General features: G+C 43.4%; 1 protein-coding gene across 1 annotated transcript; it reads left to right on the plus strand.

Moving 5' to 3' along the window:
• The first annotated feature begins 38,888 nt into the window (after positions 1–38,888).
• LMNTD1 (lamin tail domain containing 1) lies at positions 38,889–53,862 on the plus strand. Its single transcript, XM_014956995.1, has 4 exons — positions 38,889–38,935; positions 49,744–49,930; positions 52,370–52,489; positions 53,614–53,862. The coding sequence occupies exons 1-4, from the start codon at positions 38,889–38,891 to the stop codon at positions 53,860–53,862; spliced, it is 603 nt and encodes a 200-aa protein (XP_014812481.1).
• Positions 53,863–62,068: the final 8,206 nt, after the last annotated feature.

Genomic DNA, 62,068 nt, shown 5'->3' on the forward strand with positions numbered 1-62,068 from the left:
TTTCTGTTCTGGAGCAGGGAAAAAACATAGAATCATAGAATCATCTAGGTTGGAAGAGACCCTTGGGGTCATTGAGTCCAACCATCTCCCCTACTCTACAAAGTCCTCCCCTACACCATGTCCCTCAGCACTGCATCTAAACGTCCCTTAAACACATCCAGGGATGGTGACTCCACCCCCTCCCTGGGCAGCCTGTTCCAATGCCCGACCACTCTTTCGGTGAAAAATTCTTTCCTAATGTTCAGTCTAAACCTCCCCTGTTGGAGCTTGAAGCCGTTCCCTCTCGTTCTGTCACTAATTACCTGTGAGAAGAGACCAGCACCAACCTCTCTACTGTGTCCTTTCACGAAGTTGTAGAGAGTGATGAGGTCTCCCCTCAGCCTCCTCTTCCTCACACTAAACAGCCCCAACTCCTTCAGCCGCTCCTCATACGATTTGTTTTCCAGCCCCCTCACCAGTTTCGTTGCCCTCCTCTGCACTCGCTCCAGCACCTCGAGATCTCTCTTGGATTGAGGTGCCCAAAACTGGACACAATACTCGAGGTGTGGCCTCCCCAGTGCTGAGTACAGGGGCACAATCACCTCCCTACTTCTGCTGGTCACACTATTTTTGATACAAGCCAGAATACCATTGGCTTTCTTGGCCACAAGATGGATTTGATCTGACAGAGGTATCATCCAGCAAGGATCGTCCCTGCGCTCCTGGCCCAGGCCTGAAAGGGACACCAAGTAGCTCATCCTCCTCCATGTTGGGGAACGCAGAGGGGCTGTTGCAACCTGTTGGGTTTTAGCATCATGTTACAGGTGCCTTTTCCTATACACACCTCTAGATAGCAAATACTGCTGGCACACTGATAGTGGGTTTGCATGCATGGGAGCAGGCCGTTGCACACAAGCTGTGCCGGATCAAAGCCAACTGAAGGTCAGCTGGCTCTGCTCCACCGGAGATCAGCACAAATTGGTGCTGCTGGATGGGAGCTCTGGTTCCCAGAGACCAGCTCACAGCAGTGGAGCAGGCAGGCTGCTGGCTACCGCCATCCTTTGCCTGAAGCTCCAGTGGCCCCAACAGAGCCAGTAAGAAGAATTTGACTGTCTCCATGCTGGTAAAATAAATATTGCTATCTGGCTGTCGAAGCAGCTTCCCCAACCCACCAAACTGTGCACATGGGTGTGTCATGAAGGCTTACAAAATCAGATTACACAGGTGACTTTATTCTAACTAAAATTGTTTAGCAGAGAACCAACTAAAAATGAAGTTTATCAGAATTGTTCGACATTCTGACAGCATTAGTAAACCACAAGTTCAGGATGTATGAGGAATTAATACTGCACAGCTGATTTAAGAATTCTTATGCTTTAGAAATGAGGATCCAATACGTGCACAATCGCTCACCTATAAGATGGGTGCTCTCAGCCTTAAGGAGTTTCCTTAGGTGGTGTCACAGAATCACAGAATCACAGAATCTTCTAGGTTGGAAGGGACCTTAAAGATCATCTTGTCCAACCATCAACCTAACTGACAAAAATAGACACCTGCACAACAAACAAGGAGCATCATCACTAAACCATACCTCCCAGCACCACATCAACCCGTCTTTTGAACACCTCCAGGGATGGTGCCTCAACCACCTCCCTGGGCAGCCCATTCCAATGCCTGATAACCCTTTCAGTGAAAAAAATTTTCCTAATATCCAGCCTGAACCTCCCCTGACGCAACTTGAGGCCATTTCCTCTTGTCCTGTCGCCTGTGACTTGAGAAAAGAGACCCAAGGGAAGAGTCCCCAACTGCAGATCCACTGCTCCAAGGAGGACCGACTCAATTTTTTCCTCCGGCGTGGCTCCACTTATACCCCAGTTGAAGCTGATCTGTGGTCATATATGGTCATGTGAGCTCCCATTGCCTGAGGGCCATAACTTCCTTATGCCTTGACCAATGTTTCTATGTGGCCACAGTCACCAAACCAAGGTGTGTGTGTGATGGGTGGTACTCTCCCAAGGGATGTATGTCATACTATATGTATGCCATACTATAAAGGCATGAAAATCAAGGGCATGGAAAGTAAGGACACAGCAGTCCTAAAGCCCCATGTCTTTTATGAGGGTGGGTGTACCTGCACCTCCCACAGGGTTTCTCCAAGAGAACTGTGTTTACAGAATCACAGAATCACAGAATCTTAGTGGATGGAAGGGACCTCTGAGATCATCGAGTCCAACCACAAAAAAAAACAACAAAAAAACCCCCAAACAAATCCAAAACACACCACACCAAACGCCCACCAAAAACACCGCACCCACCAACTAAACCCCACACTCAACACCTCACCATAAACCAATAACCTTGGGCACTAGAGCATGCCCTGAAGAGCCATGTCTATACGTTTCTTAAATACCTCCAGGGATGGTGACTCCACCACCTCCCTGGGCAGGCTGTTCCAGTGCCTGACCACTCTCTCAGTAAAGTAATTCTTTCTAATATCTAATCTAAATCTCCCTTGCCGCAGCTTCAGACCATTTCCTCTGGTCTTGTCATTCGTCCTTTGGGAGAAGAGGCCAACACCTGCCTCTCTACAACCTCCTTTCAGGGAGTTGTAGAGGGCAATGAGGTCTCCCCTCAGCCTCCTCTTCTCCAAACTAAACATGCCCAGTTCCCTCAGCCTCTCCTCATAGGACTTGTTCTCCAGGCCCCTCACCAGCTTAGCCCGCTGCTGCCCTGGATGGACACCCAGTCTGTTCCCAGGACAGACAGGAGATGTTGCAGATGCAGAAACTGTGTTTGAGATTTGTCTTGCCTGGACCCTTAGGTAGAGAGGACACTCCAGCCCCTGCCAGCTTCAGCCTGGTTCAGCACACGAGGTGTTCAACACTGAGGTGTCTGAACACGGGCATTGCTCCTGGGCTTCTCTCTTGGTACTTTTTCACCCTTGAAGACCAAGTCCCCAACTGTGAGCCTTACAAGACCTTGGCTGTGGCACAGATTCTCAGTGTCTGCTGTGTCTCAGAAGGACCATGGAAATCCCAGCCTGAGGAGTGGATTTTTATTTGGAGAGAGCGCTTTCCTAGTAGGTGATCTCTGACAATGAAGTTGCTCCTGTGGCGTGTTAGCACTGTGGTCTCACTACCTTTGGATAAAAACCTGGGCCATTTCTCATATCTTCCTCCTCTCACATCCTCCTCTGGCTGACAACATGGGCTGTGTCCGTAGGCAAAGATGACGGGGTTACTTTTCGACTTTATTTACAGGCACAGTCAGACAAGTACTTGTAGTGCAATTCAGGCTATTTTAGAGGTTTCTACTCATCCAGTTAAGACAGAGTAACTGGCTCGTTGAGCAATTCTAGCCCAATTTAATGAGGGGGGGGGAAAAAAGAAAAAGGATTTCCCTTTAGCATTACCACCTTTGTAGACATTCATGAGGACTTTGCAAACCATTTGAGTGGGTGTACCTGTAGTGGTTTCTGTTGCAATGATCCTAGAGAAAGAAAAGGAGAATCCTGAGGGATGAAGGGAAAAGGTTAAACAGAATGGCTGCAGTTTTGCAAAGGGAGTTGCCTGGCTGGCCAAGTCCATTTCTTTTGTTTCTCTGGTTCTTTATCCCTGGCAAAGTGTCCCTGTAGAGAAGAATTAGGAAAAAAAATCCTAAACTTCCTGAGGAACTGTTGGTGAAATTCATTCCTTGTGTTAAACTGTATATATTCAGAGAGCAACAAAAAAGGCAAATTTGTATGTGTGGGTGTGTATACATCCATACACATGTGTGTGAATGTATATAATTTGTGTGTCAATGGCTATGGGAAACAGTTACGAGCATTTGATGCTTTTTGCTTTTGTTGCGTGGCTGGTAACTTAATAAAATATTATTTACTTCAGGTTTATTCTGATAAAGACTCCAAGTGAGCATCCAGCGAACGTGGGTGTGTTTGCGGTTTTGGATATGTAGCTTGAAATGTCTGAAAAGTTTCATTAGATGTACTTATTTTAAAAATGAGGGAAGAATTGCTTCCATTTAAATGTAGTGTCCCATAGTTTTTCAGGGTCTTCCACACCAATGTGGCTAAGCCACAAGCCTGCCCCAGGCCATAAAACCATTGAGCGTAATTAAATACTTATAGTGCTGGACTCCATTGCTCTCCTGAGAGCAGCAAGCCAATTTACAACCCACCCGTATTCCTGTGGAAAATAGCCTGTAGTTGTGGGGAATCTGCTGGCAATAGGCTCCCCCAAATGCAAATTAATGTTGCAAGTCAGCATTATGGCTGCTGAAACACCCAATTTTGAACCCCACCTTGGGGGGTGGCCTGAGCACAGCAGCTTCTAGAAAAGCATGATGTGTCACATGGCACTATTTTATTTTTTAACTCAATGCTACCTAGGAGCTAGTAGAAAATATACCACCTCCCATACCCGTGGACAACCACTGCTGAGTTCATAGAATCACAGAATCACATGGGGTTGGAAGGGACCTCTGGAGATCATCTCCTCCAACCCCCTGCCAGAGCAGGGCCACCCAGAGCAGGTCGCACAGGAATGTGTCCAGGTGGGGTTTGAATGTCTCCAGAGAAGGAGACTCCACCACCTCCCTGGGCAGCCTCTTCCAGGCCTCTGCCACCCGCAAAGGAAAGAAGTTCTTCCTCATGTTTCGGTGGAACTTCTTACATTCAAGTTTGTGCCCATTTCATAGAATCATTGAATCATAGAATGGTTTGGGTTGGAAGGGACCTTAAAGATCATCTAGTTCCAACCCCCCTGCCCTGGGCAGGGACACCTCCCACCAGACCAGGTTGCTCAAATAGCCATCCAGCCTGGTCTTGAACCCCTCCAGTGATGGGGCATCCACAACCTCCCTGGGCAACCTGTTCCAGTGCATCACCACCCTCACTGTAAAGAATTTCTTCCTAGTATCTAACCTAAATCTCCCCTCCACCAGCTTAAAACCATTGCCCCTTGTCCTGTCGCTACTCTTCTTTGTAAAGAGTCCCTCTCCGGCTCTTCTGTAGGCTCCTTTCAGGTATTGAAAGGCCGTTATGAGGTCTCCCCAGAGCCTTCTCTTCTCCAGGCTGAACAACCCCAGCTATCTCAGCCTGTCCTCACAGCAGAGGTGCTCCATCCCTCTGATCATCCTCGTGGCCCTCCACTGGACCCGTTCCAACAGATCCATGTCCTTCCTGTGTTGAAGACTCCAAAGCTGGACACAGTGCTCCAAGTGGGGTCTCACGAGTGCAGAGTAGAGAGGCAGAATCACCTCCCAGGACCTGCTGGCCACACTTCTCTTGATGCAGCCCAGACAAGATTTCCTCTTGTCCTATCCCTGGGCACCACTGAAAAAGGACCAGCCCCATTCTCTTGACACTCATCTGTGAAGTATTTCTAAGCATTGATCAGATCCCCCCTCAGCCTTCTCTTCTCCAGACTAAAAAGCCCCAAGTCCCCCAGCCTCTCCTCGTAAGGGAGATGCTCCAGGCCCCTCATCGTCTTTGTAGCCCTTTGCTGTCCCCTCTCCAGCAGAGACTTCCCCTCTCCCTGGCATCAAGACCTCATTACCAGCGGGCAGCACAGCCGTTAATCTTCACTTTGAAGGTGGCCAGGCAGGGTGTGCTCAGTGGGTAGGAAGCCTGGGCTCTAATCACACAGGGACCACCACCCAGCAGGCATTTGCACTCCGGTGGAGCCCCAGTGAGGCTGCTCAACCAGCTCTGTGCAGACAGGACCCAGGGGATCAGGTGCCTGAAGGAGTAGCAGAAGGGATGGACGCCTGTTCATTTCTACGGCGCGTGCACGGCGGTGGTTTCTCTGGTGCACTGCAGCAGTAGGACACTGGCAGTATCTGCTGCAGTTTGCTCAGGACTTGGTTTGCAGAGCCTGCAGTGAAACTGCTCTGCAGCCCCTGAGGAAGGCTGTTCCCAGAACTGCTTTTTATAAAGCAGATACAGTGAGGAAATATTAGAGAAAGATGTGTGTCCAGCACTTTTTAGAAACACTTTCAGTAATAATTTTCCCTCATCATCTGTTGGGTGTTTCCCAATGTCTAAGGGTGATCTCTGCTCCCAAATGTATGATTCCAGGAAATAAAAGTAGATGGAAGTTTGGGGGCTGCAATAGAGCTGTTACTGCTTCCAGCCATGCTGATTCAAGATCACATCATGCACAAGACATTAAGCATACAAACATCATCTTTGCAGTGTTTGTTGCTTGTAGGAAAAGGATAGGAAAGAAAGAATGCCCTAAATGAAGTACAGAAAGGAGAAAATAAAATCTACTTTCTCTTCCTGAAAATATTCCGGTTCATCTATTTGTTTTCACACCAGTCAGGTATTGCTGGTAAACTAATCTGTCTGCTCCACGGTGAATCTGTGCTACAGAAAATCCAGATCTGCAGAGAAAGAATAGCTGTCCCAAAACAGAGGCTTAAAGTAGGTTGAGTGAGTTTTATCTAACAAAATTTAGAAACCCTTTTTTGGAAAGGTTTAGGTAGTTTTCAGCTCAGATGGATACTGTCTAAGCACATCTTCTGCTTACTGAGAAATAAAATCTAAATAGAGAGACATAAAAAAAAGGTGCCTATATAGTTTGGAAAAAAAGAAGGAGACATTTTGGAGCATGCAGTGCCTTGCACATCATAAGCATATTTTTATATACCAGGTTGTGGAGATGAAGTGAAATACATCTGTATATAATAAGGATTTGGGTCTGGTTTTGATCTTTGGCAACTACAATTTGACTGTAGCTCCCTGGTATTCCACTCCTTTTCCAATAATATCTTCTTGAGATAAGTTTCCCACCGCCAGAATTTTATTTTATTAAGTTCTATGAAGGTGGAGGAATGGCTTTCAGAGAGCATTGATACAAAACCTTATTATAGAAGGCCATAGCCAGGAGTAACTCAACAGATGGTATTAGAGGACCAGTTTCAGTCTGCTTGTTCATCATGTGTTCCCAGTTAGGCGAGGGATAGCAGAACATTTCATTCTTCTGTGGAAAGAACATTTATGGAAAGATCTCTGAGTCTGATTGTGTTTGTCATAGGTTTGGTTCCGTTCTTGCTATACTTGACGTCAAGTACCTTATAGCTTCTTGCAGAAGCAGTCTCCAAGGCATCCATAGACCTGGCAGAGCCTGCATCCCACCCACCTTCTACCAGTGCCTCCCAGAGTACCTGTGCAGGCATGCCCAGTGGCATGCTTATCCCTCAGGCACCTTGCATGATGCTGACAGTGCATATGTTGCTGCATAGTCTGGAAGATGGGCAAGTCCTTAGGAGAACGGCTCTCATGTTGTCCTTCCTACGTTGCATAGGCATCACCACTGCTTTCAGCCTGCAAACTGTCCCCTCCACTAGGGTAAGCCCACTAGACTGCTCCTAGTGTCAAACAGGTGCTTAGGTCCTCTTCACGCCAGCTGGACTTTATGCTCCATGTGTAGGGGCAGGTTGTCCATCACCTACGTTGCATAGGCATCACCACTGCTTTCAGCCTGCAAACTGTCCCCTCCACTAGGGTAAGCCCACTAGACTGCTCCTAGTGTCAAACAGGTGCTTAGGTCCTCTTCACGCCAGCTGGACTTTATGCTCCATGTGTAGGGGCAGGTTCATCAACAGCTCAGCCAAGTAGGTGGCTTGAGATGTTCATCATGGTCTTGAACCAGATCCACAGAAGCAAAAACACGGCCTAAGGTCTGCTGTGATCCTGCTGTCAGTGAGGTGGCTGTAATTTTTTATATAGGATGTAACAGTGTAGAACCAAAGGTGTATTTTATGGAGAAGGAGCTAAAGGAGCTGTTATTGAAACAGAGCCGAGAAGCAGCAAGCATGCTTTGGATCATGGGGATATAGATATAGATATATAGATATAGATATCATGGGGCTATAGATATAGAGCAGGGGGCTAAAGCCAGCTGAGATTATCACAGTGCAACCTGCTGTTAGGGAAGAGAAGGGCCTGGGAACAGACCACCATCAAGTGCTGCCATCCTGGAAGGGATTGTTAGTGGACTGGGCATCAGCTAAAAAAGATTTGGTGAAACAAGGTCAGAATCTGTGTAATACCTGAAAAACGGGAGCCCTTCGCTGGTCATGCACACGAAAGCAGGCTAAGGAGTCTTGAGGTCATGAAAACTGGCAGTGTGTTTTTATCCGAGTTGTATGAGAGGTGAGTTGAATTGACAGGATTGCCGTGGGCCACATCAAGTGCTGCCATCCTGGAAGGGATTGTTAGTGGACTGGGCATCAGCTAAAAAAGATTTGGTGAAACAAGGTCAGAATCTGTGTAATACCTGAAAAACAGGAGCCCTTCACTGGTCATGCACACGAAAGCAGGCTAAGGAGTCTTGAGGTCATGAAAACTGGCAGTGTGTTTTTATCCGAGTTGTATGAGAGGTGAGTTGAATTGACAGGATTGCCGTGGGCCAAATTTGAAAGCTGGGGAGTAAAAGCAGCCCATTTGGGTAAACCATGGTGATTCAGATTGAAACAAATTTGAAAGTTGGGGAGTAAAAGCAGCCCATTTGGGTAAACCATGGTGATTCAGATTGAAAACGTATCTGTCGCTGATCCTTTTCCAGAAATGAAAACTGAATCTCAAGCTGTGAGATGTTTCTTGAGGACTGGTGTGTCTATATTTCCGTGTGTGTGTATTTTGCAGTTTTTAACAGAGTGAGCAGTAAAAACATATATTACTTTGTTATGTGGGTAGGTGGCATTCCTGTTTGCATTGCAAACTGTATTGTCAGAGCACATATACTCACCTATGGGTAGAATGCATTTGGTTTGAGTTGTGAGAAGGATGCTCTACAGGCTTGTTTTGTGTAATCAATTGAAATTATTAAATATGAGCCACACAGCTAAGCCTTTGTCCATTGTTTGGGGTTTTTGGTATGACTTACTTGAGGTGTGTACAAATTTCAGAGCTGCTGACTTACTGTGAGAAGGCCTCTTTTTGAAGTGGCTACAGGGATTTTAAGACCAGAAAAAGAGACTTGTTTATAAAACTGTGGTTTTGAGCCCTGTAACTTCCTCTAATCTGCCATTATCATAGGCTAAATTTGAATCTTTTCTCATTTTTCATGCTAGGCCCTGGTTCACATGTCAGTGTTCAGAACTTTGCTTAGAAGAGGGCAAAATTTTACCCTGATAACAAATGCAGGAGTATGCAAGTCTGTGTCAGGCTTGGAATTTCTAACTCTAAGATCATTACTTTAACCCCTCTGGAAAATCCATTTAACTTTAAAAACAATTACAATGATGTTACCTTAAATTACATATATTATCAAGCAAATGGCAGGAAGTGAAGACAAAGTTTATGATTTTGGCACTGCAGCGCTGAAGAAGTAGGCAATTCTATAGCAGAACAACACCCACAAAGGTCTGATTTGCTCTTTGTGCCTGGTAAAATCGCTGGGTATGCGGTTCTTTTATAAAACTTTAGGTTTCTGGAAAGCTTAAGGCAGCTGGTGAATGTCTTGTGGCTCAGCACTGAAATACATTTGCGGACTCCCAGATGTAGTCCTTAACTTGCCAATACAAATCTCCATGTGTGTCACCAGTACGTTATTCTTGAAAAATAATGCTTATGTTATAGTAGGATTGAGTCTTAAATGTAACTAGTCACTTAAATATAAGAGCTTCTGGAAAGTGTTCAAACTCCTTTTAAAATATCCTTAGAAATTAAATGAAGTATGAAGAGTAAATGTTTGTTAAAACCCTATGACATCAAGAATCATGGGAGCAAGCAAAAAGCCTCCTTTTATTGTTTTGCTTTGAGGCATATCTGTGTTTCTTATATATTACCATGCCTCAGGCGGGGCTAAACATTTCATGTAACATGATGACCCTGGAAAACATGCTACAATTTGGGGATAATTGGTGATGAGGGTTTATGAATCTGTAAGCGTCTTATACGAGTAAGCGAACCAGTTCCCTAAGCCACAAAATGCTGCACTGCTCTAGATTACTGCAAGGACTACTTAGTGCAAAGACTGTTTTGCTCCAGCATAATGAATAGGATCTCTGTTATTCAAAGGTAATAGGGAGGCTGAAGAAACCACAAGATGAGAGGAACAGACTTTCTTGTTTTGCTGGTTTTGCATGGTTTTTTTGCCAGTTTGAAAGTTGTGTGCTGCCATCCATTAACTTTATCTTACTGTCACTTGGAGTCCAGAGAAGGTCACTCCCTCCCCTTCCTTTCTGAACAAGAGGAGTATTATATAGTCCTCTGTAATAGTGCCCCAGTAGCTCAGGGCATCTTATTGCAGCAAAAAAAGATGTGTCTGGAGTTATTCTTTCATATAATGTAGTGCTTTTGAATGGGGAGGGAAGTTAGATGAATGCTTGTGTTCAAGTAGCTGCAATTCTGATGGGAATGAACAACTTGAAAACCAAAGGACAGAGAAAGAAGGGTTTCAGACCTCTGGGGAAAAGGCAAACACCCTGTCATTCTTGTTGTTTCTTAATTCCTATATGTTTCTATTGCATATCAGGGCTTCATTTAGCAAAAGTGTTTTTCAGGCACAATAAATATTGTCATTCAACTGTTTCCAGGTGCCTGGGGGTGAAATATCAGATCATTTCCTTAAGAGGTGACAAAGAAAACCTGGCTGGGGTCAAACACAAAAATGAGGTTCTTGGTGGGAAAACAGGAAATGCTAACAGGGAATGGAGATTGGCTGGAGAGCAGCCCTGAGGAGAAGGACTTGGGAGTGCTTATGGACGAGAAGCTCTACATGAGCCGGCAGTGCGCGCTGGCAGCCCAGAAACCCAACCACATCCTGGGCTGCATCAGGAGAAGTGTGGCCAGCAGGTCTCGGGACCTCTACTCTGCCCCTCTACTCTGCACTCGTGAGACCCCACCTGGAGCTCTGTGTCCAGCTCTGGAGTCCTCAACACAGGAAGGACATGGACCAGCTGGAACAGGTGCAGCGGAGGGCCACGAAGATGATCAGAGGGATGGAGCACCTCTGCTATGAAGACAGACTGAGGGAGCTGGGGTTGTTCAGCCTGGAGAAGAGAAGGCTCCGGGGAGACCTTAGAGCGGCCTTTCAATACCTGAAGGGTGCCCATAGAAGAGCTGGGGAGGGACTCTTTGCCAGGAGGTGTAATGATAGGACAAGGAGAAATGGTTTTAAATTGGAAGAAAAAAGATTCAGATTAGATCTCGGGAAGAAATTTTTTACTCTGAGGGTGGTGAGACACTGGGACAGGTTGTCCAGAGAAGCTGTGGCTGCCCCATCCCTGGAGGGGTTCAAGGCCAGGCTGGATGGGGCTTGGAGCAACCTGGTCTGGTGGGAGGTGTCCCTGCCCAGGGCAGGGGGGTTGGAACTCGATGATCTTTGAGGTCCCTTCCAACCCAAACCATTCTATGATTCTATGATTCTATGATTCTATAACCTGGCATGGAAATTGTGCATGAACCTTTTAAAGACTGACTTAGGCTGTCATTTTAGAGTGTGTTGGCATCATTTGGCAACTGCCTCATAGATGCGATGTCCTTTATGTCTTTCTGCACTGAATGTGTATTGCGCAGCTGCTGAGACTACAACAGTCATTTCAGTGATGTAGCTAGTCCCCTGCTAGCTTGTGTTTCTTGTTTTAAAGCAAAATGATCACTTTCTCATAGAGTCTAAATAGTTTTCTAAAGTGTTTTAATTCTAGTCAGTTCCCCTAACTAGCTTTTATTCTTATTCAGATTTTAGTATAATGTATTTTTTTGCAGCAAAAGCATCTTGCATGTATTTAATGCAAGCAGTCTGCATGATGCAGTGGTGCTGTGTTAGGTCCATTTTAGTATATGTATTTTTTCGCAGCAAAAGCATCCTGCATGTATTTAATGCAAGCAATCTGCATGATGCAGTGGTGCTGTGTTAGGTCGATTTTAGTATAATGTATTTTTTTGCAGCAAAAGCATCTTGCATGTATTTAATGCAAGCAGTCTGCATGATGCAGTGGTGCTGTGTTAGGTCAGAGCAATGTGATTGAAATATCACTATAGAGTTCTGCGAAATGTCAAAGGGTAATGTCTGATTTCCCCAGGCTCTGCTTATCTTAAGTCTTTCTTTTGTCTCATAAGAGAAATGCATTCTGATTGCAGAACATCAGTTATCCATACCTCCCTATTCCCCCTACTCCTTATGTGTAAGCCCACCTAGAAGCTTTCTATTAATTTATCCAATTGTCATTGGGTTCACTTTGTTACTTTGCAACTGTTATCCTGTCCATTTGCTTAATTGGTCCATTTCCCATTTGTTAGTTATTCAGTCTGTGAATCATCATTTGAATAATTTTTAGCTAACTATTAATTGAATACCATTTATAACATGATTACATTGTCTACATTCTCATTTTTGCATGATCAGTAAGAGAAAGGGGGTTTTATTATGAGTCATTATTTATCAGAGTCTCTGGTTAATTGGTGATTGGAAAATGGGAAGAAAGTGATTGTTCTGTCCAGTAATTAGAGAATTGAGGAGTCCAAGATTGTTTTAGCTGGCTGAACATGGGGAGTCAGTTCAGGTTTCTGCTTCTGTGTTTGGCTGAAGAAGGCCACAGGGACAAAGGGGTGGCTAAAGTGTGTGATCTTACCAAGCTTGTTGGGCCTCGATGGATCAGAAACTGTTTTAACCCTGCCACTGTGCCTGCTAGGACAGTAACAAGATTAAAGTTACTCATGCTGGACCTGGGCCCCACTGTTGTAATATCAATTATATATATTTTTTATCAATGAATTAGGAGCAAAATCCAGATTCGGTTGCCTGTTGAAGTTGGAAGTAAACTGGATCTCTGGATTCCATCTTTTGGATGATTCCTTCCTCAATTCCCAGACAGTTCCCACCCTACACACGTGGTGGAGGGCAAAGATTGGGGTAGAGGCTGATCACCCACCACGAGGTTCAGTTTTGTGTAGGAGGGCAGAACCCCACAGCTGACATCCCAGCCTCTGCTTCTCCTGGCTCATTTTGGACGTGGTGAGCTCAGCATCCAGGGCATGGAGAAGACACAGTTAAGGAGAACAACCTGTTCTTGCTGTTCATTCCTATCCAACATCCACCAGAGGTTAAAGTGGAGCCTGTATGAGAAGCTGGTCCATACGAGGTAGCTGAACCTCACTGACTCTTTTGTGCCAGTCCAACAGTTCAAGGTTTATACAGTAAACCTTGTAACTTTGTGACAGCATGTGATTTATAAGGAACTTGAGCAAATACAAGTGTACTGTTAGAAATGTTATCATGGAAGAGGGAAAGTACTTTGATGAACTTTGTGGGAGAAAATTAAAGCTACAGAGAGCTCAAGGGCTGCACAGTGAGACAGGTTTGCTCGTTAAGGTCTGAGATTAGGCTGAGCTCGCCTTTGCAAGGCTCACAGAGGATCGGTACGAATGTCACAGAATCACAGAATCTTCTAGGTTGGAAGGGACCTTAAAGATCATCTTGTCCAACCGTCAACCTAACTGACAAAAATGATGGAAGAGGGAAAGTAGGATGAACTTTGTGGGAGACAAAGGCTCACAGAGGATGGGTATGAATGTCGACCCAGACTTCAAGTCTTTGCTTTCTTCCTAGCTGTGCCTAGGACTGGGAAGATCTGGGCCATTGATTGAGATGGATTTTGGGGTTTGTGGTCACCAGAGCCAGATTTGGGGTGAGCCGACCTGGCCTGAAGTATGAACTTTGGCTACAGCAGAAAAAGACTCCTCTAAAACAAGAGAGAGGCATAAAGATGCCTCGGTGCTGATCTCGGGCAGGCTGGAAGTCTGTCCATCACCTGTGTGTTTTGGTGTGCCCAGCTTGGTTCCAATCACTGTAAACGTCCACAGAAAGACTCATCTGTGCCTGTGGTACTGGCAAAATAGGCAGCCTCTAGGCTTAGTTCTTGGCTAAATTACTTTAAATGAAAACTTGCAGGTTTAGCCAAACTCAGAACTATTATTTTGGCAAGCAATAAAACTACAGGGCTGCGAACCATCTAAGTAATCCCCCAGCCAGCCAAGGAAATATCATAACCACAAACAAAAGCAACAATCAGGTTAAAGTAACCTACAAACCTACAGCCATTCCAGAATAGTTGCTAATCACAGATGTGCGTTGGTCTTCTCTGAAAAATATATCAGGAAGCAACAGATTTAGAAGTTGCAGTAGTGTGTAGATGATTTTATTTACATTTTCTCTGTGTTGGGTGCTGAGTGACTCATTCTCCACTATTAAATTTAAACAGGATGATGTCACATCCCCAGCAAAAAGGTAAGGGAGCCGGTTAAACATTTCCTTCGAGGAGATGTGTGTCCCTGCTGAGCTGAACACCACCCAGCTTGAAGTTTGGGAGGTTCCTTAACCTTTGCTCTCCAGGTCATTGTGCTGCCAGTATTTAAAGGCTTTTACCTAAACAATGCTGGTAAGGTTGTGGAGCATACCATTACGCTTGGTTACATCCAACTCTGGGGGGGCCCCCTTGCTTCAAGTGCTTCCCCCCCTGCCGACATCTCCCATGAAACGGAGTGGGCCAGGTCAGTCCAGCAGGCAAACAAGGATGTTAGTATTGTAAAAGAAATGAAAAGCTCAGTGGGAATCCAGGAGACAGACCCCCAAATTAAGGGGGATCTTTTGGCTAAGTACAAGCATTAGGAGAAACTTATGAAGATCAAAATAGCGTTGCGTGCCAGCGTGGCATTTGATGTCAAAGATAAAAGGGGAATTTATTTCAGAAGTGAGATTGTTTTACCTAGAAGAAGAAATCTTCGTATTTGTGTTGGAATGCACGGAACCGTGTGTTTCCAACACTGTTTTCTCATCTGCTAAATGAACAGGACATCTGGTTATATTTTTAAAAATTAAATTAAGTGATACTAAATCAGTGCTTTACGAAGCAAAAGGTAGTAAACCAAGAACATATAATAAGGTAACAATGAAATATTTGGCAGGACTTCAGAGTATTAGAAACTTGCGCAACCAAAAGGAGCTGAAATATCTTGTTGTGATATATAGGAGGCCTTAACTTCTCATTTATCTGTGCTATTTCTCGCTACACTTCACAGTAATACGTTGTGCTCCCATTGGTATAGTTTTCTATATGTTAGAGCCAAAACTCCAGATGTTTTCTAGGTAAATCTCTGGAGACTATTTTATTGTGTTTCATTTCTCCTTATTTACAATTCACTCATCTTGAACTCCAGCCGCCGGTAATAAAAATCCATGAAGTCTGCAGCTGAGCCAAGTGGACACTATTGTCCTGTTTTTTCAAGTTGGGGATGGGTTGATTCAAACCTTGAACAGAATCCAAACCACTAGAGTTTCCAAAAGTTCATCTCTTTTCTTTTTATTTTTTTAACCCTTCATGCACTGGTGAATAAAGAGACAACTGCTTTGTCCTTTTTTCCCCACTGTTTCATAAAAGGTCCGACCACTCTTCACCACAGCAGCATTTCCACTACTGCTGTCTACAAGATTGTCCTATAAGCAAGCCCTTGTGCAAAGACTGGCTTCTCCCTGTCCCTTTCCACACTGTCCCCGTTCAGTCAGTTCAAAAATCACTTTGGAAGAGATTCACTCACTCACAAAAGAGCAACATTCGGGCGAGACCTCTTCTTTTTGCTCACTTCAGCACACCCACAGAGATCAGAGACTTGATGTGTCCGTAGCGTTAGTCAAAGAGAGATCTGCTCCAGCCCCAATGTGACCAGTGGCCATGGGGCTCTCTGTGTCCTGCTGAGAGGCAGCCTTCACCACTCCTCTGCTTCACCACTCAGCTTTCCTCTTTAGTAAAAGGAGAAGCAATGTGGAGGCACAGCCTTGCCTCATCCCGGAGCCGCTTTGCACTTCTTAACCTATTAAGAATGTTCTACCTTTGGGGTACTGCACAGGGTCCCAGCCAGACACCTATAAACTGAAGCTCCACTTCCCCTTCCAGAGAGTTGTTCAAGGTCTTTCTTGGCAAATTAAAATATAATGAAGCTTTATGTCTCCTCCCTTTCTTGGTTTGCTGTCTATTTGACTGTAAATACCTTCAGGTTCTCTGGCACCTCAGAGGGATTCTGGTGGCTGACTTGCACTGAAATCAGTCTGCGGGTACTGGGGAATTTGGGTATCTACATGCTGACAAAACCCCTGCTTAATGACATAGAAATAATTAGCCACCCACTTTGCCACAGTGGAACTTCAGTTAATTTTAAAGAGCTGAAAAGTTTCGTTTCAGAGTTGCTGCAATCAGTGGTACATTTTATGTTCCATGATGGGCATGTTTGACTAATGGACATCAAACAGATTTTTATATGAATACACCCACCCACCATATGTATATAAACATGAGTCCTTCCACAGCATAATCTGATCATGTTTTCTTAGTGGTTCTGGACTCGGCGGAGCCTTCAGGGGAAAGCAGTGCTGTATGGAGAAGGCCAAAGGGCAGGCAAGACCCACTGAGGTCCTCCCAAGTGCTGCTCTGTGAGCTTTTTTCTTCAGGTAGTAGGGTAAATGGAAGGGAGTTGCCGCAGCTCTGGAATGGTTATTTATTTCTCCCCGTGTGCCCAGGTGAAGTTCATTGGCTCTGTGTGTCCTGTGCTGACATTCAGGGACTGCTCAGTGCTCCAGACCTAGAGCTGCAATGCAGCTGACTGGTAACTCCAGCTCTCTGCAAAGCTTTAGGGAATTCTTTCTTGCTCTAGCAGCTAGAGTGCTCAGTGCCAGCCTACTAGATTTTTGAACAATGATTTTATTTTTCTTTGATTTCTTGTTACTTGGGCAGCCGAAGTGCGCACAAGCAAAGCAGATGACATAATTTTTGCTTTGTGTTATTGCCTGTGAATTATTTACTTATTTGTGAAGTAATACAAGTTACCTATATAATGTGAAGTTTATAGCTTTTGCTTCATGTGTCAGTAGATCTGACTGTGCTGGTTTGCGCCCTAGCTATCTGAGGAGCTGAATATTTATTGTGAGTAAATTTCAAAATGAAACAAGTTAAAATGGACCAAACGCAAAATGCCAGACAGGAGCACTCTCACAGTGGATCTAAAACCAACACTGAACAATTTCCAGGTTCCAAACTCAAGTTACACAAATTGCATTACAAAATGAAGGTACTGTTATCATTAGTTTTAATTTCAAACAGAGAAACAGAGGTACAGAAAGATAAAATTGTTTTCTTAAGGCACTGCAGTTCAATGGCAGCACTAGCAGCTGATCTTCAGTCCTATATCCTACCTTATGGTACTAAAACCCTGGATGCAGTGTCTCCTGAACTTCAGAGAAAACCACCTCCAAATGCCATGCCTCAAGCTCATCTCTAGAAATAGTTAATGAGCGAAAATTTAATTCAAGTTGCATTAAAATAATTAACAAAGAGAGCATCAAAGCAGAGTATCTTCCCAAGCTGGCATTATTATACATAATCTAAATCTCTAGCAAACCAGAGAAAGTACAGTATCTTCCCAAGCTGGCATTATTATTATACAAAATCTAAATCTCTAGCAAACCAGAGAAAGTATTGTGCTGATCAACAATTTTCAGTGGGGAGAAGTTAATACAAGGGAGGCATTTAAGAACCAGAAACGACGGCTGATATTTAGTTTTACTCTCATTTGGAAGCAAGTGCTGTGTCTGTAGCCTACAGCTTTATTTGCTAACAGTGAGGCTTCAGCCTGGACTGAAGCCACGTGGGTCACAGATTCCTCATCCGAAAACCTCTGGATCTTCTGTCTTGGTGTCCTTTGGGTGCATTACGTAAAGGTCACTGTCCTGGGTACTTTTCCTCTCTCTCTCTCCATTTTTCAACTCATTTGGGCTCTACTTGTTCACTACTAAGGACCAGCTAAAGAAAGAAAAACATTTTTAATTCTGTGGTGCCAAGCCGGGTACACATATAGCACTCAACATTTATATAGTATCTGTCCTTAAAATATCATTGTTGGCCAAGCAATTCTGTGTATTGGCATCTCAGATGACATAAATAGCACTCTGAAGTCAATTGAAAGACTTGAAGGCTTTCAGTGTTTTCAGCATATTTTTGATTGTGCCATTATTTTCCTGCGGGGAGAAAGGAGGGGGGGGGGAAATGTGGCATCTAAAATGCTGTGTGTATCTTTTTGCAAATGCAGTAATCTCACAGTAGCCTGTTTTTTTCCCATGAGATGCTGTCTCAGCCAATCCTTTGCATCAGGGAGGAAAATCTGTGATACTTTCCCAAATTCCAGTAGCCAATTACGTGCTCCCTCTGCCCTCCCTGCTGTCTGTCCCTGCAAAATGAAGAGTTTGAGAGGGTTTTTTTTTAAACATTCCTTAAAATGAAGAGAATGACTGTCAATGAGGGAACAGAAAAAAAAAACCAAACAAAAGACATTTCACTCATCATAATTCTCAGCAGTGCTTGAATTTTTAGTATGAAATACTTGTAATAAATTGTATAAGATCAATCTTGCGAAGTAATAACATTTCAAGAGAGGGAAAGATTTTAAGTAATTTCAACAACAGATTTGAAGATCCTTGCCTGGACACAAAAGAGGGTAACTCTTGAGAAGTCATTCCAGAAAAAGGCAAAAAGGCTAAATTCATTGAATAAGTTATTAGTGTTAAATTACTAATTCAGTTCTGAGCCAGCTTTGAACTACTTATTAGCAATTAATTGATATAGATATTTTATAAAATGTGCAAGTAATTTTAAGAAATACTTAGGATCACTTTTATACTGGATGCTAAATGATGAGCGTGTGGAAATGTATGTTCAGTCTTCATCTGCATCATTGTAATGTATGGCTTAGTCAGATTAACAGTGCTTTTCAGAGAAGGGAGAGAGGCACTGGCACACTGGGTAAGGAACAAAGCTTGGGAGGCACTTCTTATGTTGGTTCCTGGAGAGGACTAATCACAGCCTCTTTCAGAAGAAAAGAAATTGTGTTGTCTCGTGTGGTTTTGGTTATAAACATGTAGCAAAGAAACTCCCTGCCCAAGGGTTATTAAAGTGCCTGAGGTCCATCCTATGAATTGTGCAGAAAGAGATTGCTACAAATACTAAACAGAAAGAGATTGCTATAACAGGAGGAGTTATTTTCCCCATGCAGTATGTGGAGAAACAGGACCTGACAAAGCAGAGGACGACACTGGCTCTCTGTAGCATACCTGTGCTATCCTTTCTGGCTCCAAAAAGCAGGAAGGGCCCATGGAGCTGGTGCAAGGAGACGCTGGCATGAAGGGGAAGAGTTGAGGACCAGCAAGTTTTTGCAGCCTGATCTTCTAGGCTGGAAACCTTCTGCACTGACCTTCACCTCCTTCTCTGTGGCAGCTACTTCTCAGACAAGAGCCTGTTGTGGGATTTTCTGGTGTACTGTGTGGGACCCCATCTGGTCCCCATTACTCAGGTCAGTGGTCAGTGAAAGAGATGTTGGGCCACCCATGAAATCTTCTGGAAATCCCATTCTTTCTGTAATACACATATGAGCTTATTCACATTCCAGGAGAGCAGGAACTTCACTTATTACTTTTTGGAGGCTCTTTGAAGATAAAGAATGTACTTATTCCAATCTTTTCCACATGCTCTTTTTACTTTCATCACAAAATTTAAAGTCTGATTAATCTTCGAGGAAAAATATTTTCCTGTTCTGTCAACTTCTCTACCACACCTGTCTTTCCATTCAGCTGAGCAGTTACCACAGGGTTAATAATAATACTTACACATGCACCGAATGAAGAATACATGCTTAAGCCAAGGAAAAATGCCTTGTAAATGGCATTTTTTACTGTACAGTAAGAGGCCAGTTGAAATTATACGTTGCCACCCATAAAAACGCACCAAGATGGTTGCTGAAACACACATGCCCTTGTGCACTGCACAAGCACTCCCTAGAGACATAGAAACATCTGTTTGAAAACTGCCTCTGATTTTCTGTGTCAAGCTTGCATTTTTATAATAGTTTCATGTATTGTTAGGTGCTTTACAGGTAAGGATACATGCACACAGGGACATGAGAATTCCCCAGGAACCTGTATCCCATTGGGCTGCAGTAGAGTTTAGGTTCCTCTCAACCTAAATCACTCCTGAAATTGGATTCTTGCTTTGGTGAATATTACATTGTTAACATTACCAGAGTGGCTTTGTTCAAATCATCATCAAGTCTGTTGGTGGGCATGGGAACATTAAAATTTGCCTACCTTATTTTGGGTTATACTGCGAACTTGATTTGCACCTAGAAAAAGGGATGAACCAGGTAGCACTGAAACACACAGACTTGCAAATACCCACAATAGTGGTTTTCTCATGCAGATTTATTTCATGCACGCTATTTCTCTTCATCTCCCCTCCAGTGACTGAACTGAAGCCTCTTTGAAAATTTTTGCAACCTTTGATGACTAAATAGGCATGATATTCTAATGATACAGATCTGCGCCCTGTGTTATATTTGGTCTAAACTGAAAAGATTGATAAATGTTTTCTCAGTAAAAGTTATCAAAAGTCATTCAAGATATAGAGCAGAAGCAGAGATGATTCACAGTTTAGTGAATGAGGACTGTACACAAATCAGGACATGTTTTATTATTCCTATGGGTACCACCCTCTGGGAAGCTGCATTAGTTTCTGTGCCTAAGTTGCCTTTCAGCCTTTGTTTGATTCCTGTGTTAGGATGGGAAAAATGTCTGTCACTAGTCTCATATTGTGGATTTTGAAACTGCTTAGTACAATCTCAGCAGGGCTTCCAGGAATAAATGTAACACAAATAATAATAATAATAATAATAATGATTATCTTCAGAGCAATAATGCACTAAAAGTTTTTCATCTTTTAAGACATGCTTGCTGCACTGTAACCAAACACAGCCCAAAGACATTAACACCGTAATAGGTTTCTACAACAATATAATGTGAATTTTTATTCCATCAGAGAAGTAACTAATAAAATATAAGCAGCAACATCAGATAGAAGAATACATTTTAGGAGAGGGCAGTCCATTTAAATGATTACACATCCAAGGAAACGGTTGTGGGAACTGGGCAGGGAAGTGACTTAGAGATGTACTTTGATAATGTCAGGTATCTCATTCTATGCTGAAAAGTGTGAGTTCTTGTCACATGTTTATATCTACAGAAGACCAGAGTAGCTCCCACTGATGTTGGGGGAAAGTTGTCTTTGTGAATGTTTGTGAATGCTGGTTTGGGATTTCCAGTTGATAGTTTTGGTCAGGGTAATATTTTTTTTCATTTAGTGGTTTTTCAAAGAAGGAATAACAATAACATTTTTTTTCTCAGCACTTTAGTAATTTCTTGACTGGCTTGACTAAGTAACAGGAACACAGACTCATGGCACAATTTATAGCTTTCCCATTTATTCATTTGTGTGTATATATATGACAATGACTGTTTTACATAATGGTATTACTGGCATATCACCTTTTAATAATATTTTTTAAATTTGTTTTTCTCCTCTGAAAAGTAACTTTTCTGTCTTTCCTGAGATGTGTGCTTAACCATAAAGCAATTTGTGCTGAAGTTGCAACAGGAAACTCAGACAGTATGAGCTGTCATGTTTTCAGTCCCAGCTCTTAGTCAGTCTGCAGGCCACGGGTCCTGAGGTCATTCTTGCCTCTCCATGGCCATAGTGCACTCAAAACTATGGAGCAACATAAATTTCTGTTCCTGTGACAAAATGGTATGTAAAAGATCGTTTGGATCATGAAGCAAGCATCACTTGAGATGCCCAGACAATTTTTGCTTGTGAGAATTAGTGCTGGAGTGAGTGAGTCTTCTTGGGGGAGGCAGAGATGGTCCACAGAAGAGGTTTTAAAGTTAGGACTTAAATAGTACATTTTGCTGTTGTGATGAAAAGCCCCTTTTCTCACTCTGAGTTTGTGTGCTCTGGAGCACTTAGAAAACTAAAACATCTTAGAGTTTCAATCTTGCTGCTAGTTGGATACATGCATGTGACCATATTTATTCTTGACAACCTGAGTATTGAAAATAGCATTTTCACATCCTGAAAATAGTGTTTTCAGTCTGACTTCAAGCTTTATAGGTTTCAGACCAAAAACTATTGCTTTACTTTCTGAATGCCTGTGCACAGCTGAAAACAAAACAGGTCAGGCAGTGCATGGTAAGCCAACTTTAAACCACAGAAGTTAAAAAATGAGTGTGAGTAATAGAAAATGCACATGCAATCAGGTGTGCACCTAAGCAGCGCTGTTAATGATCGTCCTGGTACATTATTATTGCCTCTCCAGCACAGCATGCTGCTTTCAACTTGGAGCTGGCTCTTTGTACTGCCTGAAATTGAACTGGAAGAATAGTGAACCCAATCTTGCAGCTTTTTTTTTCTCCCAAGAGGTGCTTAGAGGACTGCAAGTCCCAAATCATAATCTTCCCAAATAGTGTTTGCAGTCGCCCTTCGATCATGATTCAGAAGGGGTCTGCCTTGCGTTAATGGTGTTGTCTGTGGCTCACACAGACGTCTCACGGGCTGTGTTTGGCGTACGGCGTGCTCAGGTAGTGCTATGGGAGTAGCCATGGCAACCCAGCACTCAACAGGACTTGCACATCCACCCAGAGAGCTGGATAAATATGGAGGCTGCATGATAAATGCACTCTCAGAGCTGCTACTACTTCCACTGGGGATCCTGAAGATACTTTTCCTCACGCAAGCCTGGCTGGTTCCTTTCCTTTGTGCTTAAATCCTCAGGTTAGCAGAGCACCTGTGTCTAAAGCATTTCCCAGGTCTAAATGAAGGCAGGCTGAAAATGGGACGAGGCCCACCTGAAACATTAGGATGCTACAGCCTCTGTGTGAGGCTGACAGAGTCGGGGTTGTTCAGCCTGGAGAAGAGAAGGCTACAGCGTGGCGAGTAGGGCCCGAGAGGTGATTGTCCCCCTGTACTGGGCACTGGTGAGGCCTCACCTCGAGTGCTGTGTCCAGTTTTGGGCCCCCTACCATAAAAAAGACATCGAGGTGCTGGAGCGGGTCCAGAGAAGGGCAACAAAGATGGTGAGGGGTCTGGAGAATAAGTCTTATGAGGAGAGGCTGAGGGAGCTGGGGTTATTCAGCCTGGAGAAGAGGAGACTGAGGGGAGACCTTATTGCTCTCTCCAACTCCCTGAAAGGAGGGTGCAGAGAGGTGGGGGTCGGTCTCTTTTCTCAAGTCACAGGCGACAGGACAAGAGGAAATGGCCTCAAGTTGTGTCAGGGGAGGTTCAGGCTGGATATTTGGAAAAATTTTGTCACTGAAAGGGTTCTCAGCCATTGGAATGGGCTGCCCAGGGAGGTGGTTGAGGCACCATCCCTGGAGGTGTTCAAAAGACGGGTTGATGTAGTGCTGGGAGGTATGGTTTAGTGATGATGCTCCTTGTTTGTTGTGTGGGTGTCTATTTTTGTCAGTTAGGTTGACGGTTGGACAAGATGATCTTTAAGGTCCCTATCCATTCTGTGATACTGTAATAGTGGTCTTTCAGTACTTAAAGGGGGCCTACACTGTAATAGTGGTCTTCCAATACTTAAAGAGGGCCTACAGAAAAGGTGGGGAGGGACTGTTTATCAGACAGTGTAGAGGTTGGACAAGGAATAATGGTTTTAAACTGAAAGAGGGTGGATTCTGGACGAGGGATAATGGTTTTAAACTGAAAGAGGGTGGATTTAACTTAGATATTAGGAAGAAATTCTTTACTGTGAGGATGATGAGGCACTGGAACAAGCTGCCCAGAGAAGCTGTTGATGCTCCATCCCCACAACAAAGTGTTCAAGGCCAGGCTGTATGGGGCTTTGGGCAACCTGGTCTAGTGGGAGGTGTCCCTGCCCAGGGCAGGGGGGTTGAAACTTGACCATCTTTGATGTCCCTTTCAACTCTAACCACTCTATGATTCTGTACATGCAACAAGGACAAGTTTTAAACATGTGTTTCCTGACCTGAATTCTGCTCCTAAAGCTTCATCAGCCATCAACAGGGCTGATCACCAGTGGCTGTTGGGGCTCTCATCCAAATTCTGCTCCAGAAGCCTAAAGCTTCATCAGCCATCAACAGGGTGATCACCAGTGGCTGTTGGGGCTCTCATCCATCTCATTCAGCTGGGTAACCTGTGTCTTGGGGCATAGTTCCTGCCTGAGCACAGGACCTTGTGTTAGGTGGGACAATGTGTCACTGAGGAATGCTAGCTGGGTTTAAATTTTTTCATAATAATGAGGCTTCAAATTAATATATTGCTTTTGATCTCGTGTTCACATATGGTTTTATAAAGCTAGTTTGTCTGTTCAGTTTCTGATAGTACCAGCTCCACCATTGTTGCCAAGTTTTTATTAAACAGACACGAATAGCTCTTTCCTCCCAATGCTTAATACCACAGAAGATGTCAAAGTTTATACTTCTGAAAACTTGCTCTATCAAATAGGTGTTTCTTGGTAGTAAGACCACATATGCCCTCTGCTGTCCCTTCAAACTCTGTGAAGACATAGTTTTAGTATATCATTATTATTATTACTGATATTAATTTAATGACTCTATGACAAATAAGAAAATAATAAATATTCTGAATCAAAATAGCATTCTTTGTTAGAAATCAGCCTGAACCAAATCTTACTTTTGTATCCAAACACTGATTGCTGGATATTAGCAGATATCACTGAAAGCTCTTTGCTGTAAAGCTTAATAGCTGAATCAGAATGAAGGTATCAGATACTGCTTTTCCTTGCAAATGTTTATCAAAGGGGAACGCACTGGTACAGTATTGCTGTCACATCTCCCTTCAGACTGCTAGCCCCACCAAGCTCTGCCTCTGCCCTAATATAAAAATAAACAAAACCATCATTTCAACCCTCTGCAGAATTACCCTTGCATTTCACGAAAGAGCTACAGAAACAAAGGATCCTGCTGAGGATTTGAAGCCCCGTTTGTCAAGGAGTACAGAGCCCTGTTTATAGCAGATGAAGGGACCCCCACAGAGAAGTCAAAGTTTATATCAATCTTATCTACCAAATCCAAGGGCCCAAATCTTTGTGTTTGCAGAAGCATGCCCAGCACAGATCCTTTTGAGCCCCCTTTTGTGTGTCCCTGAATTTGCAGAGAGGCCTTGGCTCTTCTTGGCAAGACTGGCCGCTTGGTTGGTTGCCCCAGGCAAGGCATTGCATTGCAGGGATGGGTTTATGGGTGCAGGTGGAGTCTCTGGGCTTACACTAGGTGTAGAATAGTACAAGGCAGTCTCCTGGGAAAGCTCTGCAGAAATATCATTTCTCAGATTTTGAGGTTTTGTGGTTCCTAAGCTCATCGTTTGATGTGCTTCACAGTTCTGGAGAGTCATCTGGCATAAGATCATGCTTGCAAAACTGTACGCCTTTAAAAATAGATCTATAACAAAACCTAGGTAAATCTCTAAATATAGAGGACATCATATTTTTTCAGTAAGCAAACTTCTTCCTGTTTTTACATGCTGAATTTCCTTGATTTTTTCAGAGATGGCTAGTCTTAAGAAACAAATTTATTGTTAGCAAGCAAGCCTTTAACAATCTTGGGTAAACTTTATATGGTGCTTAATTTACTCTAGCAGCAAATCTTAGAAACAAAGTGTTGACTAGAATGAATGCACTTCTCAAAATTAATTCCTGTCTTCTGAGAACACATACTTTTCTTGACAAAGATAAGTTTCCAAGCACTATTCAAATTGCTCCCTGCTGGTTGTGTAAATTATACACACAGTATTATTTTAATATTTAATGGCAGCAGAGTGACTACTTGACATACTACTTTTAAATTATAGCCTAATCCAGATCTCACTGGCTCCTCATAACTCCCATTTTGGATGTCACTTCTGAAGAGCATGTGTCCCTGTGTAAATGTCACGCAGCAGTGGTCAGCCGAGGTGCTGGAGTTAACTTCTCTCAACCAGCCATGGGGAACGTGGTGGATTCTTCTAACAGAACCTAATTTGGGGATCTGGGAGAGATGACTCAAGAAGTCAACAATTTTCTGTGGATGGGTACACGTCTGGCAGCAGACAGCACAGGACCAGGTTGTTAACGTGCAGTTTGAGCCACTGTGATTATTTATATGGACCAAATTGCAACCCGTGCCCAAACTCTTGGATAGACCCATAAATTAACTGCTTTGCCTGTCTAGCTATCTAGTGTGTGATCATGTGACCACATACGGTGCCTTCGTGCAGATTATTTCCACTAATACTCTAATTAAAATGCCTCCTGAGACACTGTTCTCAGTGCCCATGCTGGAAATATGCATTGAAGGCTCAGCTGAAATTATCTGTTAGGGTGCAATTAGCATCTGTGAGCAGAGCGCTGAAACCTGGAATATTTTTGATCAAGAGGTCAATTAATGTGATTGGGAGGCAAAGGAAGCAGCCAGCCATAGGATGGTCAGAGGGAGCAATCAAGTAAATTGAGCAGTCAGCTGATTAGGAAACAACTAGTGAGAGCAAGATGAATTTTCACCCTGCAAGTGATGAATGTAGACCTGTCTCAAGTGTTCAGCCAAACCGAACACTCAATCAGCATTTGATTAACTTAAGCTGCCCCCTAGGTGAAGACATACACATAGTATTTAAATATATATACGATAGTTTCATCATGTACGGTGCTTTCAAGAGCTGTCTTATATGTAATAAAGTATTAGCAAAATTAGTAAATAATAATAATAACTCAAAAGTACTAAATAAAAGTGTATTCAAAAAAACCCTGTGTTTTCAAGGAAAATATTTTTGTATCAAACAGATGATTCCTTTACCTTGCAACTCATCTGTCCTTAGATTACATTTGTATTTCAGATCTAAATATCAGAAAATTTTCTATTGTCTAGTAATAAGCCTTAAAGTAAAATAAGACTAGACATGAGGTTAATTAAAGTTCACTAGAAATGAGCTTTTTAATATCAAACATATGCCTTTGTAATTAACATTTAGGAGGCAGGGTTAATTATTATTCTCTGCGGTGTAGAATGAAGAAATCAAAACCATTTTGATTTTGAGGGTGATTTCGAAGATGCCTTTTATTAATGGGGAAATTATGCTCACCCACGAATATTGCTGTGGAGTCCCCAGTCCAGGTCTGGAGAAGGAAGGGAAAGATAGGTGGGCTTAAGGATTTCTTCACTCCCCAGCTCTGTCATCAGCAGCACATCAGCCCCATAGCTTGGGGACAGTGCTTTCAGAGTGGTGGCACTGGTGTGATGCAGCAGCTAAAGGTGGCTTTGCCCTCTGTAGGAGCAATTGGCTTGGTGTCTTCACCAGCTTTCTGGTGCTGTGAGTGAGTGGTCTTGGTAGGGGAGCCTGTGGCTATGCTCACCCTTTGGCTAGGCAGTGGTGTAGGTGTGGGCTGAACTGGGAGTCACTGGGCAGCACCAGTCTGGCATCATCTATCTCTCTGTTCCAGCATTCAGCTGCGGCCAGGTGGCAGGAACCGCAGTTTCCCCAAAACTGGAAGTTTTCTCTGACCACCCAAAGCTTGGTTTCAGGAGCTGGTGGGGCACCCACGTTTCCAGCTCTGCTACTGCTCCTAAAAATGGCTTCAAGCTCCAACAGGGTAGGTTTAGATTGAACATTAGGAAGGAATTTTTCACCAAAAGAGTGGTCGGGCATTGGAACAGGCTGCCCAGGGAGGTGGTGGAGTCACCATCCCTGGCTGTGTTTAAGGGCCGTTTAGATGCAGTGCTGAGGGACATGGTGTAGGGGAGGACTTTGTAGAGTAGGGGAGATGGTTGGACTCGATGATCCCAAGGGTCTCTTCCAACCTCAATGATTCTATGATTCTATGAAAAAACGTGCAGTGGCCACACAGATAGAGTAGGGCACACTCTTCAAACGTGCAGCGGCCACACAGATAGAGTAGGGCACACTCTTCTAAACAAATTCCTTCACTTCCACCGTAAAGCACTTTTAATGGAAATGCGTCTCACTGGTCAAGCCAATGAGTAAGCACGTGCAAGAAGTCTGGCAGGCGGTGGAGGAGGCCAGCTGGAAACTCCTCCAGGTTCCTGCAGCAGAGCCAGCCATCGGCAGGGCTCGCTTGTCTGAACACGAGCAGTGAGCCAGCTCTGGCCCCAAACAGGGAGAGGAGGTTTGGCCCGGCAGCAGCAGCGTTCTGGCCGGGCTGTTGCAGACATGCTGTCATTATTTTGCAGAAGGAGCATCAGGAAAATCTCTGGGGAAGGAAAAGCCAGAGACGTGCTCAGGTTTGGCTCTTCTAAAGGCTACCCCGGTTAACTTTGTTTGGTTTGTCTCCGTGACTCAGAAACACATGAACCATTGTCTAGTATGGGGGATTTTTTTTTATTAAATGAGGTCATAAATGGCATCATGCCAATCAGAGCAAAGGCAATGCTTGCTTTACATTAGCTAGCTAGATCATCTTTCCTTGAAGTGGAAATCGTGACTCCCTACATTTATTTCTTGTCCCTGTTTATACGTGAAAAAGCATTTGTTTAGCATTTGGGATATGTCTTTTAACCCAAACTAGTTCTGTTTATAAGTCTATTGTGGCACTATTGGATTTTATCTTGCAAAATTCCCTTTATTAGTTCCTCAACCCTGAGCAAAGTTAAATTAATTTAGCCCTGAGATGGTTGTTCTTTTTAAAAAATATTTATATTGCAAAGCTTGTGCTCCCAGATTTAGTGTAGTGTAGCAGTCACAAGTTCACTTCTTACATGTACTGATTTGGCAGTGATCAGACCAAACAGATGTCAGTAGACCTACACATTTATTCTGGAGAAGGACAAGATCTCCAGGGGCTGTTTCAACTGCCATGTACTGTGTGTACGTAATTAATATGAAGTCTCTTAATCTTTGAAACCACAATTTATGTTACTGATTGGCCAAATCGTCTGGGATGCCACTGTGATAAAATTCTGGAAGTTTTTCTCATGGCAAAAGAAAAATGAAGACTGGAAGTGTGATGCTCGGCAACAGAGAACTGACCTGTCCTCCTTGAGCTAAGAAGTAGCTCAATTTGCTTGCAGATCATCAGAATATTTCCTTCTGTGCAGAGTCTAAAGAAGGTCAAAACACTCGGTGAGCAACTTGTTCCTGCATGTCAAATGATACTCCAGGGTAATAGTTGTGACTTCCAGACTCCTGTCCGTGGCAAAACTCCACAGTGTATTTTTGGACTGAAACCCATTGAACCACTGTCCCAGTTGACCCTGAGATTTATTGGCCCTACCTAAGGAGAGGTAGATGGCTTCCCGACCTGCAGTGTGTCAGGTTTGTGTGCTTATGGTTGGACTTGATGATCTTAAGGGTCTCCCTGCTCAAGTAATGCAGAGCATTAATTTCCTGAGATGCCGAGGAACGTCTATGTCCCTGCTCAGTAATGCAGAGCGTTAATTTCCTGAGATGCCGAGGAACGTCTATTTTCCAATGCAATTGCATGTGCCTGGGTTTACTTTGCTAACCACCAGGAGCGGTGGTATTAACCTTCTTCAGAAGTGCTCAGTGCACAGCTTGTTGAGAGATGTCTGTGTGTTTCTGTAGCACGTTTTGTCCCGTTGTTCAGCACAACACACCGTGCGTGTTTGGGTGTGCGTTTGAGATGGCTGTGCCTGGCTCACACTTCTGGCAGAGCTACATAATGGTTGTACGTGCAGAGATGTCAGTTCTTCCAGCTTTTTCCTGTCTGAGACTTGAGAAGTTGGGTTTTGTTGGTGGGATTTGGGGCTGCTGTTTTTTTCTGTTTTGTCTTTAAAGTGCACACCACTTATGGTTATTTTAGGAACTTTTCCGTGTGTGTGTATGGACGAGAGAACTTCCAACCTGGTACAATCAAGTTAGATCCAAAACACTGTCTCTATTTATCTTCCTTGCACTGTGTTTAACTACACTGATTATTGATTATAAATTATCTTGCCATTAGTTAAATGACAGACACACACTTACCTGCGAAACTAATGGAAAATGGCTGAATTTTAAGATTTAGTGTTTGCAGGACCACTTTTGAAAGACTGCAGTTCACTGGGACACCATGCTGTTTGGCGTATAAAATCAATATTATAAAATAATATTAATATATTAATATATAAAAATAATATTAATATATTAATATATATAAATAAAATCAATATTATAGGTAGCCAAACTTATAAAACATTGGAAGTTCTTTTGGCACAATGATCAAAATATGAATGAAGTTTTTGGTTTTCAGATCTGAAGTCCATGTTAGGCTAGCTGGTATGACGATCACGAGCTTCACAACCATTCACAAGCTTCAAAACCATTTTCCCCTCTGATTTCATGCAATTGTTTTCTTAGGAGGCACCAGATCTTCTTGCCAGGAAGAAAGCACTGCAGGAAGTTCAGGAGAATTACGTCTTCCTGGAAAGTGAAATCAAGTCCCCCAGAGATGTGCCCGGAGGAGGAAACAGGTGGGAGAGTTAACTGAAAAAGTCAATCACTGTTTACCTTATTTCCTGTTTCACTGTACATCTTGTAAAACTGTATTTGAAAAGTCACATTCCAGATTTTTTGAGTTTTAGAGTAGACACAGAGAGATGTGCTACCATCCCTCACAACTGATCAGTCCTTTACCTCAGGAACAAGAATATCAGGTTTTAAGGGCATTACAGAGAAAATATGACAGGGCATTTCTTTGTTGTCGTATTCAAAAAAGCTACTGAAAACCCACAAGTGATAAAATCCATATTATAGGTAGCCAAACTTATAAAACATTGGAAGTTCTTTTGGCACAATGATCAAAATATGAATGAAGTTTTTGGTTTTCAGATCTGAAGTCCATGTTAGGCTAGCTGGTATGACGATCACGAGCTTCACAACCATTCACAAGCTTCAAAACCATTTTCCCCTCTGATTTCATGCAATTGTTTTCTTAGGAGGCACCAGATCTTCTTGCCAGGAAGAAAGCACTGCAGGAAGTTCAGGAGAATTACGTCTTCCTGGAAAGTGAAATCAAGTCCCCCAGAGATGTGCCCGGAGGAGGAAACAGGTGGGAGAGTTAACTGAAAAAGTCAATCACTGTTTACCTTATTTCCTGTTTCACTGTACATCTTGTAAAACTGTATTTGAAAAGTCACATTCCAGATTTTTTGAGTTTTAGAGTAGACACAGAGAGATGGGACACCATGCTGTTTGGCGTATAAAATCAATATTATAAAATAATATTAATATATTAATATATAAAAATAATATTAATATATTAATATATATAAATAAAATCAATATTATAGGTAGCCAAACTTATAAAACATTGGAAGTTCTTTTGGCACAATGATCAAAATATGAATGAAGTTTTTGGTTTTCAGATCTGAAGTCCATGTTAGGCTAGCTGGTATGACGATCACGAGCTTCACAACCATTCACAAGCTTCAAAACCATTTTCCCCTCTGATTTCATGCAATTGTTTTCTTAGGAGGCACCAGATCTTCTTGCCAGGAAGAAAGCACTGCAGGAAGTTCAGGAGAATTACGTCTTCCTGGAAAGTGAAATCAAGTCCCCCAGAGATGTGCCCGGAGGAGGAAACAGGTGGGAGAGTTAACTGAAAAAGTCAATCACTGTTTACCTTATTTCCTGTTTCACTGTACATCTTGTAAAACTGTATTTGAAAAGTCACATTCCAGATTTTTTGAGTTTTAGAGTAGACACAGAGAGATGTGCTACCATCCCTCACAACTGATCAGTCCTTTACCTCAGGAACAAGAATATCAGGTTTTAAGGGCATTACAGAGAAAATATGACAGGGCATTTCTTTGTTGTCGTATTCAAAAAAGCTACTGAAAACCCACAAGTGCTAGACACAGCTTTGCCTCCCAAGTTTCTACCAGTTCTTCCTTTCTGGAGAGCCCCATTACTACCCTGTCCAACCTCCCAGAGCATGGTGTTCACATGTTGTTGGCTTTTTTGTCTGTGTTTATTTCAGAATTCTCCATGAGCCTATGTTGTAGACCTTGCATCAGACCCCAGTATTCTCAGGCTTCCAACTTGCCTGAGCCTGGCAATTTTAATTCCAGTACTATGTGTGCTCACAGTCTTACTCTTTGCTTCCCTTCCCCACTCAGTTGAACAGACTCCACTTTGTGGGACCTTTGTTAATATGCATTCCCGTTGAGGGAAGTAGTTTTGTAAAGCCCAGGAATGTCCCAGCCAGCCCTCTTAGTCCTCCATGTATTCTTCCAAGCCAACTTCCAGTCCCCTGCATGCTAAATTACCAGAAATCCTTTGTTTGGAAGGCACAGAGATTCACCCAAGGCAAAGCAGCCTATGTAGACTTGCCAACACAGCCTCATCCCATCTGTCTCTGAGCTACTCCTGACTGAATTCAAGGGGCCTTTTACCTCTCCAAGTAGATTTCCACTATTGTGGGAACCATCACCTGGTATTGCTGGAGCTCATACCCAGCCTCCTCACCCAGGTCCATATCACATTATTTTGTTCCCTGCACGTATACCTTTAAAAACAATTGCTTCCTTCTCTTAGCACAAAGCAAGACAGCCCCAAGCACCCGTCAGGAGGACTGTGCCTGGAAAAGGCAGAGGAAGAACAGTTGTGAGAGAAAGTGCTGAAATGACCATGCCAATTTTCATTCTGCTTTCTCTGTGCCCTTAATCAGAACTGTTTGCTCAGGTCCCACCCAGCAGTCGGTTGCAGGTTCCTGGAGTAGGCTTGAGTTTCACTGCTGCAGCTCTCCTCTTACTGCTCCCTGCAGTTGAAAACTGCATGTGCTTGGGTTCTGCCCACTAGAGTGGTGGGAAGGGGGTTCACTAACCAGCTGTGGTGCCAAATCCCACAAAATTAAAGCTCCTGTTGAAGGAATGGATAACTCGAAGGAAAGTATAAGGGCTGTGTATACATCAGTAAGCATAGGCCCATCTGATCTCTTTTGATTAGAAAATCTAGAGGAGCAAGGAGAAAATTCTCCAATATAAACCTGCTTCAGTGATCTAATCTCCCTGTCACAAATGGTGTGTTTTACATTGACATAACTTGTTGATTTCATGCAGCAGTGCATGCCCTGCTGAATCTTGATGACCATTCATTTGTTCACATACATGTATCTATCTACGCATCTGTATGCGTACACACATAAAATAAAATAGATTGTATAGCATATCACATGGCATATGGATATGCATATCATATGGAGGCATAACATAGTGTAGCATAACACAATATAATTGACACAGCATATTATACATATAATTTATGTATTATATAAAGCAACCATATGCTTATGCTTTTCTGTTTGCTGGAGCCATTTGCCAGTCGATACACTAAAGAGCTCCCCGGTCTTTTTAATCAACAAAGGCTCATCTTTTGCCTTTCTGACTGGAAACTGCAAAGATTTATTTGGGAAACAAATTCGAGTGGGTTTGGTTGTGATGTGTCATGCCCAGTACTACTGCTGTCCTTAGCAGCCTCCTCTAATGGAGGGAGACTTGGCTCCCGATATCTATCTACGTATCTGTGTGCGTACACACATAAAATAAAATAGATTTTATAGCATATCACATGGCATATGGATATGCATATCATATGGAGGCATAACATAGTGTAGCATAACACAATATAATTAACACAGCATATTATACATATAATTTATGTATTATATAAAGCAACCATATGCTTATGCTTTTCTGTTTGCTGGAGCCATTTGCCAGTCGATACACTAAAGAGCTCCCCGGTCTTTTTAATCAACAAAGGCTCATCTTTTGCCTTTCTGACTGGAAACTGCAAAGATTTATTTGGGAAACAAATTCGAGTGGGTTTGGTTGTGATGTGTCATGCCCAGTACTACTGCTGTCCTTAGCAGCCTCCTCTAATGGAGGGAGACTTGGCTCCCGTGCTCCATTTAATCACAACACATAGTTGTGTTTGAGTCAAAAGCATTGAGCTTTGTACTCTAGGAAATGTCAGGGGGAGTGGAAGTGCTCCATTTAATCACAACACATAGTGCAGGCATTGAGCTTTGTACTCTAGGAAATGTCAGGGGGAGTGGACATTTTAACTTGTTCTATCCAGTATGAAGACTGCAACAAATTTATCCATATTTTAGAATTTGTAATATAGCTTAATGCACAATGCTTGTGAATGGCATCCGCTGCACAAGGAGGAGTTTTGTTGGGTATTAGGATCAGGTTGCCTGTCTCTTTGGATGTTTTATATGAGCTGGTGCTTAGGAGAGCCTTGCCCTGGGCTCAGCTGTGTTCTCACTGGCACCTGTATAAACCCACAAGTAATTTCACTGAAGTTACTTTCTTCTCAGGAAGAAATTTTCTCTCAGGAAGAAATTTTTTACTCTCAGGAAGAAATTCTTTGCTGGGAGGGTGGTGAGGCACTGGAACAGGTTGCCCAGAGAAGCTGTGGCTGCCCCATCCCTGGAGGGGTTCAAGGCCAGGCTGGATGTGGCCTTGAGCAACCTGGTCTGGTGGGAGGTGTCCCTGCCCAGGGCAGGGGGGTTGGAACTAGATGATCTTTGAGGTCCCTTCCAACCCAAACCATTCTATGATTCTACTGAAATGGCTCTGGACTTGTATCACCGTAGCTGGAAGCAATTACGTTCATTTTGAAATTCCTCAACGTTCAGCAAACACTGAGGCCTACCCGCCCACACAGACGCAGAGGCACAGATACACACATGCAGGCATCAAATAAACGGCCTGACCAAGTGTATCCGCCCAGATGAAATCCAGCTGCTTGGGAAGGAAACTCTTTTCCTGCCAAGGTGGCCTAAAAGCCACCAGCCTGAGGTCAGCCTCAGCTGTGTTGCCATGACCAAAAATAGTGTTCTTGGGAATATTTACGAGGATGAATACATGCATACTTTTTCTTCCTTTAAGGAGTTCAACAGATGCTGCTAAGCTTTGAGTTTTCTAATTACAAAAAGTCCTATACGTGTCAGTATCACATGACCTGTGGCACATGTTCTGCTATCCTGTTTCCTAGTGCAGATCCAGGGAATTCCCAAGTGCCGCTTGCAAGGGGTGCCTCTGTGTTTGCAGGGACATTGTCTTTAATCACATACTTAAAAAAGTGTGTAAGTTAACTTACTTGTCTCTGATGGTTAAATGCCTTCATGTTTTCGATGACCACATAGGGCTTATGGAGTTGCAACGGCATAGCCCATCAGAGAGGTGACACAAAGGACTGATGCCTTGAGTGGAACAGAGAAATGATGCTTCAGAGAACAGTGCTCTTGCTTGGGCAGTGTTCTGTCCTCACAAGACATGCAGCTTACACTCTTTTTAAGCTGTTGGAAGAGCCCCCACATCCTGTCCCATGAGACAAGGCTGGGTGAGGGACAACACCATGCTTCATCTACTCCCTTCCCTGAACTTCTCTTGCTGTCCTGCAGCAGTAACTCTCAGTGCCACAGTAAGGAATTCTACAACGTTCCCTGAATGACATAAAATGAACCACGTAATTATTTAATTTCAAGAGAATGACAAAGACTTTCTTCTGAAGGACTTAATATGGGGAACTCAGGAATTCTTGCAAGATCATGGTGGAAGATGTTTGCAAACCCCATGGCCCTGCGGGCTAGCTGCACTGGCAAATTATCAGGAGCCTTTCAAACCACTGTCTGGTCATCCTTCTAAGGAAGGAGCAGCTGGCACCTACAAGCATGTCTAGATTAAAAAATAGTGCAGACAAATCCCTCTGTGCTTCCAGCAGGATGGATATAAGCCAACTCTAGTCTAAGACCTGGATAGCTGTGTTGTGCTAAGTGAGTACATTAGTTAGGATGTGGTGCTGTACTGACTTGGCAAGGTGGCCTCCAGATGGGAATGAGCTTAGGTTCATGTGGCCCAGGGAGCAGGCACTACATGTTCGACTCTTGTCCCCATGGTGGCATGCAGAAGAGAGAGTTACAGATTTCAGCCAAAAGCCACCACAGCCTGGCAGCTTAGGTAGCCTACAAGAACCCAAAGGTCTCGTCACATATATGGACCTGCTCAGATGGCAGGATGTGAGAGTCAGTCAACCCAGCATGCAGACACATTAGATGGTACAAGCACGTTGCTCAGAGCTAAAGATAGGCTTGTTGGCCGTATCACCATGCAGCATTGCTCAGCTAGTTCTGTGTCCACTTTTAAATGAGGAAGAAGTTGGGATATCATTCTCCAAGTTAAAACTGAGATGACTTGTCCCCAAATAAGGTCCTGTTCTTACTTATTTATTTAGTAGACACACCTTTGGTCTGGTTTTAAAGATAGTTTTCTTGAAAAATTATTAAAGGGTTATTTTTTTCATACAGCACAGAGACAACATCCTCCCAGTTGTTTTCTGAGCTATTGGTCACAGGCTCCATCACTTCAAGCTCCACAGCAGATGGATCAACATATTCCTCAGATGTGTCCTTTGAGGATTTATCTTATCCTGCCTCTGTCACACGAATCACAGAGATGCCCCGTCTGGCACGATCTTCTGGCCTAACTCAGGCTTCGCAAAGGAAAGCCATAGGTAAGCCTCTGGAGATGATTTCAATTCTTGCAGAAGCAAGACAGGGAGCCAGCAGAACTGCCACCTTGGACTTCCGAAAGCTAGGCTTTGGCCTGCTTAGGAGCATGGTTGAGATTGTCCCCTGGAGAGGAGACAGTTCTGAAGGGCAAAGTTGCCCAGGAAGGCTGGTCATACTTCAAGGAGGAACTCACAAAAGCACAGGAGAAGGCCATCCCCAGGTCCCATGAAACGAGCAGATGGGGAAGAAGACCAGTCTGGCTAAATAGAGAGCTTTGGCTGGACCTCAGGGAGAATATGGAAGTCTATGATCTCTGAAAAAAGAGGTTTGTTACTTCTGAGCAATATCAAGGTGTAGTGAAGATATGCAGGGGAAAAATTAGAAGGGCGAAAGCCCAAGCAGAACTTAACTTGGCTACCACAGTTAAAGATAACAAGAAGAGTTTTTTTCAGTATATCAGTAAAAAAAGAGGCAGGCTAGGGAAAATGTAGGCCCACTGATGAATGAGGTGGGTGCCTTGGTGGTGGAAAACACAGAGAAGGTGGAGCTGCTGAATGCCTTCTTTCCTTCGGTCTTCACTGCCAAAGCTGTCCCTCATGAATCCCAGACCCTGGAGACAAGGGGGAAGGTCCGGAGGGAGGAAGACTTTCCCTCTGTTGGGGAGGATTGGGTCAGAGACCACTTGGCCAAACTAGACATCCATAAGTCTATGGGCCCTGATGGGATGCACCCACGAATGCTGAGAGAGCTGGCAGATTTTATCGCCAATCCACTCTCCACCATTTATGAGAGGTCTTGGAGAACAGGAGAAGTGTCTGAGAACTGGAGGAAGGCAAATATCACACCAGTCTACAAAAAGGACAAGAAGGAGGACCCAGGGAACTACAGGCCAATTGGTCTCACCTCTGTCCCTGGGAAAATAATGGAAAGACTTGTTCTGGATGTCATCTCCAAACACATTGAAGATAAAGAAGTTATTGGAAGTGGTCAACACAGATTTACCAAGGGTAAATCATGCTTGACCAATCTGATAGCCTTCTATGATGTTATAACTGGATGGCTGGATGAGGGGAGAGCAGCAGATGTCATCTGCCTTGACTTCAGCAAGGCTTTTGACACTGTCTCCCATAACATCCTCATTAGAAAATTAAGGAAGTGTGGGCTAGACGAGGGGGCAGTGAGGTGGATTGAGTCCTGGCTGTGTGACAGAACTCAGAGGGCTGTCATTAATGGAGCAGGGTCAAGTTGGAGGCCTGTGACCAGCGGCGTCCTCCAGGGGTCAATACTCAGCCCAGTCCTGTTCAACTTATTCATCAGTGACCTGGACAAGGGGACAGAGTGTATCCTCAGTAAGTTCACTGATGATGCCAAAGTGGGAGGGCTGGCTGACACTCCGGAGGGCTGTGCCACCATCCAGCAGGACTTGAACAGGCTGGAGAGCTGGGCAGAGAAGAACCTAATGAGGTTCAACAAGAGCAAAGGTCCTGCACCTGGGGAGGAAGAACCCCAGGCACCAATACAGGTTAGGGGTGGATCTTCTGGGAAGTACTACTGAGGAAAAGGATCTGGGAGTCCTGGTGGATGGCAGGCCAGTGTGGCCAGCAGGTCGAGGGAGGTCATTCTCCCCCTCTGCTCTGCACTGGTGAGGCCACAACTGGAATAGTGCATCCTGTTCTGGGGTCCCCAGTTCAAGAGGGACAGGGAACTACTGGAGAGAGTCCAACGTAGGGCAACAAAGATGATTAAGGGATTAGAGCACCTCCCTCTAAGGCTCAAAGAGCTGGGGCTCTTTAGCCTGGAGAAGAGAAGACTGAGGGGAGACCTCATCTATGTTTACAAGTTCCTAAAGGGTGGGTTTAAGGATGATGGAGCCAGACTCTTTTCACTGGTTTCCAGTGACAGGATAAGGGGCAACGGGCACAAGTTGGAACATGGGAAGTTCCACTCAAATATGAGGAAGAACTTCTTTACAGTGAGGGTGGCAGAGCCCTGGAACAGGCTGCCGAGAGAGGTCGTGGAGTTCCCTTCTCTGGAGATGTTCAAGACCCACCTTGATGCAGTCCTGAGTGATGTGCTCTGGGCAATTCTGCTTAGGGGAGTTGGACTAGATGATCTCTAGAGGTCCCTTCCAACTCTGTCAAATCTGTGAATCAGTGAATCCATGAATCCATGAGACGCGACTGCTTTGTATTTAGGAAAGAAAAACACTGCCCTTAATCTGCAGATGTGGACAGTATGAAAATATAACCCTACAGCTTGAGAGAAGGCTTTGGTTATATTGCAACTAATGGCATGGAGCAGCCCACATGCAATTTCACATCCCACTTTCTGTCTGGGACTGATCATGTCTCCAAACTTGACAGTAGAAGGTGAGGCCTCAGGTGGTAAAGAATATGCTTGTGTTCCCTGGATTAAGTGGTGTTATTTCCTTGTGTTTCATAACGGGCACAGCCACAATAAGAACTCCATATGTAAAAAGAACCTCTTATTTTCGTGCCTTATGTTATAGTAGGCTTAGCTTTCCCATGTAGAAAAATCTGCAACCATGTTCCAAGCAGTGTGTCGATGCCTGGACGAGGTTTGTCTAAAGAGGTATGTACATGTTCTGGGGTCCATGACTGGCCCAGAATAAGCTGCTGAACAGTAAGCACTCAGCTCTTCCCTGTCGCAGGGGTTGTGATGGTTTCCAAATCACAGCCAGGGCTGAGAGCAGCCTCGATGGGGTCATGAGGGTCATGAGGGTCATGAGAGAAGGAGGACAGTGAGGCAGAGCGTATTTGGCCCCAAAGATTTAAAAATGCTCTTTAGTTACTTCAACACACAAGAGCAAATCAACAGTGCTTCATCAACAGTGCAGATCAACATATTAGGGGGCTTGCTCAACATCCTGTGAAAAGGGGATGCATCACAGCTCGTGAAACACGGCCATGACTAGAGTTTCTAGTCAGTGGGCAATTCTGATATTTTGGCATTTGCTTTAGACCTGCACAAAGATAAAAATGGAAACACTGATATCTGGGGGGAAACAAAAAAAAAATGGATAAAAATGGAAACACTGATATTTGGGGGGAAACAAAAAAAAAAAATGGATTTTTTTATTCTTGTGGTACCTAGCTACTGGTCTGTGTGCATATGCACCCATCTTTCTAACCTTGTTAACTTTGGAATACATGGAGAAGTTTCTCACTCCCAGGCTGGTACGGGGATTGTGTCCTCAGGGATGAGGTCCTACATGTTTTCTGAAAATTGACGGTCATCCATGAGACACTGTTAGTGCTCCTATTAAAGAAAAGGTTGGTATGTCCTTCCCTCCTTCCCGTTTATTAGCCATCAGAGAACCCACATGATGCCAGGGCAGGGGGATGGGGAAGCAGAGTGAAGGGAAAAAGTCATTAGAAACCAGGCTTCATTAATTCAGCTGCTCGGGGAACAGCGTGTTTGGAAAGGTCGAGATGTTTCATTTGACCTAAACAAAATGCTTGGACATTCTTCAGTTGAAATGTTTCATTCCTGCCTATTGAACCAAATCAAAACACCCAGCTTTGGTGAAACACTGTAATGAGGAGCCTGGGAGGGAGCAGCTGTAACTTACTCCAGCAGCACTTGTCTGCCCCAGGGTTGGGAGAGAGTGATGTTCCTTTTCCAAAGGTGCAATGTTGGTCATCTCCAACATACTGATGAATTAATATGGATTTCACCCCAGGAATTAGAAGACAATTAAATATCCCAATCTGTCTGCTCCTTCTGCCCTGTAAACGGCTGTTCGAAGGGAAAAAGAAGGTGTGATAATGTTTTAATGGCCTGGTCTTCTAGAAAAAAAGGGGCCAATGTGACCTTCCTCTGTGTGTGGCCTCACCTTGAGTACTGTGTCCAGTTTTGGAACCCCTACCATAAAAAAGACATGGAGGTGCTGGAGCGGGTCCAGAGAAGAGCAACAAAGATGGTGAGGGGTCTGGAGAATAAGTCTTATGAGGAGAGGCTGAGGGAGCGGGGGGTGTTCAGCCTGGAGAAGAGGAGGCTGAGGGGAGACCTTATTGCTCTCTCCAACTCCCTGAAAGGAGGGTGTAGAGAGGTGGGGGTCGGTCTCTTTTCTCAAGTCACAGGCGACAGGACGAGAGGAAATGGCCTCAAGTTGCGCCAGGGGAGGGTCAGGCTGGATATTAGGAAAAATTTTTTCACTGAAAGGGTTCTCAGGCATTGGAATGGGCTGCCCAGGGAGGGGGTTGAGGCACCATCCCTGGAGGTGTTCAAAGGACAGGTTGATGTGGTGCTGGGAGGTATGGTTTAGTGATGGTGATGCTTCTTGTTTGTTGTGTGGGTGTCTATTTTTGTCAGTTAGGTTGACGGTTGGACAAGATGATCTTTAAGGTCCCTTCCAACCTAGAAGATTCTGTGATTCATTGTGCACATGCTCACATTTGTCTGTCTCTCCTCCCAGTTGTGTCTTTAGTTAATGATTCAGTTCAAACAAATTCTGGCATGTTTATACATATGATATGGGGAAGATATGTCAAAAGCAGTGGGCGTTGTGTGTTCTACCCTTTGGAGCATGAGCTAGCCACTAGCCTCAAGTCCTTCCCTCCTGCTCTCAGATGTGTGTCAGTGAACAATGAAGCGTGGTAGACAGCATCATTTGTTGACAGACCCCTTCTTCCCTCTACACCATTGCCTGGAAGTTAATCCAGCCTCCTAAGTGGAAAACTGTGATTATAATCATTGCCCTGATTTGGATATGGTGAGTTTGAACTTGGAGCCTCCTCTCTATTAGGAGCTCTTTCTAAGCACTCCGCTATGAATTTTGGGGTGCAGCTGTCCCTTGGTGTGGCATGATACAGCAAAATGGCACAAAAAAATTAGGAAGAGGGAGCCTACAGGGCAGAGCTGGTGCCCCAGGGTGAGCTACTGAAGGCAGCTTCATGACTGATAGAGATGGGGTTTCCTGGAGTTCAGGGTGCCACAGGAGAGGTAACGTTCTCTGCCCAAGACGTGCTCTCCTGAAGGCTTCCTCTACAGCATTTTTCCCTGCTGACTGTTTGTGGACAATAGTTTTCAAAGTCATTTGATCCCACTGAACGTCAACAGGGTCAGGGCCACTCCTGGAGGCTTCCAAAAGCCCCTTTTAAGGACGCCAGATCCTAGGAACAGCAAAAGCAGCCATTGGTCTGATCTCAGGAACAGCCTGGCGTGTTGACACATCAGTGAAAGGCAGCTTTAACACACAGTCTGTTCACCCTGCGGCTGCCAGTTCGGCTGCCACTCCGAGTGTTTGATCTAGCAAAAGCTCCAGCTCAGAAAAACAAAGCCCAGCGTTTCTAGTTCCTGGCTTAGGGAGCTCGTCGCCCCTTGTGCTGTTTCTCTGCTATCACAAGGCTATTTTTTAATGTTTCCTAGTTCAGTTCATCCTCAACCGAAGCCACACTCCGTTAAGCTGTGCGCCAGCTGCAGATCTCTCTTTAGACCGCTTGCACTGTAGGGTTTCACCTCCTTATCACCCCAGTGCTTTAAGCTTGCCTGCCATTAATTGCTAATTTAACACAGGCAGGTGAATGAGCACCACTGTCCCAGGGCTGGAGTGATGTTTCCTCGGGTATCCCAAGGGATGGGATTACAAATGATGCTGGAACTGTGTCTGATGTTGTGCCGTCACCATGCCACGATGAAATGCAGGGGGAGAAAGGACTACAGAATTTCTAACACCCTGTTTTTTGTAATTTTAAAAAAAAGTCATATGGAAAAAAGTGACACTGTAGGCAACACTCCCAGGGAGCTGGTGAAGCTAATCTGCATTGCAGTGGTGCTGTCTGACCCAGACACTCACCCAAGCAAAGCTGATTTGTGCTCCAGTCATTTCAGCTCTAAGATGAGCTGAGGGATGCATCTTCCCCCCAAAATTTAGGCTTCCCCACCAGATCTGGTTAGAGGTAGATTGCCTGATGGAGCGTGTCTCATACAATACTCAAAATATTGAAGCGCATTCAAATGTGTAGTCTGAGAAATAGGCACTGAAAAGGATTTAGTTTGTTGAGGAGACACCGATGTGAGAGATGAGAGAAGTTTTCTCAGTGAAAGATGGGTTTGCTGTGCATGTTGCCTCTCTTTGGTTCTCCCCACCTTTGCCAGGATGGGGAGGTCCACATAGTCCCCTCTTGACCACTGATATTTGAAAAGGGGAAGAAAAAGGGGATTAGGAGATGTTATCACTTTCATTTTGTAATTGGAAGGGAGCCTTGATATATTCATTATCTGCTCACAGCTGATGCTGTGCTGTCTAACAGCAACGAATTTGCAGGATGACAATTATACCACTGATGGCATAATTTATTGGTTTTTTGTTACCCGAGGTAATTCCAATGAGGTAATAAATCTACATGTCAGTAAGAAAATACTCAGTTTACCAGCTGTGCTCTATTTTATAGCCATGGGTTTAAAACTTTGAGAGAAGTATTTCCTAAGAATTGCTTTGCAATTAAAGGCAAAGAGGAAATTAAATGTTCCAATTTTGTTACCAAAAAAAAAAAGAAAAGATTTGTTCCTCATAATTTGTCTTTCTGTTAATATTGCATAACACAGTGTCTTTGTCTTTTATTTGCTTATCAGCTCAGCCCAAAGATAGTATTGAAATATCAAACTGGAACTCTGCTTCATCAGGAAACATTAGCCTTTCAGTGATGCTGTCAGGAAGGCACCAGAACCATTTCAGCCCTTTGTTGGCTAACTCAAGGAAGATTGCCCAGAGCCTTGGATGCATGGAGAATCATGGAAGGACACAGTCTGCTTATGAGGACTACCAAAAGTCTGCATCCAGGTACAGACACGGTTGAGGCTTTCCTTTAGGTTATTTTTGTAGGGAAGATTTGGTGTTTGCTGCCATGGAACACAAGCAAACAAACCCTTGATGAGAGACTGGGTCATTATCCAGGTGGATATTGGAGAACATCAGAGGCTTTGAATTGTATAGATTGCACTTATTGCTTTTGGGACAGCTGCCCCCAAATTGGACTTCGCCTTCAGAAAGGATAAATCACCATGTCCTTCATTCACCATGTCCTTTTCAATATGTGTTAACACAAATAAAAAAGGATACCTCCCTCGTGAAGGTAGTCCATAAAAGGAGCAGAAACAAGCAGATACCTCAATTCCTGGTTGATTGTCAATATTTTTCTGGCAATGTGATGTCCTAAAATGAACCCAGTACATTTTTTTTCAGAGCTCATGCCAACCTAAATCCAGAGTTTCTAGCAGAGTAGTGCTTAAATAAAACAAAGCATCATGGATGAGGTTGCATGTTTGGTGCCTCAGCCCAAGATGCGAGGAGTGGATGAAGTCTATGTTGCCCATATTAGAAGTGGGGAGATCTCTTTTTACCTGCATTTGCTCCTAGGGTGAATTTTTTTATATTCAGTGAAGTTTGGTCACACCAGGCACTGGTGCATGTGAACATCAGGATCAGTATCTCCAGCTTTTCCTCTCCGCAGCTGCACAAAAGGAATCTTCCATTCTGTGCTCCACAAGGACAGTTCCATAAAATTATAACAGCCTTTTTTGTTCTGTCAAATTGCAAATGCATCATTGGCTTCCTCCTAGACTCCTTTCAATGTTATTGCTCTCCAATACTTTTCCCTCCAGTGGATACTATTTCACCCCTGATAAATGAGCGTGCCATTTTCCAAGAGCTGCATCTCACTTATTTCCTATCCATATTTCTAAGCTCTCTAGGGCTCTTTGTAATATTTCTCTTGCTCTCATTTGTGTTCCCCTACACTCTCGGCTCAACTTAATGTTATTTACATATTTTATTAACCAGCTGTTTTATTCCCCCTTGCACATCGCAAGGGGAGATGCTCCATGAAATGAGAGCTACCTGCTGTCCCTATAGGGAACGTATGAGAGGCAACCCCCTTGCTATTATTATTCCTTGTTTGCAGTCCTTCAGACAGTTCCTGTGACAGTATTTATGTCTAAGCCAATGGGAGATAATATTGTGAGAGGCACTTTATCAAACGCTTTCTCGACTCCCGGGTCTTTGATGCCTGCTGCTCTCCCTGCTCTCATTCATTTTGCAATTCTTTCAATTTTAGATGCATTTTTCTTAGGGACGTAGTCTTTGTAAACCCGTGGTGCTCCTTGCATACGTTTCTGTAAAGAGATCTGTATAATTCTGGGGACATTCTAGGGAGAGCCATGAAAAGATGCCTTTGAAAGCCAGCATGAAAGCTCCAGTTGCTTTCGGGCCTCTAAAGCTGTTTCCAAATAATGAGCTAGGCCCTACTGTTTCACTGGGCTTGAGAAGAATAGCTCTAGATAAACATTAGGAGATAAAAGAGATCACCTTCCCCTTTATGCATTTCCTTGTATTGTGTGAACTGTTTCCCAGTGGGGATTGAATCAGGTCTTGTCTCATACAGAAAGCAAAAGAAGTCATTAGCTGTGCTAATTGTTGAAGATAAAGAGTAAAAGGCAGTGACAGTTTGCTTTGTGTGTGGTTAAACTTGTTAAATGCGTAAATTAAGCAATTCATTCAATAAATTTCGTTCTCATTTGATTCATTACTACCATGGTATTCCACCATGCCAGCACACTAGCAGTTTGGGATTTTTTACTCCACTCAATTTGATTCAAACTATACCTTTTTCCATTGTGATACACAATACCCAGTGTTTTAATTTGGTATTGCATTATACAACTTTCTTTGAGCGTACATATCGTGAACAAATAACTTAGTAAGACTTCTATAGAGAATTGATGAGTAGCATGGCTGGATCTGGTTTCTTGTGAAGCCACAACACAAGTATACACAAACTTAGTAGAAATAATGTGGTTTTGGCCAACTAGGATATTTTGGTTTTACTGTTTATAATTGAGTTTAATTTACATCCATTTGCTTTTGAGAATATGTGAACGTGCTTAAAGCACCTTGAAGGCTATGCATTTAATTACATTGTTAACTAATGTCATCCTGAGAAATGGATGGAAGTTGAGCCATCAGGATTTTCAGTGACATCAGCGTTTTCAGCAGCATCAGGATTCACTGCATTAGGATTCTCAGCTTTCAGCTGTGTGCAAGGAGGGTGGTAGTATTGTCATAGGTGTCCTGTGCTGATGCTTAGAGACAATCATAGTGTCTGTTCAATGTGAATGTTGCCCAAAATCTTTCCCTGATTTTTTTGGCACCTGAGCAGTGTTAAATCTGCTGTATTTTTGGGGTGTCTCTTTTGCAGAAAACAAGAAAAATAGAAACTGGTACTTGAATTTTTGTGCATGGCTATTGAAAAATCATCAATATCTGTTTTGTACTCTGTGTGTACTACATACTAAGGTTAAGTTAAAGCTCTGATCTGTGAAACGCTGGGGATCTCAGCTGAACCTTGGCATTTCAAGCCTACAGTTGTGTGCAGCTACTAGGTATGTAACATTTCAGAGCCTTTCACAAAGAGTAAGCTGAGCCTTCTCCCAGGACTTTTCCTGCCCTGCCCCTCTAGTATGGTTAAGTCTGTTTGTATACAAATAAATAGATTTGTACTTCAGGAGATAAGTCTTTCCCAATGTAATAATAGTATCAATCTGTGACTTTCTTAAAGATTTAGGAGCTTAGAAAGACTTAAATTCTTGGCATGTTTTATAGTTAAAATGCCTTGTTGCTACTTGTACCAGCACATAGAGGAGCAATTAAATGGCACCCTCATGGCAGGGATTGTGTGTGAGGCAGCTTCACTTTCCCTTGTAAGTAAAGTGAGGAGAATTATATCTGCTCTGAAGTTTTGTGGTGAGTGGAGTCAGGGTCCCTGGTGTTGGGCATGGACCTGCCTGCTCTCCTTCCTTGGGCCTAGAAGACAAATCATATGAAGAGCGGCTGAAGGAGCTGGGGCTGTTTAGTGTGAGGAAGAGGAGGCTGAGGGGAGACCTCATCACTCTCTACAACTACTTGAAAGGACACTGTAGAGAGGTTGGTGCTGGTCTCTTCTCACAGGTAATTAGTGACAGAACGAGAGGGAACGGCTTCAAGCTCCAACAGGGGAGGTTTAGACTGAACATTAGGAAGGAATTTTTCACAGAGAGAGTGGTCGGGCATTGGAACAGGCTGCCCAGGGAGGGGGTGGAGTCACCATCCCTGGCTGTGTTTAAGGGCCGTTTAGATGCAGTGCTAAGGGACATGGTGTAGGGGAGGACTTTGTAGAGTAGGGGAGATGGTTGGACTCGATGATCCCAAGGGTCTCTTTCAACCTCAATGATTCTATGATTCTATGATTCTATGATTCCTTTCATCCTTTCTTCCACTTCTCTCTCTTTTACTATGCGCAGACCCCATGCCTATACGAAAACCTGACATTGATTCTTAAGGATTATTGGTTTTTTTTTTTTCATATTTACGTGTGTTAACAAAAAAAGAGGTTCTTGTTTGGGATGTACAGGCAGAGAATTGCTGTTAGCCCCAGTCTGAGTCAGGGGACCAGTGGATGACTTCTCCCAGGAACAAAACGGAGATGCCAGGGAGCCATTAGCTTGGAAATCTCACCCAGAAGAGGATCATGGAAAGCTAACAGCTCCACCTGGGATCTTGTAGATACTGGGAGTTGTCCACAGAAGGGGCCTGTATTTTCATGCCTGGAAGGAGAGTTGCATGGTGACATATTCCCATCCCATGCCCATCCAAAGCAGTATTGTGGTCTTTGAGCTGGCTCAGGAGAGTGACAGTTCATTGAGAAGCATTTGAGACTGAAGGATGATCAAGGCTTGCTATTTAACCCTTGAAGCTTGGAATTTGACCTTTTCCTTCAGCCAGGATGCCAGGGAGCCATTAGCTTGGAAATCTCACCCAGAAGAGGATCATGGAAAGCTAACAGCTCCACCTGGGATCTTGTAGATACTGGGAGTTGTCCACAGAAAGGGCCTGTATTTTCATGCCTGGAAGGAGAGTTGCATGGTGACATATTCCCATCCCATGCCCATCAAAAGCAGTATTGTGGTCTTTGAGCTGGCACAGGAGAGTGATTGTGAAGCATTTGAGCATTTGAGACTGAAGGATGATGAAGGCTTGCTATTTAACCCTTGCAGCTTGGAATTTGACCTTTTCCTTCAGCCAGAATGGCTGGGAGGCAGTGCCTTGCCTGGAAGCAAGCTGGCAGCTCTGTGTTACACGCTTCAACAGCTTCCAACACCAAATTCCCATGTCCTGTCATTTGCTCCTTTACCAGTTCTGTGTGTTGGATCAAAAACTCCTGTAAGCCCCATTTTATGTTCCCAAGTCTCCCCAGCTTCACTAAATTAAACCCAAGGTCTTGTCTAGGGAAAGTCACACTACCCTAGACCTTCATTATTCACTCCATTATCAACCAGGATTCTGCCGTTTATAATGTTAACATCATAAAAATGACCTTTTAAGAAGACCATTTTAGGAAGTCTCTTTCCCCATCTGCTTTTTCCTGTTGTCCTACTAGATATATTTTGGCACCCAAAACTTTTCCTTGATTTTCCTTGCACAGATAGAGAAATGGGAGATCAGGAAGATCTTCTGTAGGGTTTAAAAGTCTTCTCCCATTGACTTAACTGGCTCTATACCCTTCCAGAGGGTAAAAATATGAGGGATTTCTCTTTGTTGCTAATGTTATTCTGGTTTTAGAGCCACTGCTGGAGCTTCTGGACTGTAGCAATGTATGTAGAAAGCAACTGTGTGGATTTGAGTTGCAGCATTTACATCTGCATGTGTACTGCACGTGTACATGATGACTTAGAAACTGAGGGATCCTGAGGGATCATTCTCCGAATGAGCAGTTTGCAGAGTTTTGAAGCACAGCACACTGCTACAGCAGCTTGCAGAGACTGACAAAAAAAAGCTCAGGTTTAAATGAAGTCTCCCCAGAACCTTTTACGCTGGGTTATTTCAGCAATCCAGTTTAGAGTGTGGCCCTATCACAGAATCACAGAATCTTAGTGGTTGGAAGGGACCTCCAAGATCATCGAGTCCAACCACATTAAAAAAAAAAAAAAACAACAAACCCCAAAACACCCCCCTCCAACTAAACCCCACACCCACAACCCCACACACAACCCCCCACCACAAACCAATAATCTTGGGCACTAGAGCATGCCCTGAAGAGCCATGTCTACACGTTTCTTAAATAGCTCCAGGGATGGTGACTCCACCACCTCCCTGGGAGGAGGGAGGAAGGAGAAACGTGCCAAGCAAGCCAAAAGAGGTGGGGGGAGCCTGAAGGTGAGGAGCCCCAAGCGTTAGGTTCACTATGAGTGTCTTTGGCCAGGGAGGGGGCAGTTCCCCGCCGCTCTGCTTCCAAATCTATCGATGCCAGTGGCAGCCTGGAGGCAGCCTGGCTGTCTTGAGCAACTGTGACTCACTGCTACACTGCACAGCTGAATTATTTGGGGTGGGTGGGCTGTATTTGTCACACTGTCACTGAAGATTTGGCTAAGACAAGGAAGCACATAGGCTGTCTGGGCTGTTGGGTCGACTTTGGCTATACACACAGAGGTCTATGACTTGAACTTACTAGAACAAGACAAATGTGGCAAGGGCAAAAGCATTACATTCACAGAAGACAAAGATGACACCGCGCCGGTGCTAAATAATGAAATTTATTGCACTAGATGCCACATCAAAAGCTGAATGATTCTTAAACTTCATTCACAACCTGCCTAATAAGACCTATGATGAGTATTATAGTCTGGGACTGAGTGTTTGAAAGTGCTCCCTTGACATGTGCGCTACTTAAAGGAACACTCAAGTGATAAATTTGTTTTCCAGTGCTTAAGGGAGATTGAGTGTTCCCCAGCTCGAGCAAGAAGTCCCTGATCTTACTGCAGATGCAAAACAGCCCCCGCTTTGCTGTGATTCTGAGACAAGGGGGGGATGAAATCTCAGTCTTGTAGCATGGAGTCTCTCTGAATTAACAATAAAGTGTTAGTAATGAAGATTTGTCTTCATCCAGGATGGAAAAAACAATGAGTGGCAGGGAGAGAAAGGTATACTGATGGATAGGAGAACTTTTCTAAATTTACAAAGGCACAATTCCCACTAATCATACTATCCTAAATACCCAAGACAGCCTTAGAGGTTGTAGCCTATATAGATTTAGACAAAAACAAATTCAAATGGTGTACTGATGACTTTTTTCCCCCACAAAAATCTTACAATTTCTGTAATGGATGCTACCTAAATGTGGAAGAGAAATAGAATATACATATATATATATTTTAGTGTAAAAGGATGTATTCAAATGAAAGGCACTGCATAAAAAGTGGAATAGCAGTGCTGTAAATATTCTGCCTATGGTACATTTATTTCCCATTAATTACTGACATCTAGGCTAGTTGTTATAAGGAAATACATATATTTTTTTCAATTAAGCAATGCTTTTACACTTTCAAATCAACATCTGTTCTTTCAGTGCTATTGGAAATTTGAAAATTGCTGAAGTGGATCCAGGTGGTTATTTTGTAAAGATCCTGAACTGTGCCCCTGAAAAAGAGGAAAGCATTGGGGATTATCTCTTGAAACAGGACGTCCAAAGTCGACCAGTGGTTGTGTTTCGTTTTCCCCCTGAGACCAGGATGGGGCCCAACTCCACCGTGACAGTGAGTGTGGGGCTTTTGAGTGCTTTTTCTCAGCTAGCAGACTAGGATACACGCTTAGCCTGGTGGTATAGAGTCAAACTTAAGTCTCTATTTTCAGAAAGACTGACTCTCACAAATAATGATGAATTAGAAGAAGCTGCTAATGTCCATCATCAGTACAAGCCCGGTATTTGCATGACATGTCCAGCATTTGATGTCACCTAGCAATGGGAAGCTATCCTGGAAAGTGTCCTTGTTGGATACATTCCTTTTTCCAGGCATTGCTCCCACAGAAAAGCTCCCCATACTGTTAGAATATTGGGTTGTGCCAGTGTTTGCCAACAGAGGGTGTGAATCTTGGATCGGAAACCCACAAATAATAGAACTGGAAAGGAAATCCGTTTTCTGTGTTGATACGGAAGCAATTTATATGTTTTTGTGTATAATCTGAATTATACACAAAAGTTGAGGTAGGGCCTCAACTGAAAATAAAAAGAAAAATCGTGTTGCTTTCCAGATGGTGCCCACTGTTTGAGGACAGCTGTTATCCAGCAGAGAAATCCATAAACCATTGTTCTGGCAATGGGACTCTGTTCCTGCCTTTGCCTTGGATGACTTTAGGCAAAATGATGACACTCTGTGCCTTAGTTTTGAATTCTGTAAAAGGAAGATGTGCTCTCATTTGATGTTGTGCCAGAACTATGTTAAAAATTCAGTGCATGGGCTGCTGCTCTTCAAAAATTACTTCCCCTCCAGCTAGTTTAGATGTATCTTTTTGCCAGTTTGAATAAGAGTTAGAGAGGTAAGTAGGATCTAAGATGGAGAGTCAGATGACTTCATCATACCCCAGAAAAGCTTTAAATAGAAAACAACAAATATATGCATCTGATATCTATGGTAAGGAAAAAGAATTGAACGTGTAAACTAAATGTGACCAAGGCTCAGTTGTAGGTATAGCTGAGGAACATCTGCTGGTGTCTGCACGTGGCCTCCAGCAACCTCCAGGATGTACCCACGCTCACAGCAGGCATGGCTTTTGCTGTACTGACTAAAGATGCTGGCTGCTTGGCTGGCTGCAAGACACCTTGCAGATCTCTCCAGAAATTGTTTCCTCTTAGTTGGCTTTGACGTGCCAACCATTCCCACCCACTCCCTAAAGTAGCCCTTTCTGAAGTGCTTTGATCAGTCATTGCCAAGGTTGCTGTTTCCGTTATTAAAGGGCTGTTGGGTGAACAACTGACTGAAGTAGAAGTTCCACCACAGCTTCTGTTTCAGCATACACAAGAAGAAAATTTCTGCTGGTTTATTAATTTCAAAGGGTTGTATTCAGGCTGCCAACTCTTGTACCTAAAATTCATGGGCAATAGGGTCTGTGTCAGCCAGCTAGGCAGGACTTCCAGGCCCCAGCCAGCCCCCTGTGAGAGCAACAGATGAACGAAGGCCAAATGCTCAAGTTAGATGCCAGTGTGGATGGCTGGAATATGGCCTGAGGCCTCTTTTACCACTGGTGCTTCTTTCTTTTCTTGAGATGAAAATTGAATAAAAAGAGGCGAAGTCCATTTCATCACCAAGCTCAGTGCAGGTCAGTGAAGCTCTGTGTGAGCCCTCCTACAAGCAGGCTGGAAATGCAAGGTGGTGGGGACCCAGAAGAGCCACAGCCACTGCTGTCTAATGGTGTACGTGTGAGAAGGCCACAAATACACCTTGGCAGAGTGCCTCATGGTGAGTGCTTTTGGAAGAGAGCATTTCACTTTTTTTTCAAGATACTTCTCCTTTAAAATGGAAGGAGAATTGTTTTGACTCCCAGGAAACGGTTGAAGCCATTCTCTTGCAGATGGCAAATGCCAGATCCTGTACGAACACTGTCTGCAGAAACGTGCTGTGGTGCTTGTCTTATGTATGAAAAATGTTTCCATAACGGGTCCTTTTGCTACTGCATTAGTGATAAAGGTCGCAGATAATTGTGTTCACTTTATAAAGCACAACATTGTTAAATCTTTTGTATAAGAAGAAAAGTACAAAAAAATTCTAATCCCCAGCGGAGGCAGCTTCTCCCTGAACAGAGGGAATCCAGAATCAAGCAGAGACTGGAATTTTAAAGCTGATATCACATATCTCTTCCAATGCTCCTAGTAATTCAGAAAATAAAAGAAACTGCCTATTTTTAATCTTTCTCTCAGCAAGCCAGACCAAAAACCCCAGGGTTTACTATCACACCTTGAAAAATGAGCCTTTGCTAATCTCTGTTAATCCACAGGAGACGTACTTGAAAATAATCACTATAACTAAGCTGCAAGTCTTGAAAATACAGTTCTTTCAGCTTTGATTTCACAGATCAAATGGTGAACAGTGTTACAAAAATGAAAAAGGAAATGGAAAACCTGATGTTCTTACCGAGTCCTTATATTGTATAAATATCCAGGAGCCATTTGGTCTTTAATGACTGCTCGATCTTTGCAGGTTTGGGCAGCAGATGCTAAAGCGCTTCACAGACCTCCATCGGATTTTCTTTGGAAGGACCTGGAGAGATTTAGGACAAGCCTTGACTGTGCTACCATTCTCTGTGAACCTGGTGGTCAAGTGAGTGCCATGAGCAAAATCATCATGTTTCTTTACCCAGACAGCTCTGTCACTGGACATCCTTCAAAGTTTTAGGATCATATTGTTAAACTCCTTGTAGAAACAAGCACAAGCTGTGAGGTGTCTCTGTTAACCTTGCTTCAGTGTGGATATTAATGATTAGTGTCTGAAGGACTGAAGAAAAACAATAGATTGATGACACCAGTTGTTGAATGAAAGGTTAATATCCTCACAGTGACTGAAGCAGGGCCTCCACAAGTGTTAATTGCAGCCCACTATCCTCTTCCACGTGGCTATATTTCAGCCATGAGAGATCCAACCATGGGCAGGGTTATTCAGCCCATGCCTGCCTATTGGTAACTGCCATCAGCTTGGCAACTGTGTTTGAATATTTTTAGGCAAGCTTCTGTTTACTTAAAGATGGGAAAGAGCCGAAGGTAATTTTTTACCCTATAGTTGTCCAGTGGCAACTATGGGTTTGGTCATTTTTAGCCAAACAAATCAGACAAACTAGTGACAATATGGAAAAGACCTGTGATGTTCATAAACAGTGTACGCCTCCTCAAGGTAGCATAATTTACACCTTACAAGCTGTTAAGTGAATCTTGGCTTCTGGTCTCACCTTTTCACATTTATTTTTCTTCTAGCTCAGCTTGGCCATACTTGCTCTTATATCACTGCCAGGAAATCAGGCTGAAAGGGAAATTGAGACACGAAAAAGTTTTCCTACTGCCTGAACTGAACTTATAGTGCCTCAGTTTTAGTCCTTTCCTTCTTGTCCTATCCACTGTGGATGTGGAGAACAGATTCCTTTTTTTTTCCTTCAGCAGTCTTTGACATACTTGCAGAATTGTCATGTAGTCTTTTCTCTCCTTCGTTTGGTTTACTTAATTGGTGTAGCAGAATTTCAAGCCTCTTAGATGATGAGTCTACACTACATATATTTAAAGACTGGAAATGGATTTTAGAGACTGAAGAAAAAAAGCTGGGATTTGGTGGGTGCAATTAGTATTTACCTTTCAAATGATAAATAACTCAGAAATACATTGGACCTCCTACTTTTTCAGCCCATCCTGTTTTGTCTATAACAAGCAATTATCTTGATGAAAAAATGCTTTTTTCAGGCTGTGGCTTGGTACACTCCTCTCTACTGGAACGGAAGGCAAGGATGTGTGGCAAAAGAAGAAAGTAAAAAATTTGAGAAAATTGTCATACCAACTTTTTCAACAATAAAGCAGAAAGAGATGTTGGAAAATGAACAGGAATTTACTATAACTGATACAGAGTGGAAGACGGCTGACCCATGGCAAACAAGAAAAAAAAGACAAAGCTTCATTAAAAGGTATCTGATGTTCATTGTGTGTACTCTGTAATTGCAGCATTGTGCCAGACTGGCTCTGTAAGTGAATGCTTTTAAAATAGTATCTTGGTAAGCACTTTTTAAAAAGCTTTGGGATTTTTAAGAATTAACCTTAAAATTAAAGCAGGAATCCAGCCCAAAACTCCTGATAAGAGTGTGTTCATTGTCAGTCAAGACAAAGTGGAAAGTAAAATCCAAGTACAATTCTTCTTAAAAATGTGACTTTATTATTACATATTATCTGGAGTGTTTGGATGGCACCATTCAGAGACCACAACTTTAAAAGCTTTCAGCCAGAAATGTTAATGTTCGCAGAACTATTTACCTTCATCTTGAGAAGGGTGGGCCTGAACTCAGTCTTCTCTCAGCCCACTGCGCTTTGAAGTGGGCTAGGGACTGATATCCATTGCTTTCTAAATTGCTTTATAACTCTCTTCTAGCCTTTGTATATAACCTAAAATTGGCAGCACTAGCAAAAAGTACGGTTTGTTGGTCTAGCTGTGGAGAGTTTAGTTTGGACACCCAGATCTCAGTCAAGAACTCCTGAGCCGAGCCATTGACTGTTTTGAATATGGAACACAATATTGATGTTTTAAGCCCTCTCCAGAATATCAGTTCCAGGAGCTTTGGACAGACAAAACATGTATTTACGACAGAAAAAACACATTTTCATGACAGAAAAGCATGTATTTCAAAAATAAAAAATTGGGCCATCTGTATATATTTCCATCAAAAAAGTGGGTGACCCTTCTCATGTTTGGGGTAATTGCTCTTCTCTAAATTTCTTCTCCAGACTGTGGCTGGAGATGTTCAGAAGATGTTTGGTTTTCAGCATAGGTTAAATGGGTTGTTCTTTGAAAGTTTTGTTCTTAAAAATGGCCAAATCACTTTTGCTCAAACTCTTCAAAGAAACTAAGTCAGAAGTAGGGAGAAACTATGTAAAAATCCGGTGCAAAGGATTCAAGTGTGGTAAAATTATAGCCAAAGGCAAATAGTAAATTATAATGTGATATATCAAACAACATAGAAGTTGCAGTTCTTCCAGCTAGAACTAAATGTAGAATTTGTCAAATGTATGTGTGCTTGTTAGGTATATCGCATAAATTTAATGTATGTGTGCAGTAAACATAGTAAATCTATGCAAATAAAGTAATAAATATGCTAATACAATACAATAAATAATGCAGCCATAGATAAAATATACATATTGTTTATATCCTGTGCGCGCGCACACACACGTGCAAAACGTGTGACATACGCGCAGTAAACTTAATTAAATTTCTGTTTACAGGGAAAAAAAGACCTCTGCATCCCTTTTCCCTAATCAAAGTGCCTGGTGCCAAAGCGTGAGCTCTCCCACGCACCCTCACTTTTCTCTGCTGAGATCATTAACCACGGGGAATGATGGCAGCAGCTTGTGCAGGCAGTCCCGGTGTCAGTCAGCACGGCCCGACCCCACGCCAGGTGAGTTCAACAGCAGATGCCGTATAGGCTGCAGCATGCAGAGTGGCTTAGGACCTAAAATACATATCACAGAATCACAGAATCTTCTAGGTTGGAAGGGACCTTAAAGATCATCTTGTCCAACCGTCAACCTAACTGACAAAAAGAAACACCCACACAACAAACAAGGAGCATCATCACTAAACCAGACCTCCCAGCACTACATCAACCCGTCTTTTGAACACCTCCAGGGATGGGGCCTCAACCACCTCCCTGGGCAGCCCATTCCAATGCCTGAGAACCCTTTCCGTGAAAAAATTTTTCCTAATATCCAGCCTGAACCTCCCCTGGCGCAACTTGAGGCCATTTCCTCTCGTCCTGTCGCCTGTGACTTGGGAGAAGAGACCGACCCCCACCTCTCTACACCCTCCTTTCAGGGAGTTGGAGAGAGCAATAAGGTCTCCCCTCAGCCTCCTCTTCTCCAGGCTGAATAACCCCAGCTCCCTCAGCCTCTCCTCATAAGACTTATTCTCCAGACCCCTCACCATCTTTGTTGCCCTTCTCTGGACCCGCTCCAGCACCTCAATGTCTTTTTTATGGTAGGGGGCCCAAAACTGGACACAGTACTCAAGGTGAGGCCTCACCAGTGCCGAGTACAGGGGGACAATCACCTCTCGGGCCCTACTCCCCACGCTGTTCCTGACACAGGCCAGGATGCTGGTGGCCTTCTTGGCCACCTGGGCACACTGCTGGCTCCTGTTCAGCCCACAGGCCACCAACACCCCCAGGTCCTTTTCTGCCAGGCAGCTCCAGCCACTCTGCCCCCAGCCTGTAGCGCTGCAGGGGGTTGGTGTGACCCAAGTGCAGGACTTGGCACTTGGCCTTGTTGAACCTCATCCCGTTGGTCTCAGCCCATCCATCCAGCCTGTCCAGATCTCTCTGCAGAGCCTCTCTACCCTCCAGCAGATCAACACTGCCACCCAATTTGGTGTCGTCTGCGAACTTACTGAGGGTGCACTCGATCTATGCTATCGCCTCTTCCTTCTGTAGCACCAACCTGCAAACTTTTAAAATCCTGCACCCCGATCAGTAAAAGATTTTTGAACACAGTCTCTCAATATATGTACATTTATTTATTTGTAAATTATATACATTTAGTACTACAATAATATATACACTATAAAGCATACATATGAATAGAAATGTAAAAGGATGAGATAAAGATGGAAAAATACTATTTTAAAGTCTTTTAAAATTCAATTTCATTTCTTAATATTACAAAAATACTTTTCCTGCACCCCAATGGATTGTCTTGCGCTCCCCCTGGAAGACCACTGCTCTAGAACTGTGTGTGTTGTCAGATGGGAGGAGGTTATTGCTGCTAATACCGATGCACTTAGGAAATGAAACAAAATATTAGGAAACAGTAAGAGAAAGAGACCCTTATATTGGCTGTGACTTGTTAATTAGGCAGCGGTGAGAAAGTCAGTGTGTAATTTGAGTATGTCAAACCCAGAAAGCTGTTGCCATACTGGAAAGATGTGAGGGAGTATGACAGACTGAAGAAGCATCTGAAGAGATTGATTCATGAAGATGAAAAAGAAGATCAATGTGTGTTGTGCAGGCAAGGCGAGCGTCGTGTGAGGGGGTTCAAGCGTCATAGCAAGGGAGGAAACAATCTTAGGTCCAGGAAACAGAACTAGAAGGAATAGGACTAAGTGCAATACAGGCAGGCTTAGGTTGAATATGTAAATAAAAAGTTTTTATCATCTATAGTATAGTCTTCCAGTTGTGTTCATCACTCCACTTAGTATTTTAAATACTGGCGAGTTCTAAGTGCTCAGCCTCTCTTAATTTTAAAATAACAAGATATCCAGCTCCTGAAGACTGCTTTGTAGCACTCGTTCTTTTTCTAGCAAACATGTAAAACCAGACTGGTCAAATTATTTGACTATACTAAGGATGTCACCCTGTGACTTGTGTGGATAGGTGGCTGAGCAGTTGCCAGGAGTTTTTCCCTGTTTCTAGGAGTGCCTAGGCTTGAGCCAGGAAAGCATTTATGCACCCGCTTCAATGAGTAATACTGCAGCCAGGGAGGACTGTCAGGAAGATCCTTCTCAACTGTTAAATCCAGGCAAAGCAGATTAAAACCTGAGTTTGTAATAGACCTAATTTCACGAGTTCTTTCCTGCTCTGTCTTAAGCTCTGGTAGCATCAGCTGCTGGCTGTCTTATTTTGTGTCATGTCGGTTTGCCTAACTTGCTAAAATTTAGTTTGTCTTGTTCTGTGTCACTCTAAGTCTTCTGCAGAGCTGGGTCCCCCGTATCTGTTCTGTTAGTTTCCTGTACAGGGAAAAGCTGGGGACAGAAAGGGAATCGGCATCTGGGGGTGCTGGTGGCATCAGAGGTTGTGTTCACATGACAAATGCTGTGGACAAATTAGGAGCAGGTCTGTAGAGCAAACCCCTCAGTGCTGCAGACCTGGCATCCATCCTGTACACGTTTCAAAGGTGATTTACGTTGTCCCAGCTCTAGGCTGGTACAGAAGGCCATGAGGAGGCACCTACCTCTGCATGGTGTAGGTCCTATCTGGGTATGGAACTTCCAGGGCTGCTGTATAGCTCACTCATGCTCACCACAAACTGGTTTCTGTCTGAATACTGTCTTGCAGCCAGAGTGCTTCAGGTTTGAGTCCAGAGGACATCTTCTGGCTTGGTTTCATTCAAGAGGAAGCCAGCCTGTGCACCTGATAGTGCTCCATGGTGTGAACCTGAGCACAGCAAGTGGCAACTCCACTCCATGGGTGCGCTCCCCACACCTACGGACACACGCGGGACACCCCTCAGTACTTCTCCCAAACCAAAGGGAGGTTGCTGCACACAGTCATCTTTCCTACATTCCCATCTTTGGTCACATCTCCACAGATGGAGATCGGTGCTGTTGCCACCAGCTACTTTTGGTTTCAGTTTTCAAGTTTTTTCCTTGCAACTGTTACGACTAAAAACGTTTTCAATATAACAAGCAGTGGAAAACCAAAACAAGGCACCTCTGAGACTGTAATGCAGTCGTGTTGTTCCAGGACCCAGGGCTGCAGGCAAATTTATTTCCTAACTCAGAAGGCAGAATGCAAAGCAAGGTAGTCTGACACATATTAAATATACCTGACTTTTCTGTAGGTTTTCACATGCAACCCGCATACCCTCAGTCTCTCTTTCGCAGATCTCTGCAGAAGATAATTCACCCCTATTTACTTATGGTTCATTTGCAGTTCTTTTCACTACTGAATTATGAAATTATTCCTCTTAATACTGCCAGGAAAGTTAATAATATCCAAGATCTCAGATTAAAAATTAAATACGGGTATAACTATTATTTTCCTCTGATAAATATTCATGTGTAGTACGTATTACTGCCAGATTTTTTCTAGAAATTAATATATATAGAAAGATGTAAGCATCATTCTTATTTTATTACAACGCAAAAATTACAAGTGCTTTAGGCAGATTTATACAAGTATGCTGCTAGACATTATTACTGATGGTGGTAGAATGATGCTTCTCAAATATAAGATGGAACCATGATTTTATTCTTTTTTATTTTTCTTCCCTTGCTTAAAATTTCTAACTAGGAGGGTTATAACTGACATAAATAACTGGGGTCCAGAGTAATATGCATATATGCAGTCTTGCTTAGGTCCTGGTCCAAGAAATCTTCCCTAAGGATTCTTCAACTTGTTCATAAGTGCTTTGTACTATCAGAGACTTAGAGAAATCAGTATTATTAACTTATTTGTTTTCCTCTGCAAACACACTTTTACTTACTTGTATCTTTAAATATGGATACTTATTTTCATAATGCCATAGCAAAGCAAAGTTAGGTCAATGCCTTTGAATCAAATTAATGATTCAAAGTGGGTTTGCATTTTCCTCTTAGATACTTAGTTTTGCTTTCCAAAATCAGTTTATTATATGCTCATATTTCAGAAGTACAAAGGCCCACTCAAAACTGCAGAGAGATGTGTCTCACAGATTATACTGTTTGATTATATTTGTTTATTACCTTAAGTATTTTGTTTCTCATACATCTGTTGTACTCTTTCTAGCTCCTAGCTTTCCTCTGAAAAAATGAAACATTATCTTTTCTCTTCTTGGGGGATGTTAATAGCAGCAGTCCCCAATATTCCAGGACAGAATAAAGGATGCTTAGTGGCACGATGGTGTTTTGAGAACTGTTTACCTCTCCTCACGCAGCTCAGCATTTCACCTTTCTAACTGCTACAGAAGAGGATTTTCATTACCTGGTTCCAGTGACTCTTATGGCTTTACTTTTTGAGTTGTTGCAGTTCATAAGATGATGGTGGGGTATGTGGTGGCTATTCCTTTCAGCACAAACCCATCCATACAAAATTCACGCGGAGATTTTAAACGCGGCCGGAGCAGGCCCTCAGGCGCTCGGCGAAGCGGCGGCGGCAGCGGCGGCGGCAGCAGCAGCAGCAGCAGCAGCAGCAGCAGCAGCAGCAGCAGCAGCATAGAGCAAACCCCTCAGTGCTGCAGACCTGGCATCCATCCTGTACACGTTTCAAAGGTGATTTACGTTGTCCCAGCTCTAGGCTGGTACAGAAGGTCATGAGGAGGCACCTACCTCTGCATGGTGTAGGTCCTATCTGGGTATGGAACTTCCAGGGCTGCTGTATAGCTCACTCATGCTCACCACAAACTGGTTTCTGGCTGAATACTGTCTTGCAGCCAGAGTGCTTCAGGTTTGAGTCCAGAGGACATCTTCTGGCTTGGTTTCATTCAAGAGGAAGCCAGCCTGTGCACCTGATAGTGCTCCATGGTGTGAACCTGAGCACAGCAAGTGGCAACTCCACTCCATGGGTGCGCTCCCCACACCTACGGACACACGCGGGACACCCCTCAGTACTTCTCCCAAACCAAAGGGAGGTTGCTGCACACAGTCATCTTTCCTACATTCCCATCTTTGGTCACATCTCCACAGATGGAGATCGGTGCTGTTGCCACCAGCTACTTTTGGTTTCAGTTTTCAAGTTTTTTTCCTTGCAACTGTTCTGACTAAAAACGTTTTCAATATAACAAGCAATGGAAAACCAAAACAAAGCACCTCTGAGACTGTAATGCAGTCGTGTTGTTCCAGGACCCAGGGCTGCAGGCAAATTTATTTCCTAAGTGTGGGAACTCAGAAGGCAGAATGCAAAGCAAGGTAGTCTGACATATTAAATATACCTGACTTTTCTGTAGGTTTTCACATGCAACCCGCATACCCTCAGTCTCTCTTTCGCAGATCTCTGCAGAAGATAATTCACCCCTATTTACTTATGGTTCATTTGCAGTTCTTTTCACTACTGAATTATGAAATTATTCCTCTTAATGCTGCCAGGAAAGTTAATAATATCCAAGATCTCAGATTAAAAATTAAATACGGGTATAACTATTATTTTCCTCTGATAAATATTCATGTGTAGTACGTATTACTGCCAGATTTTTTCTAGAAATTAATATATATAGAAAGATGTAAGCATCATTCTTATTTTATTACAACGCAAAAATTACAAGTGCTTTAGGCAGATTTATACAAGTATGCTGCTAGACATTATTACTGATGGTGGTAGAATGATGCTTCTCAAATATAAGATGGAACCATGATTTTATTCTTTTTTATTTTTCTTCCCTTGCTTAAAATTTCTAACTAGGAGGGTTATAACTGACATAAATAACTGGGGTCCAGAGTAATATGCATATATGCAGTCTTGCTTAGGTCCTGGTCCAAGAAATCTTCCCTAAGGATTCTTCAACTTGTTCATAAGTGCTTTGTACTATCAGAGACTTAGAGAAATCAGTATTATTAACTTATTTGTTTTCCTCTGCAAACACACTTTTACTTACTTGTATCTTTAAATATGGATACTTATTTTCATAATGCCATAGCAAAGCAAAGTTAGGTCAATGCCTTTGAATCAAATTAATGATTCAAAGTGGGTTTGCATTTTCCTCTTAGATACTTAGTTTTGCTTTCCAAAATCAGTTTATTATATGCTCATATTTCAGAAGTACAAAGGCCCACTCAAAACTGCAGAGAGATGTGTCTCACAGATTATACTGTTTGATTATATTTGTTTATTACCTTAAGTATTTTGTTTCTCATACATCTGTTGTACTCTTTCTAGCTCCTAGCTTTCCTCTGAAAAAATGAAACATTATCTTTTCTCTTCTTGGGGGATGTTAATAGCAGCAGTCCCCAATATTCCAGGACAGAATAAAGGATGCTTAGTGGCACGATGGTGTTTTGAGAACTGTTTACCTCTCCTCACGCAGCTCAGCATTTCACCTTTCTAACTGCTACAGAAGAGGATTTTCATTACCTGGTTCCAGTGACTCTTATGGCTTTACTTTTTGAGTTGTTGCAGTTCATAAGATGATGGTGGGGTATGTGGTGGCTATTCCTTTCAGCACAAACCCATCCATACAAAATTCACGCGGAGATTTTAAACGCGGCCGGAGCAGGCCCTCAGGCGCTCGGCGAAGCGGCGGCGGCAGCGGCGGCGGCAGCAGCAGCAGCAGCAGCAGCAGCAGCAGCAGCAGCAGCAGCAGCAGCAGCAGCAGCAGCAGCAGCAGCAGCAGCAGCAGCAGCAGCAGCAGCAGCAGCAGCAGCAGCAGCAGCAGCAGCAGCAGCAGCAGCAGCAGCAGCAGCAGCAGCAGCAGCAGCAGCAGCAGCAGCAGCAGCAGCAGCAGCAGCAGCAGCAGCAGCAGCAGCAGCAGC

This window comes from Calidris pugnax, unplaced genomic scaffold (genome assembly GCF_001431845.1).
Source record: "Calidris pugnax isolate Ruff unplaced genomic scaffold, ASM143184v1 scaffold189, whole genome shotgun sequence".
Lineage (NCBI taxonomy): Eukaryota > Metazoa > Chordata > Aves > Charadriiformes > Scolopacidae > Calidris > Calidris pugnax.

What these genes read in the sequence shown, in the direction of transcription:
- LMNTD1 (XM_014956995.1), top strand. Translation starts at nt 38,889, where the DNA reads ATGTTCCAAGCAGTGTGTCGATGCCTGGACGAGGTTTGTCTAAAGAG. An exon ending in GACGAGGTTTGTCTAAAGAG is followed by an intron (nt 38,936 to 49,743) that starts GTATGTACATGT and finishes CTGTTCTTTCAG; the next exon opens with TGCTATTGGAAATTTGAAAA. An exon ending in TCTGTGAACCTGGTGGTCAA is followed by an intron (nt 52,490 to 53,613) that starts GTGAGTGCCATG and finishes TGCTTTTTTCAG; the next exon opens with GCTGTGGCTTGGTACACTCC.